Below are 72,089 nucleotides of genomic sequence, written 5' to 3'. Positions count from 1 at the left end.
GGCTCCAAGCTGAGCTCGTCTGTCACACCGTATTATCAGTATCATAGCATATAATTTACATAATACTATGTGACTGTTTCAAAACACATTTCATTGTTTCAGAGAATCATGCCAAAGCACACACACGGTTATTTACTGCAGCTGAGGCTAATTCACAATATCCTGCAGCTGGCTACGGAGTTTGCTGTAATAGTGTGATATTTGCAATCTAATAGGTTTGTGTGTGAGAGAGGAAATGTGGTGTGTGTCTTTGTGTGGAGTATGTGTGAGCGCACATGGGTATAACAGATATACACACACACAAGCAAATGTACAAACAGACCGACGGACACACTCATACGCACATAATGACACACGAGCTGCAGTGTGCTGAAGTGGGCAACTGATATCATTTGTTTAGCATAATGCTACTGTGTTTGAAGTACCTGCAGCCCAGGTTTTCTATCCTTCAAAAGAATCCTGCCTGCGCAACATTTATGAGATGCGAGAAATGAACCCAGAGGAGAGTCTGTCATTGCATTATGCTGACGCCTTCAACAAAAGGTGGTAAAAACACTCACTAACTGGACCCCCGCGGTGTTAGACATATTTGTGATGGATAACACCAAACTCTCACAATCTGTTCTCTCACCTCCCCTCACAAGAAAGAGGAGGGATCAAATTAGCTAATCCCCACACAAAAAGTTTTTTTCCCCCACTTTTAGCGTGTTCAGCACAAAGTCTTGATCAATGCTGTTAGATAGCCCGTCTTATACCCTAAGCCCTGGCACCCCTTCCCATCAGATGAAAGCAACGATGATTTGCTGAGAATCAGCATTTAGCCACCTACACAACCTTGGGACAGCAGTGGTCCTGTAACCTTTAGAGCTCACCATCCAAAATCTTCCACCTCCTGGTTAAATCAGCAGCAAAGTTTCTCTACACAGCAATTAATGGAGTTGAAACTTTCTTATCTATTTTTCATTTTAGCATCACATCGCTGGTTGTCTCTTTCAGGAGGACTGTCCATCCTTTCCCACAGGGTGGTTACCACGTTTAAGTCTGCAAATTAGCAAACATTTATGAACTGCTTTCAATACCTCGTAGATTTGGGTGATATTTTCAAGATCTCTAACCTTTTGTGCTTTTGATAAGACAAAAGATGACAAGACAGGCCACTGCTGGATTTGCTCCGGGCCAGAACTGTCATCTTCAGCCCTGTTTAGGAATAAAAAGAAACACTATTGCAAGTAATTTTCCCCGGCATTATGGATAACGCTTATGGCAACAAATTGCAAGAGGCCATGCGTAATATTAAGAGAAGGGAGGGAACACGTGTTGAATGAAACATGAAAGGAAAAGTGTGTGTGTTTGTGTGTGCGTGTGTGTGTGCGCTTGTGCGATATGTATCAAGTTCTTCCTCTCCCAAGCAGGGCATATTATAATCAGCTCAGAGCCTGGGGATTCAGGAAGTGAACAACATGTGCAGAAGTAGAGCTGGTGAGTCTGGATCAGACAACGACGGAAGAAAAAAAAGAATTCCTCAGTGTGTTAGATATATGGAACAATGCATGAGCGATAAACCTGGACAACCTGCGTTATGATCTAACTTCCTGTCTAATAAAGTGTGAAGTTTTTTGAAGTTTTGTGCATGTGCAGCTCTGTTTGTGTGTCTCAGTACATATACTGACACTGTGCAAGTCTGTTTGTGAGAGAGAGAGAGAGACAGATGCAGGCTATAATGGCTGAGACAGGAAGTCTAGTTAAATGCCTTGGCCTTGGGAAGAAGCCTGCAGGAATCACTGGGCTGTCAACCTGCCAGGACCCCAGGGACCAGCCGGTACCCAGGAGGCTTCACTCACAAGCTGCAGGGAGAAAGGCTTTGATGATACTCCTCTATTATGAGCAACTTATTGCCTATAGAAACAGGCCATTAAGGAGTGCAGGGATGGCTATTAATTAGTGAATGTGACATACATGTGCACTCAATTCTCTTAGTTAAGTCACAACAATATTTCTGCAGGAGTTTTGTGTCATTCAGGAAGACGACCCTGTTGCTCATTTCTGTGCTACTTTCCCTGTTTGACAGACACTGTTGGGCTTTTCACTCTGCATTTTTTTTCAACCATTTGCATTTTATTTATGCTGGGACAAAAGAAAGCAAGATGCTGTAGGTTGGTGCTTGGTTTACCTAACTTGGCACTAGAAGGCTTGTGGTGAACAATACCACAAGATAAACATTTTCATCAGAATTTTTAAACTTAGTGGAGATCCATAAAAAAATCTTTATTGATCCTCCATAAATGGAAGGAAAAGAGACCTCATTAGTCACAGATACATAGTTACATCATATTTTATCATGTGATTCTTGTGATTCAGTCAGGAAACTCAACTCCAGTCCTGGCACATTAAAAGAAATCTACCATACTGAACTGTATATCAATTATGAAGGGGTATCTTAAAGGCACGAAACTGACATTATAATCTGAAGACAGATATTATTATATAATATGGTAAAAAAAATAATTAATTAAAAGGTTAAATCATTTTTATAGAGACTAATGAAAATTAAAACAGTACTATTACTGCTGTACTCTGTTATGTGTTTTATGAGCATTATTATTCTTTTGGTGCTCCAGATATTTGATTTTATGTTTTTTCTACAAAAAAACAAACAAACTATGAATATGCAAATATTTCTTACTACAAAATTTAACTGCTGGTCCAAAGATGTCTCCTATACTGTAAAGTCCATTCTTTCAAGTGTTCACATCACGCTTATGTAAGCTGTATATTGGACCTCGATTGACTTCCAAAACAATTGTGATGTCACAAAATCACGATCATTACATATGTTTAACTGAGATTGAGAGAAAAGTTCCCCCTTCAGATGAATGTGAAAACAGCCTTAAAGTTTCAAACTACATTGACATTGATATTTATGTTAGATCGTTGTTGTTCTCATTAGTGTATAGTTGTAGTTTGTTTAAAATTGACTTTATTTTTTCTCTAAGCTAGTTAGAGCTAATGTGTTTATCAAGAGCACTGGTATAGGAAAACCATTCATCTCATTAAAGACAGTTTTCATTTAGTTCTCAAGTATTCCTCTTCATGTGCCAATACAAGACAGAGACAATGGTAAAAAGACAAGGCCTTACTGTGAGCATAAATCAATGGTATGTTCATCAGACTTCTTTGTCATTATTATTTTCCATCATGCAAACTGTGATCACACATGACTGTCAGGAGCAAATCCAACACATGCTGCTGTCTGCTGTTAAAATGCATCAGTCTGCTGCTCAGCAGAGACCAAACATTAGGCTGACACTCATCACAACCAATCTGTGATATATAGAATCTGATCCCAGCCTCCAATAACCAATTTCACTGACGCATGTACTGTATACACACACATGCAGGTGGCATATCCCATCTCTGCATCTCAGCCAAACTATCTGGGGACCTTCATTCTCTGCCTCATATATCACCTAGATAACAAAATACTTCGGGGGGCTGCCCATTCCATTGCTTGACAATGTCAATAACAAATGGAGTGTCCTCCTGTATCCAATTATAAATAATGTGTCATCTTTATAAGAAGATAAAGCATCTGATTCTTATCATGTGAAAGAGATCAATCAGAAACCATATTAAATAACCATGTCATCTTTTTCTGTCTCCTTCCAGCTGGGACTCTCCTTTCTGTAGCTCGGAGGTAGAGAATGAGAGAGGTGGAGGATAAGAAGGGCAGGAAGCTGGGAAAGATAACTACTCTGACCTTGGAGAGGTAATCCTATAGATACAGGCGTGGCTGGTGCTGCCACCAGGCTCTCCTGCTTGTGTGTATACTTCTACAAAGTCAGAGAATCTAGTTAAATAACGTGTAATGAATTCATTGCGGCTAACATGAAGTTAAACACCACAAAATGTGAATTTATATTTGGTCTACTACTGAGGGCAAATGTTACAGATACAGATGCTGAGAGACTAAATCATCTGCTTGTAGCAAATGCAGTTTCTGTTTATGTTGCATATTTGGTTTACCATAAATAACTCAGTATCATTAGTAAACAATCTGGTAGTGCACTTTTTCCTCTACTTTTAGGAGATTCAAACCACCCTTAAAAGCATTGTTGCACTGAAAAGATTAAAAACACACACATAAGGAGAAATATTTTGATTAGGATTTCGTGCAAAGATTTCATTGAAAATAAACTGTTTTCAAAAGTGACCTTTGAATAGAGTGATGAAAAGAGAAGCTTCTGAAGAAACAAAGATGATGTTTTTATTGCTGCCCCTTAATAGTTGATTTAATCGTTATTTGCTGAGAAGAGTCTTAGTGGACCCGCTTTCCATCCATCGGATAGTCGCAGAAAAACAACAACAAGGTCAAATTGTCTTCAAGAGTTCTGCAGTGGATTTGTGTCATATTTGCTGGTTCGGATTTAAACTGACAGCTGCTGGATGAAAACATCATTGGTAGGTTGTTTCATATTAATTATTTGTGATTACTGGTCTGTCGTAGATGCTGACTATCTGGCGTTTTTGATGATCTGGCCCAAAGTAGCGTTGTTTGCGGTTGCTTCTGTTATAGACCGCTGGATCTGCTGGTTATTTTATTAATGGTAGGACACACATCGCTTGCAGACTTGTAGCCCAATTTGTTGTCAAGTGTGGTTTGAGTATGTGGCTGTATTGTTTAGGCTACAGGGTTGTGTGGCTGTATGGGCATCCAGCCTTACTGAATGTCAAATGCTGAATGTACACTGGTTTGGTCTCATTGGAGGCTCTGGGGATGAAGATAGGGCGGGTTCAGGCAGGGACAGGAGATGCATGAAACAGAAGAAGAGGATAAGTCCACGAGTGTTTTGTTTTGTAAAGTTAGAAGTTATTTATTCATTTCTTTTAATAATGAGAAGTAAATTAACTAAATGTTCATTGGCTTTATCTTACAACTACTAGTCCACTAGGAAAATCCAAAGTCGGGGTCAGCCCTACATTCTTTATTTTGTTGCTTTAATAGTCTTCACCAAACCACCTTAAGATCAGCAGAGAAACAATCACAGCATGAACTACCTTTAAGTCAAAGTCATCAACAAGGAGTCTATAAGACCGACGTTTCAAACTTGACCCAGCTCCGTTCGATTATTTTGTCCCAGGTAATGTTCCCAAGATCAAGAACTTCATTGCTCAAACATACAACAAATGTTATTTTAGCTAAATTAATAGTTTCGTTTCAGTAATTGATGTGATCCCTAAAAAAAGCCCACCGGCTATTCATTTATAGGTTGAAAGTGTGTGTTTATCTGCATGTGTGCAGGAGGTAGGTATTAGATACACTATGAATAAACATGATATGTATAGGCGTACATTTATCAGTGCTACACAACAGAAACAGAAAGGGGAATGTCCAGCTATATATAATCCATAGTGATGTTATCAAGTTCAATGTAATAGTAGTATGTATGCAGTACGCAGGCAGCCTTATCAAGGCGTCATGGCAATTAGACACATACAGAAGGAGAGCACAGAGGCTGTGGAGAGAGTGGAACAATGGGGGGAAACACAGAGTGGGAGGAGGAGACACATTATAGTGTAGTATTAACAGAAAATCCTTTCCCAGAAAACCATCTGGCAAAGGCTCTTTACTGAAACCTCATACAGCGTGACTTGAATAGATCTGTAATGGTTTTATGGATGTCTCTTATTTTTGTGGTGACTTTTGTGCTAAACAGCACAGAGGCTGCTGGCACAGGCGATTCAGTGTATTCATTAGAGATAAGGACTATTTGGTAAAGTGTGAAAAAAATATTAAAATAAAGGAAAGGATATACAAATTATTCAAGACATGTTGTGGGTTTCCAGGAATCATTTCTAAAACAAAATAAAAACAAATAATTAAGTAGGACGTGTTGTATCTGCTTATGACATGCTGAGATTTTCTTTAAAGTTGATCAAAGAAAAATGTGGCAATAAGACATCAATACACAAATCAATAAGGACACCCATGTTGAAATCCTTAGATATATTAGCTCTAACAGTCTGTTGGTTCTTTATTATTTAAAGTAAATGAAAAGATGTCAAAAACTAAACCACAAAAGGAACATAAGAGAAGAAAAGTTAGAGTGTCTTTGTGAAATTTTACCTTCAAACTCTTTCATGTTTGACAAACACTTGATCCTTTAAGAACAATTGATCCACTACAGAATGTCTGGTGAGTCATGCTATTTGCCTTCGTCATATTACACTCTCCCGACTCTCTGGCTCAGAACAAAGAACAGGGCGCCACAATTCCCAACTCATATTTTTAAAGCAAAGCAATCAATAGATTCATACGAGAATCTGTGTAAGTTGTTCGGTTGTAAGACACATACAAGCCTTGTACCGTCTCTAAGGGACTTCTCTTGAGAACTTTGAAATTGAAAAGAAAAACTGGTGAATTCATCTCACTTTGCCAGGTCATTTCCTGAACATTCACCTTGGACACGCAGCCACTGACCACAGCTTTGAAATTATGTTGCCAGATCCTGAGGGGCAGAAAACAACCTCCCCAAGGTCAAACAGCTAAGTATATATTCTCTGTTTCACAAAGATGAAAAACCTCCGGAGGGCAGTTAATCCAATACCCGAGTGATATCCCCCCCGACCTTGAGCAGGCTACAAAAGACCCATGAGACCTGGATTGTTAGCATGCATCACGGCATATGGTCACAGACTATACACGACCGCATGACAACGTGCAGAGTAAACAGCATTTCTACCTGGCCTAATGTGGCGTGACAAGCCATTGATCTCAGGTTGAGCAAAACATCAATATTACCTCATAGTGAAGATGGAGCACACGTGAAATTTTAAGCCAATCAGTAGGGGAATTTATCATGTTGGCCTTTTGATATAGAGAGGCAGTTCTGGGGCCAACTTGAAACATGGCCGCTGTGAAAAAATGAGCCCTGGTGGCGAGGTGACGGATTTGATTCATGGAGATTGGAAAGGGTTTGTCAGAAATCTGCGCGTGTGTGTCTGTCTATCTTTACACAGAAATAAGAAGTGCTAAAACATTCTTTACAGAGTGATTGCTGTAGAGAACGACTGTTGATTCCTGTTGAGCGTCAGAAATCAAGACATATTCAGATTGTGTCCAAGTCATTTCAGAAGGTTTGAAGATCTGAATGCATCTTGAGCCACCTATTTTATTCAGATGTTGGTTCCTTTCCTCTGGGGTGGCCATAAACACCTACCTGCATTGTTTAAATGTTGTCAAACTGTCTTTCTACCCTCCCACACAAACATTTCCAAACATTTTAATTCATAAATGATGAAAAATGTTTTTTTTTTTTTACTTATTCTGCTAGAGTTTGAAAATATTTACACAAAACCTCTACTGAATTACAAGCACAAATAGAAAGAGTGAGAGAGGAAGAGTAAGAAAAAGATGAAATGTGCAGACCATATCTAACACACTGTACAGTGGTTGTCAAAGTTATTACTCAAAGTGCCACATCTGATTTTTATTCAAGGTCTGAGGTTCAGAATGATTGGTGACAACAGAATAATATTTACTACATTTACACGAGTTGTAGAAATTGTGTACTGGAGAAAACAACACAAATTTTGGGATCTGCGATTTAGGAGCAGATAGCAAATTCTCCTGTATGTTCATGCTTAAACTAGGCAGTCAATATGTGACAACAATGTGAATGATAAGGAAATAAGCAACAAAGAAATCATGTGGGGACAGGATTGCTGTGAATAAGGGCTGGACCCCAAATTCAATTACAGGAATAGGAGGGAGTTGACCAAGGGCTCAAAAGGGGCGAGACTTTGAAAGGGTCAGTTGTCAGTTGTTGTACAGGAGGGGAGAAAGCCCACTATTTAATTGATCACGGATGGCGTCTGTCTCTCAGATAGACAGAAAAAAAACGTTACGCTTCATTACGTATTGTATTCATAACACGAGGTACGGGCTGGGTCTGCATGTGGACTTACTTTGAGAGGACCTGCTGTAGATTTTGTGGGACGTCTATTGTGTTCCACCTGGCTTTTTGTTTTCTCTCTATTTTATTCACTTCAGTCTCTCTCTCTTCATTTTTATCTGGTTCTGGAGCAGTCCTCAAAAGTTTTTAAAAAAGAACAACAAAAATGCTGCCTTTTTATTCCCCCTTCCAGAAGCAGGTGTGCAGAGCTTATGTAGAACAGTCCCTCTTTCATTTAGTTTGGTAAAACTGCTGTCGTCGATAAGAATTTACAAAGTCAGCATCACAGGGCCTCAAAGACAAGGGGCCACTGAGTATTTCTTAAATTTGTTAGTTGAATGAATAGAATACATATTTAGTTTGATGTAAAATAGGTTCTTGTAAAGCTTCGTGTGTGAGCATATTTGTTAATTTTGCTTGTCAGTGAGTATCAGTCTGGTGTAAATGGAGTTCGGCAATGTGTTTACAACCACAAGGTGAATTTGGCGGTGACCTTTGTGTGTCAGATCGAGTAATTGTCCCTCTCCGCCTTAAAGCATCCTGGGAGCAAAGATCCTCTGGCTTAATGCCTGTGTGTGTTTAAGTCAAACTCCATTACAGTGCAGTAAAGTTGGCAGCTGTAACTTCATCAGCACTTGTTTTTCCAAAATGCTAAATAGGTGCAGCAGCTCAGTGTGTATGTATTAAATGCCTCTACTGTGATGACATGAGTCCATACACACGTACATCTGCACAAGACAGTTAACATTAATGTCATATTAGCAGGGAAAGTAATATTTGAATGGTTAACTAACTGCGTGCATGCTATATGAAAGCGCTAATCCCCTGAGGTTACTTTTTATCTCGCATTTCTTCCTCTCTCTCTCTGTCTCTCTCTCTCTCTATTCCCTTCCCTTAATCTCCTCTCCTCCCTATCTTTCTATTACCTAAATGAAGTATAGACGACTGGATTTCCTCTACACTCCTCTTTGATGGAGAATGCACTTTGACTTTGAATACAAATGCCACCTTTCATGAATGCATCTGCCAGGGATTATAATGAGGCATTTTTTACATTCAGCCTACCAAAGGTCTTATGAATTCATTGCACAGAATGGGATAGCAGATTATATGAGACGAGAAGAATATATCTATGTCTTCATAAATGCAGAGTTTCTTGACAGCGCTGCCCGTATTTTCTACCACTTACTGTTGGCTTAACATGGGAAATGCGCATCCCCTCTTCTAAGAAAATAACAATGGGTTGAGGATTTTGTTTTTGTTTGTTTTTTACTCAGTTGGTATTGTCTTCTTTGAGGTTTAGGTCCTTCATTTTCTTCTCCGCATACATGGACACAAGCACACACACATTCAGTGGCTATAAAGTAGGGCACCGCTCCCTCGATTCAAAAAGGGTGAATGTTCTCCTGCAGCCCTGACATGGATTACACATCTGAAACATGTTGCTCCTTTGTGGCTATACGTCAACACCTGACTGTTCCAGAGGGCAGGCGCCCTGTGTCTGACACTGAGCATGCCTCTGCAATCATGGCAGATGGTGAGGGACAACACTGCGGTGGATGTGTCTCATCATAAGAAAGCTCACATCATCACGACATTCCTTGTAACACTGAAAAACTGTACACACGGTTATAATTTTATAATAAAATAGAAGTCTTTTTGTTAGGGTTTTTGAGTGCCTTGGATCTCCCTTTTTTCATATGATTACTAATGTAGGTTGAAAGCCTGGGAATTGAGATCCCTGTATTTACCAGGATTTTTAGCCAAACTCCACTTTCTCCACCAAGAAAAACGACTGTGAGAACGACCTTGAAGTTAAATTACTTCGGTGTGAAAATTGGCTCAACTCTTTAGCCTGCAGCTGTTTCTGCCAATTACCTCTTATGCTAAAATGTCAACTTACAGTTTTCCTGTTTTGCAAAAGTTTGCTGGAATAAATGTGATAAACAAAAGATTAAATATGCATGGGTTCAACGAGTGGATCGATCACAGATGCAAGTCCCAAGTGCAGGAAGGGTTTCAACAATTACAGTGGAGAAGAGAGAGTTTGTAATAGTGGAAAATAAACAATTGTCTACAAGTTTAAATACACAATGTGCACATTGACCCTACAGTATGGGGTCTCTCATATTATTGAGTACACTTAGTTTTGCCTATTTGTATTATTAAAAAAAATCTATATGCAGAAGTCTCCATTAGTGACTTGTCCACTTTTCAGCCCTGCGGATTAATCAAATCAAAACTGTCTGGGGGCATCCTGAACATGCTTTATTATTAATAATTAATCTGTTGTCTTTTGGCAACCAGCCCTAATGGCCTGCCTAGCAAAAATGTACTCCTTTAATTAAAAGTCATTCATTGCTCTACAAGCCACCTATGACCTTTCTTTAAATCACTACCACAGTTAAAGAGAGCTATTAATGCTGCCCAATTTACACCGGGGGCAAAAACATCATCGAAATTATCCTAAAATACTTATCAAAGGTGATGGAAGGGGAAAGAGAGACAGTGATACAGAGGAAGAGGGGTAATGAATGATACAGAAAAAGACACAGACTGAGGAATTAGGGTAAAAAATAAATGCAAGGCCCATCTGCAACTTGAAGGTATTTTTGTAAAATACACTTATTGTTGTATTACTGAAGACATGAAGTTAAATTTAAAGCTACAGCCAGCAGCTGGTTATTTAGCTTAGAATAAAGACTGGAAACTGAGGGAAACAGCCAGCCTTGCTCTGTTTGAAGGTAACAAAATCCACCTACCAACACCTCTAAAGCTTATTAATTAACATGTTATATTTCCTTTTTGTTACCTTTGGACAGAGCCAGAGACAGAGCTGTTTCTCCATGCCTCTGGTTTTTGTCCTAAGCTAAGCTAACTGGCTGCAGGCTGTTGCCTTATTTTCAAAAGGCAGACATAAGCTTGGAATCGATCTGCTCATCTAACTGTCTGTCAGAAAGCAAATGAGCATCCAGAGGACAACAAAAAAGCAACACATTCTGAGAAACATCAACACGACAGGAGCAAACTAGACCGAACCATCTTTTAATCCATCATGTCAGGTAGCAACTGAACCAGACAGCGACCTATGCTCACTGTATTACTGTTAGTCTACAGTGTAGACTAACGACAAAAGGGCCAGAAAAAAACCTTAAAGCAGAATGTAATGCAGACAGCATATGGATCACTGGACCTTATCAACCTTATTCTTGTTGTAAACTGAACACTTGTGCTCTAATAATAATTAATGTTAATCTCTGTGCGACTCAAATAAGGGTTGAACAAATATTATCTACTGTCTGAATTTGTCTTGTGTAGTTCACCAATGAGCACACACACACAAACACACACACACAAAGAGCGGAGATCAGTGAGTCAGCATTTCCAGGAGCTGATTATTCCCACCATTCCTGTGAGAAAATGCCTACTTGGCACACAACACCTGGTTGCCAGTGGTACCTGCAACGCTGATAAAATCTCTTCCAATTTACTATTTGGTTACACCAAAACATTGTAAATGGCTGTATGTGTGAAACACTAAAATTAGTCACCTAGGGAAAGATAGAGGATGGAAGAAAAAACATGAGCCAGAGAGACAAAGACAGAAAGACAATGAAAACAGATGGAAACTGCATCCTGTGCTGTTTAAAGTCTAAATGAATTCTGCTGCTGACTTATAATCCTGACACAACTTCGCTCTGCTCCATCCTCCTCAGTCCTTATTAGTTAGCTCTTTACTCAGACTGTTAAAGCAGGGGGAATTCACTTTCATTTCAAAGAGCTTTACTGCAAGAAGACAGCTGGCTATGAGTCCTACCCAGGAGTCCTAACTACTCGTCGGAGCATTAAACACAAAAGTCTTACCACTTGATCCAGGGATTCAAAGAAAATAAAGAAGCCTGTGCTGGTTATCCCTTTTGGCTGTGCTGTGGATGTACATCGGCGTGGGGCAGATAATGGAATGAGCTGCCATTAGCTGCCCAGAGAAGTTATTGTACTTCTTTAATGACAGAACTGGAGAAAAGATGTGTAAAAGTACTCTAGCATTTCAATTATCACCTCTGGATGTGGTCTAAAACATCACCTGTGTAAAAAAAACTGTAAATGTGAAAAAAGTAATAACATGGCTTGGTTATGATCTAAATTGCAACCATCGTTGACACAAAGGGATAAGGAAAGTAAAGAACGTAAGTGAGTGGAAGGAATGTGAAATAAGAGCAGGTTCAGGTATTTTAAGGCAACATGATACAAATTCAGGACAGAGAGACCTCAGTCTTCCTCCCAACAGAACATAACTTAACCTCCGTTCTCCAATACTGTCTCAACAATGTAGATAATGGAAAAAAACCCAGTATGCTTTACCTTGAATTAGCTCAAAAGTTCCCTTTGTACAGTTTGCGTCTCATTGTGAAGCATATCACCTTAATCTTCAATAAAAGTATGTAAACTGAGAAAATCTGAAGTTAGGAGGCTAATCCGGGAATACCTTGAGTGTCAAAGGTGAAACAGATTATGTAAGTTAAAATCAGCATCCCCCACAGGTCTGACACTCAGCTGGCATAATTTACACATGGGTTGGTGTTTGCACTGTACTGTATGTGTATGTAAATGAATATTGTGTATGTTTCAGCTCAAGTGTTCAGGTGTTTTATGCCCAAGGTTGGGCAAATTACTTTAAAAAAAGTAATTAGTTACAGTTACTTCTTCCAAAAAGTAACTAAATTAGTTACTCAGTTACAAAATGTAAAAGTAACTAGTTACTTCAGAAGGTAACTATTGCGTTACTTTCAAGTAAATTTTTTAATGCTCAAATGTGACCCCACCTCCACCCCTCTTTAGCGGAACTTAAAATACATGTGCATGTTCAATTATTTATGATAAATCTGAATATTATCATGAAATGGACACTTAATACAATACATTATTAACAGAAACAATGTACGATAAAAGTTCGAAAAAGTAGAACAGTGTAACAATATGAGGTGCTTTCAATCTAACATAATAATAGCATAATGTGCATTTCACGATTACATTTGTTCCTTTAATTTCTTGGAGGGAAAAGTAATGGCTATACTTCCATTTAGAGAAGGCTACTTTTGGATTACTTGGGCTCGCCATACCTGTCTCTCGTTGACTGACTCGCTTGTGTTGTTCGTTGTGTGTCCGACTATGCACGCTTACGAACACCCGCCCAACTCTACCTCTGATTGGCTTACCATGAAATTTTACTCAACCTCAGCCAATCGTCAGCATTTATGTGCTTGTCTCGTACGCTGCCCACTAACAAAGGAAGAACAGTAAAAAAAAAAATGTGCCTCTTGGCTCAGAAATCTAGTTGGTCTGATGAAAAATACAGCTTCAATTATAGTAACGCGCCGCATTTTTTGGCAGTAACAGCGTTATTCAGATGGGAAGAGTACTCAATTAGATTACTCGTTACTGAAAAAAGTAACGCTGTTAGTAAAGCCGTTATTTATAACGCCGTTATTCCCTGTTTATGCCATAAGAATGTAAAAGACACTTACCTTAACAATGTCTGCATACATTTTTAATAAGTTTGCAGTGTACAGCACCACCACAATAAAAGGTGTAAAAGAGACTTAAACATCCAGTGTGTAACATTCAGGAGGATCTATTGGCAGGAACGTAATATGATATTGAAAGATATGTTTTTATAGGGTTAGGGTTATAATCACCTGAAAATGAGAATCGCTGTGTTTTCATAACCTGCGAATGAGCCGTTTTTTCTGTAGTATTTAAACCGCACTTGCTGTCAGGTTGTTGTGTTGATACTATATTGATATTATATTCCACAACTAGATGATGATAATTTTTTTATAAACTGAGTGAAACTGGAAACTGACTGACACTGGAAACAGGTATAACACTGCTTCAGTGAATAAAAGTTTATGATATGCACATATCTTGTTCACTCATATGCAGTATTCTCTACAAATAAACACCCCCACACACACATCCTGAAGCTTCATCTATCCAAACCACAGATGTCATACAGGTAGAACAAAATGTAAAAACTGTGTGACAGTTTATTTTCTACATAAACTGAAAACCTTGTTAGGGGGAAAAAAATCATTGTGTGTCATTTGTGGTTGTATATGTAAGTGAAGCAGTCAGGGCGCTCTTATAATGGGTTTGCTGACTGGAGTGATTGAACATAAAGATCTAAACACTGGTCCACATGCATCTGAAAGGGGGTTTAAAAGGGCAAGCATTAAATGTTGGGGAAGAAAATGTCCTGTTTCTTCCACAGATTTTTGCATCGCAAATGGCATATTATATAACAGAGGCTTTCAATGAAGCATTATTAAGTTTAAATGTATTTCTGTAATGTAAAATGCTCTCCTGCACAGTTAATCAGCCTGGACCCAAGGTGCTTGGTGACATTTTGCTAAGTGTTCTTAAGTGCGACTGATTTGAAGGGGTCAGCTGCAAGAGCATAAAATAAACTTTTTTTCTGAAGGGGAAGTGCATCTACAGTGATATGAGAAAAATACAATCATAGCTCCAAAAATGTTTTTGCTTTGAAAGAAATGTGTTTCATCACATAAGCTCAGCTGCTTATAATTGTTCTGTCTTAATTAGTATATCCGTCTTAAGACTAAGACAATTATATATTTTCTATATGTCTTTTTTTTTACTGTTTACATAATAATATGTTGTTGGGGATGATACACGTCAGTGTCATTGCTCCTCTGCTTTGTCAGTGTCTGAATAAGCAATGTAAATACTTAATAGCAATGAAAGCAGCAGTCACAAAGACGGGAGGGATGGCGTATCTGATAGACAGCTCGTGATGACTGATACATTTAAACTGCTGAGGCCCTGGTTGTATAAAATGCCTGCGTCAGTGTCTCCCCAAGTGCTGCCGTATGAGGGCTAAACATCCTGAAACAGCGGGTGGGAAGTGCAATACAACAAGGATGGTATTCAAGTATTCATAACAAAACAGCACCCAGCCTTTGTTTTGATGACTGATCTAGGGCAAACAGCAGGCATATGCAGACATCATATAAACACGTACTTATATGCAATCGTTAAACCATGCGAGTGCAAACAAACTCATACGCTGCCTGCATTTTATAAAAAAAACATGTAACCAAAGCGAGCAAACAAAAAAATACACAGTGTTTGAAAAAAAAAAAGGGAAAAGTAAATATGACCCACAACTCACACTGTGCCATATAGACGCCCACAGTTGGATCTGGGTGGCTGATGTGACTCACAGACAGCGCTGAAGAGCTGGGTCAGGTTGTCCCCAGTGGAGAACTTTGGTGGGTGAGGGCCATTAGCCAGTAACTAGAGCCACTCCTGAGGTGCTGGATGGGAGAGAGAAGAACAAGCCACTACAGCGTAATGAGACACCTTCACCCAGAACTGACACATAGAGAGACAGGTCAAAACACATCTGCAGAATGGCAGTACACACACAGGGAGGAATAAACACTCCAAGAAATGACTTTATAGAATTTCACCTGAAGACAGGACACACACACATACACACAGAATCTTTTATGCAGAAGCTCTTAACAAATGCACACATAGAATATTTGATTTCACTACTAAAATTTAATAAATTCAGAAAAGAGCATCTAAATGTCATCCTGGATGAAGAATCCATTCATATTCTGTAATCTCCTGTGCTGCTATTCAGACCTGGCTTAGCTCACCTGAACAAGTAGGTCTGTGACATTTCCAGTTTTAGTACTGTACTGTGTACGAGGGGTGAACTCTGTTCTGGCGTTTTGATTCGAAGGGAATACACAACTACATTTGTTTTGATAGGGAATGGTGCCACTGTGCAAGAGCTGTTTGCTTTCGATGGTTAGTATTGACATGGAACATTTTTGCTCACAATACACCAACAACAATCGTAAAGACAGAAAAAGACTAAAGGTCTACAGCCATACTAGCAGCACTAGCACAAGCTAACATTTGCTAATTTGAACTCAACACAAAGTACAGCTGAGGCTGATGGAAATGTCATTAATATTTAATCATAAACCAAAAGTATTGACTAAATAAAAAATTTGACCTGATGATGGTGCTAAATAAAAGGTCAAAGGCTTAACAATTCATCCTGAGGGGAACGTGAATGTATGTACCAAATTCCACCCAAACAGATCCTGAGATATTTCAGTATGGACCAAATAGGTGGATAAACTGACAGACAGATGGACAGACATCCCCAGAGCCATGACACTAGTTTAGCTAGCAATGTACAAAGCTATCTAATTGGCTCAGCTGTGAATGTGAATACCAGCCACATGGTAAATGAATCCCTCTGTCAAAGTGTAAATTATTATGGTGGTGCATTTCCATTGTTTCATGAGACTTAAAAAATATCAACCTGCCTCTGCACAGAGCCATAGTGAAGGGCTATTATCAAAGCCGTATTAGGAAACCAACCTAGTGATCTATTAGCTGCACATGCAGGGACTCTGACCCCACTACATATATTGTAGTAGACTATTCATCAAAGGCTATGTGAGTCAAGAGATGACAGTGGAGTTCACCAACTGAAGAATATGACATTCTCAGTGCTGGAGTTGATGTATAGAACCAATCCTGTCACAGCAGGTGATGGAAACAATAATAGGGCTGGATCACACCAGTCGGGAAATAGAAATAGACAGCCAGTCATCACAACCCTTTGAGTGACTAAGTTTCAGGACAATGTTTCCATACCATTTGGTGTTTCCGTAAACTTGAGTGGATCTCCACCTCCCACTCTTTCTCTTTCTCTCTCTCGTTGTTTGAATGTGCAGGCAGGAAGTGTGGGTGTCAGGAGGTGTGTTGAAGCAAAAGATGGGACTGTCATACGAACCTGGTGTTGAGTTAGCAGGTAAAGTGGTATCATCTTAGGCTGTGAGTGTGTGAGTGAGAAAGAGAAAAGAAAGAGTGAGAGAACATGAAAGTTTTAGTGTGAAGCAATTTAGAATATTTCTGGCTTTTTATAGTTTATATGTGCACTCTTCCAAAGTGACAAGAGTTCAGTCGGTTTAATTAGCTATCAGTGGTCAGGTACTGTGATGCTCTCGGAGACAATCTAATTGTGTGTTTAGACAGAAAGTGAAGCAAAATTTCCCCCATGGTCATTCTCGCAATTTCGACCGATGAGGCAGCTCAGAAACTTCATGAAGTGCCAGGATACGTGCACATTTTTTGATGAAGTCGAAACATTTTCAACGTGCAAGATCACATCTTTCCGTCAATTTGTGTTGCCCCATGTGAATAAGCACCTAACTGCATCTTTCCATTGACTTTGTATGTAATTATGTCTCTTCTAAAATAAGCCTTGTGTTCTGTCTGCACTCACAGTGAGAGGAGACAGTGAGGAAGAAGGAAAGTTTCATGGAGAATGAAGGTAAAAAACTATAGGCACCTAGCTGAGTTTGAGGTTACCAGTAATGTGTCAATGTGGTGAAAGCTGAACACACACACAGTGAAGTCAAGTCCATTTCCCCACAAACACAAGTTTGTCTCCCCGGGCTTTTAAATCTGTACAACGTAGGACACCCTATCATTAGACCCTCGATTCGAAAAATGGGGCAAGAAGAACAATAGCAACAGGAAGGATCCCTCTTTTACGACAAATAGACACAAAAGGTAAAGTTTGTACAGAGTAGATAGAAAGAGTATAAAGGAGTTCAATACTTAATATAAAATATGGGAGACTAAAAAGTTTGCAAGAAAGTCTTAATCCTTTCACCTCGTTTGCCATTCAGTTCAAGCAGTGTGGCAATGATATATAATGAACTCCTCAATCAACTAAATGAAATAGACTTAATGAGTGCAGAAATTTTCTTGAGCATCACATTTAAAGTCCACAAACAGACTAAATATATATGAAGGAGACATATGAACTCGACCTGACCCAGAGAATGCACTTGGCTATAATCAAAGTGAAACTAAAACTTTTGCTAATAGCTGTTCATCTCCATGTACCACACAGTGCTCTCCGTGCACTGTTTGGCCTCATCAGGACTCAAGAGTCACTGATTGAAAGCTATCTGAATGGACTAAATTGAGCCACTCAGCCCCAACACACTGTCTGCACACCATCCTGTCTCACTGATTTCATTTCATGTTCAGGCTCAACCCCACAGCAAGAAGCAGTCTGAACTGGGCTGTTAAGGGAGCCTTTCACAAGAACAGGATGCTGCTTACTTCATGCAAAATGGAGCTGACTGATCATGATCATGCGGAAGTGATGTGTTGATCTGTTAACCAGGACACTGTCTGCCCTGTTGATGTTCATGACAGCACTTATTTTGCTGCACTTGCTGCTGTATCACAGCCTCGTATTCCAGGCCTGTTTATATATGCATGCAAACGCATAATCCGAAAATAAGAATACGGCTGGAGCACAGACGTCTCGTCATCACATCCTGGATAATCAACTTGGATGTATAATCTCATAATAATAATGTTATTTGGGATCTCATGACTTGTGTTCACAGGAGCAAAAAGATGAATAGGCTACTACTTACCCTCTTCTGTAATGGGAAAGTTTGTTCATACACAGATCAGATTACATAAAGAAGATTGCAAAGAAGTGATTCCTATGTGCTGCCTTTTAAAAGACAAGTACACTACAGATATAGAAAGTAGATCTGAATCAATCAATCACCCCTGGAGCTTGGTAAACTACTGTAGCTGGCAAGCTAACGGCTAACATACTAGCAAGCCTGGTAGCCAGTCTCCTGTAGCATTTAGTTTTCAGGATTGCACATCATTACTTACAACTTAGTATTGGTGTAGTTCACAGTACCGTGAATCTACTGATTGCAGCATGAATTGATCGATATGAAATGTACATTTTCTATGGGATGACTGCAGACTTTACCAACACAATCAAAATGCATCAAAAAGAAATGAAGGACCAAAACTCTGACATCTTTCATATTACTTACCAGTATCTTGGTTCTGTTAGTAAAATGTGGTCATAGACCATGATAATACTAAATATTGATTATACAACTACAAAAAAACAGCAAAATAAGTTTTTTCAGCTTGGAAAAAATAATATTTTCCAAATCATCCCAGTTCTCTCAAAATGTCATTCAGGTCACAAAAGAGTCAACCTGGAAATGTGTGAAAGGGATGCATGAGTGTGAATCCCACAAACCCCATACAAACTTATAAATATCTCAAACCAACCAACAATGTCCCATTTTCCATGTGCGAGAAGAGCTTACGTATATCCTCAGACTGGCGAAACGCATTGTTTTTGGTCTCGGTGCAGTGAAACAATCATCATTTGTCATCCCACACTCAAGAGCAGCCATCCCAAATGACATCCCTCCGAGTGGATGCCTAATGAAGACAAAAGCTCTTTTTTGAGAGCAGCCTCCTGTCTGGAAGGAATTACACCCATGTGTTAGTGAGTGTGTGAAAGAAGCAGGGAGGTGACGCAGGGATGATACAGGGCTCAAAGCGGAGGAGCAGAGAGTGGTAGTGAGGAGAATGAATAGTGACTGGTGCTCAGCCCAGTGGCAGCTTAATGACTTGCGGTCAGTTGACTCTGTCTCAATTAATCAGACTGCTCTTTCCCGGTTGCCTCCTTTTTTTTTTCTCCCTCTCCCCTCGGCTTTAATTTCTCCCTTTGTCTCCAACCCCTGAGCAGGGAGAGGGCGCTTTGTTCTCACTCTCTGTCTATCTCTTTTGTTTTCTGCTTCTCTATCTCTGTCTGTGCTTCTCCGTTTCTTCACCATCTCCCTCTCTCTCTTCCGCATGCTCTCTGACAGGTCCCTCGACTGGACAGTTTTCATTTCGTTCTTCATCTCTGCATTTGTAAGAGACTGAAAGAATGAGGCCATTTTACTATCACCCTCTATCATCCATGCTGTAGCCTGTCTAACTTTGGGCACAAACAACATCTTCCAAATCCCAGGGAGACATTTTTTTAAGGAAAAAATTGGCTGCAGTGGAGTCTGGAACAGGTTGTGAACCATGTTCATGAGGGAGTAAATCCAGGCATGGCAACACAACTAGCGCAGACACGTTTGCTCCTGGAATGTAGAATACGAGAGGGGGCAGTGCTGTGCCTGTGTGAGTGTGTGTGTGTGTGTGTGTGTGTGCAAGTGGCAGCTCAGCTCTCCCATGTCAGTTGTTATCTACTTTCCTGGAGGTCCCAGGGGGTCTTTCTGGCTTCCCAGGGTGGTCCTGACTGGGCTGACATTTGGAGGACTGGTCTGTGATGGCCTGTAGGGCTGTTCTGTGCAGCAGCAGCAGTCACAGCTACTGTCCGTCTCTGCTTTGCTCCTCTCTCCCTCTCTTCTTTTGGTCCTTTTGTCTCTCAAGATTCAGTCTCTGGTTGTCACACCTTTCTCTCTCTGTCACTTTTCTTTTTTAGTTCCTGTACTGTCCACTCATCTAGTTCCATCTCTGTCTCATTTTCACTTTCTGTCCCTCTTGCTCAACTTTCTCTTCATCCATTATCTTTATTTTTTTTCACATACTAGCACTCTGTCACTCTGCCTCCCTCCCTCCCTCACACATATTCCTCTCTGATTTTCTCTCTCCCGTTCCACGTTTCATCCGCTCCCTCCCTCTCTGTCAGTGGGGTCACTGTGCTGGCCAGACGCCCTGAGGAGCACGCCTGCCACGGCTCTTACATGTTGGGAGGCGGGGAAGGGGGGCACAAGACCTCTGCACAGACCAGGCTGACCCCGCCTGAGGCTCCTCTGTGCAGTCAGGGGGACAGAGGGAGCAATCAGAGGTCAAATGCTCCAGGAGGACTTATAATGTAGCCATGATGCGGGGTGACAGCTATGTAGCAGGAGCATTGATTTAGTTTTCATCTTTGTATGCGCTGATCGGAGTTCAGTTTTTTTTTTACTAGGGTCACATTTTTGCTGGCCCACTGACTGAATACACTAGATGACTCTTGGTTGTTGAAAAGCATGTGTAGAAAACAAAAGAGGTGAGAATGAGAACAAATTGTCCTGCAAATATTCTACTCAATGCTCTGAGCATTCGCTGTGCACTGAGATACGTAACCTCTTATGAATTTTAATTTTAAAGGGATGGTTGGTACGAAGATTGTTGTAATGTTTTTCAAAGAGCATTATAGCATTTAGTCTCTCCTATCTCAATGGAGGGAGGAGGGTCTGATGTATTGACGCCAACAAGTTATTACAATTACATATAATAATTTTGTGCCCGGTGTTGATGTTGAAGAGCAGCTTGAACTCATTAAAGATGTTGCAGCTAGCCTGAAGGAGTAGGCATTTGTGGCAATTGGTATACATGTGATTAGAGTTAATAAAAATCACAGATTTGAAGTTTGACATTGAATGATGTCACATTCTTGTTACTGTGTATGCATTAAAAAGACTCAACATTGTGCACTTTGGTACAAATTGCTTGATCAAAGCTGCCTATGAATCTCAAAATAAAAGCTCTTCATAATACAGTAAATAAATACAGGCTTAATTATTTTATTATATATTTTGGCAATATAAGTGGTATAATGCCCTTTAGCTGTTATACAGACATTGCATTGTGTTGTAGATCAGTGGTTCCCAACCTCTTTCCTCAAGGGACCCCTCATTTAGTAAAGTGATGACCCCTGACTAAGTGACATATTTTATGAATATTTAGTATTGGGTGCCGTTTGTCAAGCAGCTCATGCTGAAAATAACAGCAACATTTTGTCACATTTAGCTTCAAACAATGTTTAAAAACCTGGTATGAATTTTTGAGGGTCACTTTTTTGCACATTTACAACAATGTTGTAAGTTGACAATGTCAACTTAGAGATATTTTAAATAGTTAAATCCAAATATTAATATTACACCTAAATGTTAAATGCTAAATCTAAATGCTAAATCTAAATCTAAACGGTAAATCTAAATGCTAAATCTAAATGTTAAATCTAAATGCTAAATATAAATCTAAATCTAAATGTTAAATCTAAATCTAAATGTTAAATTTAAATCTAAATCTAAATGTTAAATCTCAATGTAAATCTAAATGTTAAATATAAATATAAATGTTAAATATAAATATAAATCTAAATGTTAAATATAGATATAAATCTAAATGTTCAATCTAAGTTTTTTGGGTGAAACTAAATATTTAACTTATATGCAAATTCAAAAAATGCCGGTAACCGGAAGTACCAAAATAAAAGCTTGAGGAGGTCAGTGTGTGTTTAGAGTGTCAAATAACGAAGAAAAAACATCTTATCTGGGAAATGGACTCTTGGACATGGATTATCGTGATAATAACGCCCTAAAATAATAAACACGTTTGGAGAAACTGTATTTGAAGAGTACTTTGAGTTTTTAGTGTCAGTTTTATGAAGGGTGCTGGACTTATGACCTGTAGCTACTTTAGCCAGCCACATGGGGCTCACTTTGACTGATCTGTATGTTGCAAAAGCCAGCATGAATTTCTATAAACAGCGTAAGAAACATCGGCAGAGCCCATCTGGCGCTATAAAAATGTGCAACGCTGGGATGAACCCCTCACGGCCACCACAGGCCACCTCGGTAAGTATGATTTCCAAATCAGTAGCATTGGATTCTTGTCAAGGCAACTTACTAAAGTGTGTAAATGTAGCCAGAGAGATTTGCAACTAGCACCAATGGACTTTATGTGAAGCACATGTTTCTATAAACAGTAAAACTCCCAAAGCAGTGGGATGAACTCATGAGCTGAAAAACAAGGTTGTACATGTGAGTTCACCCCTCTTAAGAGCAGCAAAGCATAAATTAACTAACCGAGGCTACTTGTCACCCCTCAGGCCCACAAATGACACTGTAAATTGTTGGTCAAATGAAAATCTGCCTCTGTCCTCAGTCAGACATCTCACCTTGGCTTACCTGCTGGCCTTTACTCACAAGATAAAACTGTTCTCTGCTTGGCTAGAGAGAGAGTAATGCTGATGGAGGACATAGGCAGTCAAATGATAAAGAGATTTAATTTAATGTGAATAAGGTACCAGAGTGCATACTTTAAAAGACCATAAAATGTATCTCTCTTTGTTTCTGCATTTTCCTGCTTTTTTGTCCTTTGCCAATCACAACCCTGGTTTTTGAATGCTGGTCATATAAACATTAAAAACACATGAAAGATAATATTGCTAATATTTTGCTAATGTCTCTTCAGGCTCCCACCAGCTACAATAACACACCTGGGACAGCCACACCCACCACCTCCACTGGGACATCATACAGCTCGGTATACTTATATACTCATGTAACCTAGCTGGCTGTTTGTTAGTTTTTTAATCTGTGTGGTGTAATGTTTCCACATTGGTTCCGATCATGGTGGCATATTTTACACAACACTAACATGTGACAAGATAACGTCTTTGGTATTTTGTTTATATTTTAAAATTCCTCAGGGCTCCAGCACCAGCGCTACCATACCTTTACCAGCAACAGACTTCGCTCCAGTGACCTGTCTGTCAGTAAGTAGTCATTAATATTCATGTTGATATTTGTTTAATTTACTTCTCATTTACCTCTCAGTAACCTCTCATCTTTTGTACATTGATTGAAATGTACATTCACTGCGAAGGATGGACCCAATTGGTGTCCTAGCCAGGAGAACAACAGCAATAGCTCGGGGAGTAGACTCTGTCCCACATCCAAATTTCATATGGCATGTAGACGGAAATCATAAGTTGATTAGGTGGAAATTGGTTGTTCATGGTGCCATAGACAGCTACAGTAGGATGTTTTCTGTTTATGTTTCTTCACTGCTCCAACAACAATCGTGCTGAAGCTGTAAGAGACCTCTTTACTGCAGCTGTTGGACAGTTTGGCAGACCACTGCACCCTGGGTATCCTAGACATAGACAATGCAACAGACCTATTTTGTCTCCATTATGTCTTTCTAGCCAGAATCAACCGCACTTTGGAGGAATTCAAAGCTGGATTTAACAATCACTCTATGTCATCTGAAGGAAATAGAACACCAGTTCAGGTTTTTTTCTCTGGTCAAAGATTTCCCTAATTTTTACAACCCAGATCTCTCAACAGCAGGGGTAGTTTTTTGCTCCTCAACAAACTCTCAAAGAGGATTTCCCCCATTGAATGACAGGGATTTGCAAGAACTGAATGATGCCATTAACCCTCTTCAAAATGACAACAACAATGGCAAAACATTCTTTCAGAGAACACAACAGTTTATTTTTGATAAACATGTAAATGTGTGATCTTAGCATAACATGGACAACTAGGTAACATTAGCCTTATTGTACTTTCAAAAGTACACTGTGAAACAAATATTGATGTTTTGTTTGGCTTCTTGAACTGTAAGATTTAAAGCCCCTTGCCAGCATGTAGATGTTTGAAAATTACATGATGGCACATAGTTGATGTCAGTGTTAAAAAGGCGAGAGACGCACTTTGGCAACTGTTAAGAGTTTTCTGTCAAGTCAAAAGCAATGGTACTGTTGATAAATACAAGATGACTACTGTTATGTGAAAGAACAGTGAAATACTTTTCAGGGCTCTACAGATGTATTGATACATAACCGTCTTCCACTACATTGCAGTCCGTTGTTCCTGATTTTTAAAGTATCTAAATATGCAAAGTAAAACTACTCAGTGAAGTAAAACGATACCTGTCAGTGTTTTATTATATCTTATACATTACATACATAACTATTGTATCTTTATTATGTGAATTACTATTATTCATGAATTATAGCAGGTTTGATTTTTCCTGCTGAAGTCGACTCAAGAGCCTTCATCAGTGGACCATAGTCTCAATCACCATCCAATCACTGACACAACAGTAGCTTAACACACATTATCTAATAAAATATTTGAGAGAACATCTTTGAATAAACCATCTTGAACTTTCAATGCAGAAGCTATCATCAGAACCTCACCTGCATCTAGTCAGTTTGCCAATCGAACTCAGTGAAGTCCCTGATGAAGGACATTACATGGGGGTTCATGTATGAAGTCTTCCGCTTCACCACTCTCCCAGTCTTCCGGCTCATCTGCTCCTTGGCACTGCACTTGGTGGAGTCAGGATTAATCCTGACTAAAAACCTATTAAAATGAGTATTCATGAATATCACCTGACGTCACTCACATTCTAACTTGTCTGCTGCCATGTTGAGTACCTGATTCGGCAAGATCGCTAAGTCTGTTGGGAGTAACGGCGTTTAAGTATAACGGCGTTATTTTTTCAGTAACAGAGTTAATTAGAGTTAATTAATTACTTTTCCCATCATTGCAACGCCGTTACCGTTACTGAAAATGTAAAGTGGCGCGTTACTTGCGTTACTACAATTTGGTTGAATGAAGCACAGCAGTGTCAGGTTTTCTGACAGCCACACATCAGCTGTCGGGAGAGAGCAGGGTGGTGACACTGTTGGACACCAATTGCAAACACTCGTCTGTGCAGTGCTCATTTTGTCTGTGGTGAGTGGATGTAAATATATTGTTAGCGAGCTAACGCTAGCTGCTCACTGATCGCCAAATTGAATTAAAGATGATAACATACAAATCTTTGCAAACAGCATTAATTAAGCAATCAGTGTGGATTGGTTTATATACTGTGTCTGATAGCATGAGTCTAGCGTCAAATGTCAGTTTATCGTTAAAAAACGTGTTACAATATCTGGTGGAGACATCACATCAGTCATTAACGTTAGCTGAAGATATTGTTCAAGCTTAGAACCAGTTTAAGATTATAGCCCGAAAACAACACCGACTCCGTCCTGTAACGTTATTTACCACATATCTCACAGTTATTATTCAAGTGCTCCTAAGACTGGTGACATTAGCAAGTGGTTAGCTAATCTGTTTACACTATAACGTTGGCAGCCTAACGATGATATTTTTTGAAAGTAGCGTTTCTTTTCATGGCAGTCGAGGTGCGAAATGTTGTCTTTCGTAGCCATTTACTGTATCCATAGAATCCGTAAATCGTGGCAAGCTAGCTAATGCTTGTCAGTACTGTCTTTGCCGGTACTCGGTAGGTACTCAAGATGGCGCTAGTAAGCTGGGAAAAGAGCGGATGACGTAAAAGGTCACGTGACTGATATTCATGAATAGGAGTTAAGGGTGGGACAATATGTACATGTTAATGAGTAACCGGTTAGCAAATCCTAACTGCAGAGAAAAACAAAACAAACTTTTTTTTTATTAAATAGATAAAAATAAAGAAAATACAGTATCTTGGACATGCATTAACTTATTTCTCAGAATTTTTATTTATTTATTTTTTTTTACTGTTTAGAGGTGATAATACTATTCTACTGTAAAAATCATACACAGTAATGTTGCTGTGTTTACTGCAGTAAATAACTGTAGATTTCACAGCCATTTTTTACACTGTTCTTTTACAAATGAACTGATTTCAGTAAATTAGTAGTAGATTTACAGTAAAAATCAAAACTAGGACAGTACACTTATGCTCCAGTTATGCTTGCAAAAAATAAGCCGTGTACTTTTAATGGTAGCTGTTAAACGTCTCGTTGTTTAAATGATGTTGAATAAAGATCCATTTATCAGTGCTACTAGGAAGCAGTAGTTAAATTCATCATCATCAGCCATTGTTGTTGCGTTCACAAAAAGGTGAAGCTCATTTGCACAAGTGTGTGCAATGGGAAGATGTTTGTTTTCATCATGAATAAATATTAATTTAGGAGTTGGATGAAAACCAATGGCTGGGACTTCGCTGCTCCCTGTAGCAAACGCCAGGATGTGACCAGGGCTCAAAGTCAGGAATGCCTCCTCATCATTGGTTAGAGTCCTGTCCCCATATGTGTCTCTCAGCTCTTTATCTAAAAGCAAAGGGAAACCAGTGTTGACTTGGAGACTGGAAAATACTCAGGTTTAAGAAAGCCTGAATCAATGACTAATTGAGTGACTAATGGATTACTATATAGGTATTTTGGTGAAAAAGCAATTTTATTCTTACAAGCAATCAGATAACAACTGTATTCTTGTTTGTGGTACATAAACATTAGATAGGCACAGCTTCATGAGTTGTAAAGAATAAAATGAATCTGTAAATTTCCTGGATTGCCTTATTGTTTAATATACTGAATTACAAATACATACTTATTTTGAACACATTGGAGAAACTCCCTAAATTTTACCACCATCAACTCCTCCTTAGCTCTCCTGTTGCTCCCCAGTACGGAGTAGCTTGGTTTGAGAATACCAGCTACAAAATCAGCTTCTTGACCTTTGTCCTCTCCTGGTATGTCTCTCTCAGGAGTGATAAAACCAGGGGAGAAATTCAACACCATAAATGAAAGGCCATAAAAAGGAGTAGTTATGAGAAGCAAAACTGAATGAGATGAGCTAGGTTTGAGAGTTGCCTCTCCCTTTCAGTACAAATGACTGAATTGTGCTACTAAGCTAGGTCTACACCTCTTATAATGACTTGTAGGTAGATGAATCAAGACATCCAATCCAAATACAGTTTACAGGTTGCTTATAGTGATCCAATTGAGGCTGACAAAACAAAAACAAAAAAACGAACTGGTGCTTAAATTCTGTCAGGTTGGCATGTAATGTTAAGCTTTGGTCACACTACAGGACTTTCTTTTAAGATCACTGTACTGTTCACACTACACGCCTGTCTTGTACTCAGGAGTGTTGTGGTGTGCACACTTCATGGGGGGGGGGGGCTGTGTCAAACATTACATGATAATTTTCACCACAAAGGATCAGAAATTAGTCTGGTGTCCAAACACCATTTTGTCTTAAAGTAACATTAAGTTATTAATATGCCTGCAAGGATGACAAATTTACAAATACTGAAAAGTTAGTTGTGTGTAGGCTGATGTAGAAACTATATTACTGTGCCCCCTCCATATACATAGATACATGATAAGGTTGTGTTCAGTGAGCTGTGGATGACAGCAGAGGAGTGTCTGCTTTCATTGGTTAAAGTTTGTTGATTGCTGTCGGCAAGTGGAAAATCAGGGCTACAATCCCAAAGTGTGAACTTAACTTTTGCAGTACATAAAGCAGTAATAACTAAGTTGTCAAGGACAAGGGTATACTTTATTAATCACACATACAATTCAGTACAGTGAAACTTGTCCTCTGCATTTAACCCGTCCCTGAGGAGCAGTGGGCAACCAGAGCACAGTGTCAGGGAACCAACTCCAGATTCTGAGCCAGTGCCTTGGTCAAGGGCACTGACTGGATAATTAACCTAAATGTGCCCGTTTTTGATGGTGCAGGAAACCCACACAAACACTGGAGAACATGCAAACTCCACATACAGCCCATAGAAAACATAATATAAACAAGTGCTTTAACCTACTTCTTCTTTGACGCGATGGACTTACTTGCAGTCTGTCATTTTCACTCCCTTGACTGATGAGCTCACTTTCACTTGTGGAAGGTGACACTGTATGAACTAAATGACATTATGTTATGGACAAAAGAAGGGAAAATATATATCAGTAATTGGAAACAAAGTTTTTAACATTTCTAATTACCCATATCTGAATTTGATTCAGTTTAATTTAATTATTAAACAAAAAAAGGCTATGTTATTTATGTAAAGAAGCAGAAAAAGCAACATACATATTTTTACTTCTAATTCATTGAATGTTGCCCATAACTGAAATTCTGTACTGTCATATAAACTGCTTACCTGTACAGGTTTGGGTATTAATGCCATTATATAGCGACAAGTGGCTGAACTAATCGATGCAACTTCTTTTCCACCCCACAGAAAACAGCTTGAGATGTTTGGTGTTATTAGTCTTTTGCATCCCTTGACTGTACTCAAATACTCGAATGGGAATGACTGGCCCATAGAAAATGCAAACGTTCTTCTGAAAATGGCAGTCTTTCTTCTTTAAGTTGTGCTTCAGACCAGTCAGATGTAAAGGAGAGCTTCCCAATAAGGCCATCTCGTGCCAAATTTGCTCTTGAGTCTCCCCTGGGAATGCGGAATGTTGATGCTGAAGAAAAAGGCACGCACACAACATCTCTTGTATAGTGTTTGCAGGCTTTGTTTTTTCTCACAAAACGTGAGTGTGTAGCAGGCCTTTGAGGAACTGATGGAAAGGGAACCTGAAATCAATGAAAACACAGACACCTGTGCATTACAAGAGAGCAATACATTTTTAGTTCATTGTGAATGCAAACTGTAGATGCAAACCAACTAACTGATAGTATCATCAACCCATCATGGGGTCTCTGTACGATTGATCGATTACCAGATGGTTCATTAACCTTTTTTTGTCAAAAAGCAATTTATTAAATCAAAATACTGGTGTTGTGTAAAATATGCCACCCTAATTGGAACTAATGCGGAAACACCACACAAATTAAAAAACCAACAAATAGCCAGCTAGGTTACATGAGTATGAAAGTATACCGAGCGGTATGATGTCCCAGTGGAGATGTGGGTGTGGCTGGCCCCGGTGTGTTATTGTAGCTGGTGGGAGCCTGAAGAGACATTAGCAAAATATTAGCAACATTATCTTTCATGTTCATGAAATTATCTTTCATGTTCATTTCATGTTCATGTTCATGCTCACTTTCGAAGGGTGCGCACTCTTTCCTTTTTTTTCCGCAGTCAACGGCGGCACACGGTTTTGCAATCTAAAATCGATAAAAATTGGGCTGGTTTCGGATCAGTTTGGCGGGTTTTTGTAGCCGAAACACGGGCACTTCAGATCATTCTTCCTGCGACTCTCTGTTCAGCAGGCAGCAGTCTCACTCACTCATTCACTCACACCCACACCCACCCACTACAGTTCTGGCTGACGTGCCCCCTAAACTCACAACAGAAACTCAGTCATGCCGATAAACCGGAGATCCGGCACAGTGCCGGAATACTATCAGCCATCTAATCTTGAACTCACATTTACACACCTTGTTTTTCAGCTCATGAGTTCATCCCACTGCGTCACGTACCAGTGTGAGTTTTACTGTTTATAGAAACAAATGTGCTACACATAATGATGGTGCTAGTAGCAAATCTCTACTGGCTACCGTTAACTAGTTTAAGTTAAGTTAGCCTTGACAAGAATCCAATGCTACGTGACTTGGAAAACATACTTACCGAGGTGGCCTGTGGTGGCCCTGAGGCGGTTGATGTCGCTGTTGAAAAATTCTGCCGATGTTCTCGGCATTTTCGCAGAGCCACCTGGTGGTGGCGGGCGGGGGTAGGCTCTTGCTGGCCTTTATGCAATAGTGTACTATAGTGGCTACAGGTCATAAGTCCTGCACCCTTCATAAAAGTACTCTTCAAATACAGTTTCTCCAATCGGTTTATTATTTTAGGGAGTCATTATCACGATAATCCATGTCCAAGAGTCCATTTCCCCGGATGAGATGGTTTTTATTCGTTATTTGACACTCTAAACACACTGACCTCCTCAAGCTTTTATTTTGGTACTTCCGGTTACCGGCATTTTGAATTTGCATATTAGTTAAATATTTCACCCGAAACATTTATATTTATATTTATATTTATATTTAACATTTAGATTTAGATTTAAATTCAACATTTAGATTTAGATTTAACATTTAGATTTAGATTTAAATTTAACATTTAGATTTAGATTTAGATTTAACATTTAGATTTAACATTTAGATTTAGATTTAAATTTAACATTTAGATTTATATTTATATTTAACATTTAGATTTAGATTTAAATTTAACATTTAGATTTAGATTTAGATTTAACATTTAGATTTAACATTTAGATTTAGATTCAGCATTTAGATTTAACATTTAACATTTAGGTGTAACATTTAATATTTGGATTTAACTATTTAAAATATCTCTAAGTTGACAAATATTGTTATAAATGTGCAAAAATGTGACCCTCAAAAATTCATACCAGTTTTTTAAACATTGTTTGAAGCTAAATGTGACAAAATGTTGCTGTTATTTTCAGCGTGAGCCGCGTTTATAAACGGCACTAACTATTTCATACGGTGAATTGCATTTTTTTTGCCGGCCACAGTGTGCTCTGAATCACAGATAGGAAAACTTAACATATGACACATGGGGATAAAAGGCAAAAAAGCCTCTTGGACGCATACCCCAAACCCAACAGGAACTTGGTCATTTTGAATTTGCACATGTTGTATTGTAACGAGTAAAATCTGTGCTATTTTATGAATTTTCATCAGAGGGCGTGTCTGTGGCATGGCATCAAATGTCGATCTTTCTACAGGAAGCAGGAAGTTGTTAATATAATTAGACAAGAGTCCTGCTGTGAATACATTTAAATGCCAATATTAAGACATAGTTATGGCGCCACCTACTAGCTACAGAAAATTACATGTTTTATACTTTCATGTACTACTCCTAGCACACTGACCAGATATAGCTGAAATTTAGTCAGAAAACTCTTAACACGTTGATTATGATGTGTTGAATGAATCTTGAACTTGATGTAACTTAAGAGTACTTTGTCCAATCTTCACCAAACTTCACGTTTCACATTCATACTAGGGATGTGAATCCCCACCACTGAGGCCGATTCGATACACATCTCGATACGTTGCCAGCAATACGATACATTAACGATACAGTGGAGCCCCCTGCCGATACGATGCGATACGATTCACCTCTGTTCACGATGCGATGTGATTCATTAATGATTTGAAAACGATTTGACTTTATACAATGCGATTCGGTTCGATACGATTTAACACAATATAAAGAATTTACAAGCCCACATCTGGTTTCTAATGTATTTGATACTTGACTGTTTTCTATAAAGCAAACCAATAAATCCAACTTAAAAAGAAGATGCAATTCAATACGGTACAGACAGAGGATTGTTTTATTCCTAATAAACACCAAATCATAAACAAAAAATATTTGTATGTGTTTTTAATCTCATTCTCTACAATACTAAATGTGTTGTATTCGGGCAATTTCTTTTTGGCCTCTTAATAAAAAACAAAAAACAAACACCTTTTCTCAGGTCCTTTTACTAATAGTGTTCTCTGTCTGTAATTTCACAATGTTTTACAAAACACTTCAACATCAACAATGTGCATTGTGCAAATAACTTCATCATAGTGCAATGCCCATACTAGTGCAACAGTTCTACAACAATATAACAGTTAAACAAAAATAAACAATTGCAACTGCTTACAAATAAGTGTAAAAAACTGACAGCCACAGCAAACATGGTAAATGGACCTGTACTTGTATAGCGCCTTTCTAGTCTTCCGACCACTCAAAGCGCTTTTACACTACGTGCCACATTCACCCTTTCACACACATTCACTCAGTGATGGCAAAGTCCATCGAACAGAAACTAACATTCATACACATTCACACACCGATGCGCGGCATCGGGAGCAATTCGGGGTTCAGTATCTTGCTCAAGGATACTTCGACATGTGGCACCAGGAGCGGGGGATCGAACCCACAACCTTCCGATTAAGGAACGACCCGCTCTGCCTCTGAGCCACAGCCGCCCTTATCACTCACACTGAGGTATATCAACTAGAGGTCTTTCTTTTCAAAGTGCAAAGACCACACTACTCCTGCACTATTGTGTGTCTTCCAAGGTACGCTTAATATCTCCTCTTCACCTGTTGTGTCGCTTCCCTCCATTTTTTCTGTTTACTTACTAACTGCGTCCGCCACGCAAAAAGATAGTGATGGTGCTTTCAAGGCGCCTCGAAAACACGGGTGCAGAGGAGAAAAACTATGTAATAATCGATGTAACCATGGGTTTTACCGATGCAGACACGCAAAGAGAGATACATTGCGCATTTAGCCGGCAGTTGTATCTAATGCACACTGAAGCTACCGGTCGCTACGCACTCGTATCGCAAACGTCTGTCTCGGACCACCGATTCAAATCGGTGAATCTCTCCATCCCTAATTCATACAGGTGTATAGGGCAGCTTTTATAACCTGACCCTACTCAACATTACTCTACTGATATGCTCATACCGACATTTCCTACTCCCCATATAGAGTGCACTTTATGTTTAGAGTAAGAGCCCTCTAATCTAATCCTAAACCACTAATACCACATGATCTTTTTTAGGACAGTGGACATTGCCCAGTACCCTGAAAATGTATATAGGGAACCTGCTTAATGTGAAAAAAAATCTAGTGACTTTTATGAACATAAAGTAATTGGTCAAAGAGTTAACAATGTTCCTGACAGGCTTTTATCTATAACACATAAAGTCAGACATTTTTAATAACTGTATGTTGGCTCGCCTTTAACAGTGAATGATAATAGGTGAGGACTTTATTACAGTTATACACGAATAGTGGGCTTGCATAGGTACGCTCACACAACTTTTGGCACATTTTACTGTGTCATAAATTGTAGATCAAAGTTTAATATCCAAAAGACTGCAACAGACGGTAAAATAAGCAAGATCTTCCAAAGTTAATCACCAAACATAAATATATAGTTCATAAAGCAAACACACAACCACTGACTTAACAACTCTACCACCTGGACAAACTTGAGAAGTCAAATTGATGGACCTCATCTGGCAGCTGAAAGAAAACCTCCCTCTTCTCATCGCCTCTAGAACCAATTCCAGGATAGGTAAACAAACAGGAACAAAAAGAATACAGAGGCACACAGGGCCAACGAAAACAGCTTTATAAAGTGGTTCCAACACAAGCAAAGTGGAGAAAGTCTTTACAAATAACTCTTCACCCTGTTTCTTTCTAGGTCTTTAGCCTTCCCAGTGGTGTTCCAATCTGTAATTACTGACTCTATTTGATTCTAATCACCAGTCTGGAAAGACAGATACCACATCCCCTTTTCAAGCCCTCCCACAAAGACCTAGGAAGGTGCAGAGCTATATTTCTCTCAATTATCTAGTCAGGATCGACTGGTTTGGTGCTGAAGTTCTCGGAGTGTGTTTGCCAATTTGCTGTGTCAATTAGATTTTCTCCTAGGTAAGTAATCAGACTGTGGGAGATGGTGAAAGAAGCAAAGATGAAGGGAAAAGTAATTACAGCTTTTTTTTGGGAGGTTTGCAGCTGCTCCACGGTGCCTCTATACCACCCCTGTCTTTTTTAATCACTTTTATTGGACTTTAAGGGGAGTCCCTGCCTTTGTGTTTCTCAGTAAGAAAAGAGATTAGACACAAACACAGATAGCTGATACAAGCAAGCACACGTTCAACTGCGTGGCTTTTCCTCCATGCTGCACACCTGCATATACAAAAAGAGAGAAAGCTGAGAAGAGCTAAACAATATGATTGATGACATCAGTGTTTTTCCTCCTATTTATTTCAGCACATTGCTGCAGCCTCTATGGTAGAGCTATTGTATTAGGAATGTTATTTAGCATTGAATTTCTCCTCCAAGCATACTGATAATAGCTTGGCACTTTCAAGAGTGAAAAAGTTTGAATGCGATAATAACTTAGGATCTGAGTGAAAATGTGACTCACGGCAGCTAAAGTTGTAAATAAATTCAAAACCAAAAGTGTTAAGAAACGGGTGTTTAATGCTTGGATAGATTTTCACAGAATGTCTGAAAAAATTATAATAAAATCCCATCAGAACAAGCCATAAATGTACTCATTATATTCCTGAAAGCTTGACTGGCCTGTCTTTGTGTGCTTGTTTGGTAATAAATTGTGGAAAAATATGGAGGCAGAAGGAGACAGAAAAAACGAGAAAGGGAATTAGGCAGAGAAGCAGAGATGGGCACACTCTCTGACACTTGGCTGTCCTGTCTGCCCTTGTCAATGCTTGACACCTCCCTAATCCCCACTCCCGACCCCCCTCCTCCCCCACAACCCCCATCTCAGCTGGCCAAGGTTGGCTAGCAGACAAGCCTGTCACCCAGTCAGAGATCTGGGACCTGTCCATGCCCTGTCCAGATGTAGGTACCAGAATTCACACAGACTCCTTCCGTCCCACGGGCATCCTCGTCTACCTCCTGAGACAAATTCCTTGACCCTTGTGCATTTGATGTGTTTTAATGGGCTAATCCTAAAAAAGAAACCTGAGCCACTATTTACTTAGTTTATAGGACTGACATCAACAAAAACTACCACTGTTACTCCATTTCAGCCTGTGCTATACAAGCTCCTAAAGTTGACAGTACAACCATTTTACAGCTTAAAAAACCCATACAGCTTAAAATGCCCATTATATTTCTGCAAACATCAAGTGCAGAGTACAAGAAATGTTTTGTAGGAAAACAACTGCACTGTGGGACTACAAGAGCAATATTTACCTCATTATCTCCCACAGTATTTTTTTTCTGACAACGCTCTGTACATACTGTACTTGTCTGCTTTGAAAATGTGTTTTTATGCCTCACAGTAACCAGCCTTCACATTTCATAAAGGTAAAAAAGTTCTGATGTGAACTCTTCAAGTTCTTCCACAGACATATGGGCAGATGGAAGTGGGTGGTGTGACCTTTGAATTTCATTTATTCTAGACATTCATTGTCATTGTCATAAAATTGATATACCAGTGTTCTTTCAGATAGATACATTTCTTAATATATTCATAGGAAAACACTGTGAGGAACATGTGTAGAAAACCTGTCTGTTGGAGCATTCTTGTGCTGGAAATGTATGACATTCACATCTTCTACCACTGTACATATAAAGCGGAAAAAAACAAACACATAAAACACACCATAAATTTCCCATCCAGTGAAACCATAAGAAACATTATTACAAAATCTGCACTTGCTGAGACCCCACAGTTATTTCTCCAGTAAGCGGTGTGAGGTTAAGCAGTTACTGTTTCATAATTACCCAGTTCATTTAACATTACTACTAAACTTATTAACAGTAACCAGAGGAGGCAGCACGGTCCACACGCCTACAGCTATTCTGAAGTTTCAAAGTCAAACCCACAAAAAGCGTTTTAAGGCCAAATGACAAAGAAAATTAAGGTAGAGATTAAAATAAAATAAGCACTTTGTGTGTTGTGATCAATTAATTATAAATAAAAATATAGGTTTCTTTTACTGGTCAAACATTTATAAATTAGATTTTGCTGTTGTTGCACAGACTGTGCATTGAAAGAGTCTGATTCAAAATCTTCTAAAACACTGAAAGTTAAAAAGAAATGATGAAAATTGATGCAGCAAAACCAGAGATAATGTTTTTTTTAATTCTACACATTCTTCTTACAAAACATACTGCCTACATTACCCACAATGCAACACAACATTACTTCTTTCTAACTCCACATCCCTAGATTTTATTTTAATTTCTTTAAATTTTTATCAAAGGACCAGACTTCATGCAGATCCCTCTGAAGCCACAAAACACTTGAAAGTGAAATTCTGTTTTAAATGTCCATCAATGTGGGAGTGATAGTGGACGTTGTCTTAAAACTTTAATGGGCAACCTTTCACATTTTTGGATGTGTTCAAGAAATGTAATTTTATTGAGTCTTATCCAACATCAGACTCTGTGGAGGTGTTGTTTAATTGCCATCCACATTTAATAATACTCACTATGGATAGTCTTTGATCTAAAATTCAATCCACTGTAATCATATCACAAGGCACAGAACCTTTATTACAAACAACAACAAAGCAGATCGTAATCCTTGTTCAAAATGTGAAGGATAGATAGAAAAATACTTTAGTAATGCTCTACTAAGAAGGATGATTTGTATAAAAAATAATTTGGGCTTCTCTTGCAGTTATTTTAAGGCTTAAAACGTAGTTATCCATTTTTCTTTTGCGCACTAATATAGACAAGTATGCATTTTCTCAGAAGAATATGAGGAATAATCAGATATTGGAACCACCGACTCACTGATCTCCTGTGTATATGTTGCAGTGTTTGGGTACAAAGTGGGTTTTTAATATCAAAGCCTCAATCTGAACTTCAATATATTTGAGGTCTCGTGTCATGGCAGTATCTTTATTGTCCATGTGATAAGTGGGAGGGCGCAGCTGCTTAAAAATATGCTGTAGAACACTGGCTTATTGTTCAAAATATTATAAATAGATTACATGTGACTAAAATATATGCAAATGTAAATTACTGATGGTATAAACCCATCAGAAGAAAACTATATTAAATATATATATATATATATATATATATATATATATATATAGATATATACATATAAAAACTTGCTGCCAGTAAGTGACATTTATGTGAGTGGTTGAATAGAAAGCCTTTCAGTGTGCAGCACACACAAACACTGACATCATAAACCTGCACTCACACACACATACACACCTACACACACACATACACACCAACAGTCAACCTAGAACACCTTATCAGCTTTTTGTTAATTAAAAGCCAAGCAATACATTTTCTAATTCTTCCCCTTCACAAGAGTGAAACACTTCCAGGAGTAATCACTCAATAGCAATCACTTAATATCTTATTTAAAAGCTGAGCGTGTGTGCATGTGAATGTGTGTTAAGGTGTGTGTTTGTGCATGCATTATTGATTTTCATTCAGTCTTTGTACCCGCTCCTTCCTATTTCTGGTCAGACTGAGCCTATCCCAGGATACATTGGGCGGAAGGTAAAAAAAAACAAAACAGACAGGTTACTATTCTATTGAAGAAATGTCCAAAGAAGACTAAACATCTACAGTCATGCTAGCAGCTCTGATGGACTGTACTTTGGTACAGCATTGCTTTGAACTAACTAACTGTACACCACTCGTACCTGTATTTGACGACCTGGGAATGAGAACGGGCTGTGAAGAGTGTAGGAGAAACCACAGTGGCCACGAAATACATGAAAAACAAAAAAGTCCCTATCTATAGCCAGTGTTTGGTTTGTCCGTTCTGGGCTACTGTAGAAACATGGTGGTTCAACATGGTGGTTCAACATGGCGGACTCCAAAACACAACAATTCCTATATTCAGGTGATTATACACTAATGAAAACATATCTATGAATATTATATTCAATTTCTGCTAATATATCCTCCTAAATGCTACACACTATACCTTCAATAGTAATTTGACCATAAGATAGGTCAATAAAAACTACCTACTGTTAGGTAGCCAATTAGCCAATAGGAGAGGGGTCATTATGTTTGTTTCACAGAGATTTGACTTGATTTGTCTCAGTCCATGGCTGACAATTGAAAACAATACAGGTTGTGCATTTAAACATGGATTCTTCTTAACTGTATTACTATCTAGACCACACTCAGTCTAGACACTAGTCCAAGCACCATAATGAGGGCACAGCAGAGACACAGTGTGTGTGAAATCTGGCCGTGAAGGTTAGGCCAATATATCAACACACACTGGGGGTCTGACGGGTCTCTGAGCACTTTCCTTCTGTTTATTTTCCCTCCATTTTCCTCCTCTTTCATCACCTTCCTCGGCACCTCTGTTGGCTGATGTCTGACCTGGCCTGCAGGAGTTTGGAAGTGACAGACTACAAGCTTGTCCTGTGTCAAAATGCACTGTGATGAGTGGAAATAACGGTCATACACACACACACACACACACACAAAGAATGAAAACATGAACTAACTGCACACACAAACCCAGTGAAAGGTACACTGTTGAAGCCAGTGGGGTATATATTTGCCTTTGGCTTGTTACACTCCTCTCAGTTAATCAGTCCAAGTGTCTCAATCTCAAACCTTGCAGCTCTGAACGGAATAATTTAAAAATTAAATTGAAATGTGATCCACAAATGGTTTTCTATTATTCTACACTTATTAAAAAGAAAACAATATTTACCTTTTATGAAGTAATTACAGTGAAGTCAAGTCCCTCTTCAAGTCCCAAAGGTAGATAGCACCTGTATCCTAGCAACAAACCAGGTAACACTGACAGGAAGGTGACCTCAGAGTGTGAGCACCTGGGTCTCTGAGGAGTCAGGCAGAGAAAGTGTATCTATGTTTTCATGGTCTTAAGTGCCCTACCCCCCTAACACTACCCCTAGAGCTGGGGAACACAGGGCCCTGGGAACAAAGGAACTACTGGAAATGGATTTTGGATCTTTACGGACAATAAACATCAGCAACATTTAGCGTTATATTTAATTGTTTTTCTACAGTAAAGAGCACAAAGAACATGTTTACTGAGAGACTAATTACTTCAGAGTTCAAAACCAAAAAATGTGCACAGCTGGCTCCAGTTTAGAGTCTGATTTATTAAGATAACTTGTGCAAAGCTATGGTAAAACTACTGTCCATACAACACTGATCTTGAAACAACAGACAGAAGAATGTCAAATATGTATACAGCTGTGTATGTAACTGTATATGTTTTTTAATGTGGAGGGAGGAAATCCAAGGAAATACTTTTGAATTTAGCGGATCTAAGAGATGACTGACCAATGAATCATTACTTTCTATGATAAAAAATGGTACTGTTAGGGGAATGATGGCATAATGACATGCATGTCATGCATTTAATGCCCAAAGAGAAAAAGGTATACTTTATTATTTATTTAGAAATAATTTATATGTAAATTATATCTGGTAAATGCTAAATCATTTTAATGAATGAGTAATACATGAGCAAGATGTTCTTTTCTGATGCCCTTTCATATGATAATTTCTTGAGTTACATTACAAACAGAAACGTGTTGGAGTCGATACATTACATAAATTTTTTAAGGAATAGAGCATCTCGAGTAAATCAGCCTTAAAGGTAAGATATTTTTTCTGTGTAGTATTATAACCCATATGCAATTCCTGAAGAGAAAATGAGAAGAATTTCATGCCACGACTCCCTGAACCTGAAGGTTATCTCAGCAACTACAACCTATGAAAGCTAATGAAGTCAGAGCTCCAGAAACACCTGCCCTCCCTGATCAAAGTAGGCTGGAGGAGATAAGAGGGAAAGTATGGAAAATGCTCAACTTTATTAACATTACTTGAATGTGCAAATTACAGATTTCAACCTAAGGGCCTTTTGCAAAAGCCACTCATATGAACGGTTTTGTTCTTAAGTGGCACGTAAGAGTGATTTAAAGTAACACTATAAGATTTGGTGTTTGTTGCAATTTGGCGCCCCCAGCTTCACAGTACAACACCACTGACATAATTATTGTCAGCTGTACATGTGCAATTGCTATGATTACATTACTTATGATCAAAAACTAGCAAGTTAGTGACTTTGCTTATACAGCCAAACATAAAGTAAGTGCAACGGCACAAGACATAGCAAGCTAGCTAATAATAAATAATTACTTACTAGTCCAACAGCAACTTTACTTTATCTGCTTACTGTCACTTTTCTATTGCACTCTCTTTTTTCTTTTTCCCACACGCATGCACACACTACACACCGGCCTATTCCTTGAAGGAGTTACTTATAACAGTACCTTTCATGTATATGTCCTTTGAAGAATAAGGAGAGGGAGTCACCATGCTTGCACAGTGTGCAAGTGAAAATTAGTAGTAATTTTGCAGCGGCGGCGGATACAGGGGAAACACTGCATACGCCCCAACAGAAATGCTCCAAACAAGCTAGGTCAGAATACACCCTAAGGAGCCCTTCCGATGTTGCACCTGAAAACACCAGCCGCACAGCTTTCATCCTTTTATCCAAAGCGCTAAGCAACCAAAACCTGCGGGCTGCATGATAATGATTAAGTAAATTAGTAGTAAGCATCACTAATTAAAAGTTAAAACAAAGATATGGGGATGACCAACACCCCTCAGAGTAGCTTTACTTGTGTGGAAAAAAGAAAAAAAGTGTCTTCGGATGTTGTTACGTCCTTGCGCAGCAAGTTCTGGGGTGGCAATTGGTACATTCTTGTCACATGACCTGTGGTGCACTGACTGTGTTTTAAAAAGTTGAGATATTTTGCTCTGGATATTTCAAATCAACATCTTTATTTAAAAAACATATTTGCGCGTGCAAAAGACGCAACTTCTGAATGGCCCTTAAATGTAACAAAATGAATTACAATAAAATATAACCAAAACAACCTTCCTGTCTGACCCTTTCTTCTTTATGTCTGTCAGAGTACAGTACTGCTCTGTTGACATGTCATTGGCATTAACATTCACTCATTGTTTTCAGTACTCTCAACACTACTACTGTCTGCTAAACCTATCTTTTCAACTGCAGATTTCTGAGCTCGGCAGTGTGAAAACCTTTTTACTCTCAGAAGGTCATATCTTTGTGAATGAAACTTGGCCACACAGGGAGTGGAACAGTCAGCCTTATATAGTCAAATCTCACCAACGACACCACCTCATGAACAGGTAGCATTCATCAGGCTGAAACTAGCAATTTAGTTTCTCCATTTCGGATTTTTGATTTGATTGGTGAGTTGGATTTGTTGTAAGAGAGATTTAGGATAAGAATGCAAAAATGTTCTGGCATGACATCCACTTCTTTTTCTAAATCTTTAAACCAATAGAATTTGTTCAACAACCAGGTTTGTCAAAGGGATTCTTACATTGAGGAGTGACGTTTTAAAGCATATGGCACCTCTTTAAGTTTGTGGAAAGGAACAGCCGGTGAAAACATTTCCTTTCTCTTCTCCATCAGACAGGAAGAAAGCCAGTATTGAATATTCATGACCATATTCATGACAGCATAAGGTATCTACCGAGGGATGTCAGGGGGGCAGGTCACGGCTTTGAGCGTACTTACCTCACTGAGGATTCTGTTGGATAGAAGCCCACCAGAGATTTCTGTAAGAAAGCCCAAACTCTCTGAGCCTCTATGTTGTGCCAGAGGTCAAAGCTCCATTGACCGCAGCAGGTGGGAGGCTGCTGGGGGCCAAAGGCCAATCAAATCAATTCCACCTGGCCAAGACTGGGGTCAAAGGTTCTGTTTGTGTATGTGTGTTCATGGGTTGGTGACAATATCTGGTCCCACACACTGAGGGAAGTGACTCATTATAAACCCCTCATAGATGGCCTGTTAGCTGTTTTGTATTTGCTTGGTAGCTTCAGTCGTTTGTCCTCCCAATAAAAGGTTATGATGAATTTGTTTCGTCCCAACGAATCTACTTTTCCCCCCTCTGCTCTTTTTTCTTTGTATGAGTCAAGACAACAGACTAATTGGTGCATTAAAACAGCCTGAAGCCTGAAATGAAGCAAGGCGGGGAGTACAGTCTCAAAGGTACACGAGGATTAGGGGAGAGAAAAGAGTTGACGAGAGAACGAAAGAGGGAAGCGGAGATAATAAAGAGAGACAAAAAAAAAGACAGAAAAAGGGAACCCGGAACAAAGAACAAACATGACAGAAAAACAAACTAGCAAACAAGCTGAATGAAAGACACAGTCAGCCTTATCGTCTTACTGAGACTTGTGAGCGCATGTGTTGAATTTTTATACTTGCTGGAGACAAATTGCAGCACAGAGTGAGCGTCTGAGCTGGGATCAGACACCCAGAGAGACGAGGGGGAGGCCAGAGCAGCGGTCACACCAGACCTGGCAGGAACGTGGCGTCTCTGAAATACCAGACTCTCACACTGAGCCTTGTTTGTTTGTCTGCTTTTCTGTTTTCATCCTTGGTTCATCATCACAACAACACCCATTCCTCTTTTCTCCTTAGCCAAAAGCTGCGATATCCCATCCTTCTTGTGTTTTATCTCTCTCTCTCTCTCTCTCTCTCTCTCTCTCTCTCTCTCTCTCTCTCTCTCTCTCTGTAGCCAGCAGTGATGTTTTTTTTCTCCAGGCTCTCCATGTTGCTTTCAGTCACTTTGTGTTTCATGCACAAAGTGACACCAGGACAGATTGTGTTTCATAATGAAGCAGATTAGATGCATCAGCTGTAGTTTTAATATTCTGTCCTGTAACACCGTGTCTGTACTTTATACTGTAGAACACACATTATAAATAGTGCATGTTAGTACAATGCTCGACCCTGTTACATCATCCAACCTCAGATGGTGAGACCCTGCTGCTGGAAACTGTCGTGTCTTTTTAATGTGTCTGTCAGCAAGTTAGTGAAGCCACGGTGTTCTGTCAGACAATCTGATTATGTTTCGATTTCATTTCTGCTCGTTTTAGCGTGCAATCAGCTTATTTTCGCTAACATTAGCCTCCTCCATTGACTTGATTCAATTGTAATTCAAAAGACAGATAATTGATGGAAAAATAATTGAGTTGTGAAATGCCGATGGAGGATTTTTTCCTACACTGCGTTATTACAGTCCTGCAGTGCTGGGTGGTGTTTTTGCATGACTTTTTGCTGTCTATTTGAGAGTTACAGCAATTGTTTCAGCCATGCATTAGTATGGCACTATATGAAAAATTAATATTGTATGGGAAATTATAACTGCTATACCGATGGCCAGCACTACAGTCTTTCAGACTTCTTTTGTGACATAATAATACTGATATACTGCTCTCTATAATGTAGCTCTGAAGTGCACGCCACTAAACTATCTTTCTCATCCCCGTCCTCTATGCTGTTGGCATTTTTTACCCCCAAAAACAAAGTTTGCCAAACATTTTTCAAAGTAGATCTCAAATTTCAAAAACATTGATGCATGAATATCAACATTTATCAACATGGTTAAACAGAGCCAGGTTTAGTTTGATAGAGCCCATGTCTTTAAAAAAAATCAACACTGAATCGGTCAGTGTGATTGATCCAGAGTGGTATAGCACAGACCCCCACCTCAGACCCTCAGGAGTTTCTGAAATGCCAGTTTGAGGGCATCCTGGCAGCTGGCATCTCTGCAACTGTCTTGCATCGTCTGGCATTCACCCTGTCTGCAACAGCTGGAGGGGGAGCAGACTGACAGTCACAGACAGCAAAGATCAAAGAGAAGTAAAGATGGAGGGACAGAGCCCATCTGTCAACCTAAGAAGTCAGATCCTGACCCGTGTTGTACAGTGGACGGTGGTGGAAGAAGTATTCAGATCTTTTACTTTTGAAAAAAACAGTAATACCACAATTTAAAAGTAAAAGTCCTGTATTTACATTTTTTATTAAGTTACAGTGAGTAGTGAGAGTGTAGAAAATTTACTTAAAGCACCACAAGTAAAAGTTCTTATTATGTAGAAAAATGGTCCTTGTGACTGTTATATTTTTACTACTTACTTAGTGATTGGTTTACAACACAGGATAAATGTGACTAAACCCTAACACCAGCTCAAACATAATTATTGAGTCATGGTGCGGGTGAGTTTTATTTGTGCAAGGTGATGAACTTATAGACCCCTGATACAACGCCAGTCAGGCCTGGACACTGATGGTGGTGGGCAGGTGGCGGTTGCACACACTGTATAGAGAGGAGAGCATCTATAGAGCCAGAGAAAGATTTAATTTGAGTTTCTGAAGGTAAAAATAGCAAAGCTAACACACGCACAGTCCTGCACTGACAGCAGACTTTTTCCTATAAGTGATTATTACAAGTCTGTTGATTAACTGTTTAATTGGAAAAGCAATCTATGGCTATATTTCCGCCTTAGCATAACACCTTTTGCAGGCTCTTATCTAACCTTTAGCAAGTCTTTTTCCCCAACTGCGTTTTGGTGATGGCTTAATTATTTTCAATAGATGTTATTGTATGTTTGATATAATGTTGCACCTTTGCCTTAATGTGCATTCATGCCATCATTTTCACTTTTCATACTTTATTTCCTTTGATGTCAAGGCATTAATTTCAGATGGCTGTGCTGAATGCAATTTGCATGAGTGATCAGTCTTGTTAGTTGCTGTGTGTGGGTGGACCCGGTGTGTTCTCACTCGTGCTCCTTCTGCCTTGTTCTGTGTTTGTGGGCGAGCTCTGTTGATCAGTGACACCGTCATGTGCAATGGGCTGCGCTCAGAGGTGCTGTGGGACTGTGTTCATATTAGGAAAATCAATGTTAAACGAAGAAAATACACAAGTTCTATAAAATGTTAAGGAATAGTTTGACATTTTGGGAAACATGCTTATGTGCTTTCTGGTAGAGTCAGATGAGAAGGTCAATATATGGCTCTCATGTCTGTATGGTAAATATGAAGGTACAGCCGTTTTTGATTGTTTGGTTTTTGTTGTTTGTTGTTTGTTGTAGCCTTACATTTAAGCTATTTAGAGTTCTATAGATTTTCTCATCCAACTCACCAACAGAAAGAGAATAAGCATATTTCAAGCAATGTTAAACCATGGCCCGATAGCCTGTGGCCGCAAAAAGTAACTCTGTGGCCACTCAGATTGTAATATAATGGAACTGAAGGCTGTGTGTGTGTTTGTATTACGTTACTACACCGTCTTCTGCTCTTCACAGCCGAATTGGTCCAGATTGTGAACAGCTAGCTAGGTAGCACCTAATGTTATGAGTCAATGTGATTTTCTTCACCAAGAAAAGGCAATCAACCATCTAATAGGGCTGCACAATTAATAGTAATATTACCAAAATCGCAATACGGCCCAGTGCAAAATGCAAATAGCAGAATCTGCAATTGAGTGATGTGTGATAAAACAGCGTCATAATGAAGTACTGAAGAGATGCCCTGGCCTACAAATCTTGTTCTCCAGACTTAAGAAACCCTGTTTGTTTAACACATACCCAATAAACTTTTTTTCAAGGAAAATTAAACTTGTGATGCAAAAATTATCATTCACACTTATCGTGAATCATATCGCTATCCTAATATTTGTCAAAATAATCGCGATACAATGTTTTTACCATATCATGCAGCCCTACTGTCTAATTGCTTACTCCACCCATGGCTTCCATGGCTTTTTTTAAACTTTTTTTCTGTGGCAGCAAAAAAAGCACACAGCTTTTTAGTAACTATTATACTGCAACTTGAACTTATCAACACACTTAATGGCCGACTAAAGTAATGTTAAATACCCATCACACACTAGGAAAGTCTCACTTCCCGCAACAAACCCACACGGGTTACCAACAACAAAAATTATATTTTCTGTTGGAATGTATGTATTTTATACATGTACACAATGTTAAAGTCAGAGAAGTTAGAGAAACAGCAACAAATTCGGCAAATCCTTTGTAATTGAATCACTCAAATCTAAATTTTAAAATTTCAATTTGAAATCAAAGCAGGTAATTTGAGTTAAAAAGCTTTTAGCACAGGTAACTTGACCTTGTTTAGGTGGATGCATTGTACAGTCTACTCTGTATGACTTGTGTAGAACACGTGACTGTTTGCAGGTGTCACCTCACAAGACAAGTTATAGTTTTTATCTATGTGCACATTGATGCTATCTACCATTCCCGCTGAGATACTGCGGACCTCTCCTGCTCCCTAATAGCTGTCTGCTCCAGTCTACCTGGCCTGTCCTCTATATCTATGTCGCATGGATGTATGACAGCCCCGAAGCTGTGCACTGCAACCATCATGGAGCACTCGACATCTTCATGTATTTATGACTCTATTAAAAAGCTGCACAAGGACAAGGGGGTGGTGTGCTGTGCCGTCCCATTCATCCTTCTCCCCCTCTTTTCTCCATTTCTCTCAGTCATTAGTTCAGATTTATGTAACCACCCACTGATAGGAAGTAGATAAATGTATGGTTAATATAAAAACGAGTTGGGATATTTGCAAGCGACAGAGACATTTTTTGTCTTTTGTCATTTTTAGATGGCATTTATGTAATTTATCACTAACATTTAATGTATAATGCCTGAATTAATGCTGCCTGGATTCTAGCTTTACTCTCCTCTTAACTCTACATTTTTATGAATTATCTTGATGATATCAGTGGAATGATTTGAGGGAATTCATTAACAAGAATAATTATTTATTGACATACTGTGTTTGACAGAATGCATACATTAAGCTAGAGAATAATGTACCAGATGGTCCATTGTGCCTTTGTGCATGCTGCCCACACTGATGTTAAAAAGCCCGACATGTGGCCCATCAAAGGGTATAAAAAAAAGAGCTGTTTTATAGGCTGGTTAACTGAATGCCAGAATCTGAGAAGTAACTGAAGACAATGACCCTCTCACACCAGTGCCAGTGTGTGTGAATAAAAACATCTTAATCTGAAATCACAATCCTCACATGTATGGGAAGACAAATGTGTTCAGTGCATCTTTTGTGTGTCTGTACGTGTCTTCTGCTTTTGGCATTCTGAGTTCAATAGTCCCATTTCACCTGCCTTTGCAATCATCTCCTTCATACAAAAAGAAAGGCAGTCTGTATGCTCTCTCACTACAGAGCTTGTCATCTCACTCCTCCGCCAATCCAAACGATTAGACCAACACCACAAAAACACTTAAATGGGGTGGCTGTGGACGTTGATCTCCAGTTCCTCATGTGGAAGAGTCCTTGGGCAAGACATTGAACCCCAAATTACTCCTGATGGTTAGGCCAGCACCTTTCATGGTGTATGTGTGCGTGTAGGTGTGTAGGTGTGTGTGTGTGTGTGTGTGTGTGTGTGTGTGTGTGTGTGTGTGTGTGAGAGAGAGAGAATGGGTCAATAAGTGGCTATATAAATTGCAGCCATTTACTTAAATATGCCAGTCTGTGTTCAAATGACAGCGGCCAGAGGAGGAAATCTGATTTTTGGCCAGCTGCATGAAAACAGATGCTTTAGATTAACCAGATCGCTGCAATGCATCTAAACCCGCTCTCGAATTTCCTGCCTTAACCTTATTTTTCCCAATAACCTGGTTTCATGTAAACATAATGACTTTTTGAGGAAGCAGAGGGCTTACATCTATCTACATTTACCTCTCCTCTTTACAGAAAAGCTCACAGCTGCTTAATTTGACACCAAGAGTAAATGTTAAACTTCACATAAAAAAATCAAGAAAAATATACAGTACCCACTTGTACTTAATGTGCAGATGTAAATATAACCAACAATATTCTAGAGAATTACCATCTACAACCAGCTGAACAGAGAAGAGAATTTTAATGAATATTATACATATTAGATTTATTATGCACACATTCATACATAAAGCTACTTACATGTCTGTTCATAACTGTGTAACAATGGCACATGTAAACTAAGCGCCGACCCATAATAAAAAGTAAGAAAAGGTACAACTCAAGGTTCAGTAATAAATATTGAAGTTGCAAATACTGCATATTGAATAATGTTTCACAAAACTTCTCAAGACCCTTAAGAACACCTCAGCAAGAATTATAAAAACAACTGTCAGGAAAATCCATAGAGGTTATAGCAGCCTATCCACCAGTGTGCTGATTATGTTTGTCTAAACACAATGTAGAGCCACATCTTGGAGCAAATTAGTGCCTGAATTGATGGAACTTTGTTATGTTAGAACTTTCAAATACAAAAGATTTAGTTATCTGAGCTGTCATAAAGCGGTGTAATACACTGCAAACAGAGGGCTATTATTATAAAAGAGCACAGAATATTGTCATTGTAAACGTTGTGAAACAGCTGTGTTGACATGGGTTTCAGTTTGCAAGCTGGGAGAGACTCCAGTTTTTGCACACTTTTTTGTGTCTAAGACAAAGAAGCTCCAAACACAGATTAAACTGTAAGAAAACTAGTATTAAGTATGTTTTTAGTTGTAATGACTCCAGTTTCAGAATATGTCACCTTTATACCTAAAAAACATGTGAGTATATCCAATAAGGAATTATTTTCTAATCACTTGAGCAACTTCAGTCCCTTGGGCAATTTGTTATACATATAATTAGTCTTTTTTTAATAACTAGCAATGTATCATACAATCAAAAATGTTTATGTTGTTAGACTAAAAAGAGAGGAGTGACCCGACTCAAGGCATTAATACAATGTTATCAATAGAAGAGTGGATTGCACAAATAGACATCAGCTGCATTCAGCCTGAGCAGGGTAGACAATTAACTTATCCTGGTAAAATTTGAACCTTCATAAGCCATTTGGCTGGTAGATACAAAGGTTAGTGTTGAACCCTGAACCTGAGTAGGTATAAGATAGTAACCATCCAGACAGAGGTGTGTGGACAGCTGTTTAGCAAGCAGCTACCACTAGACATCCACACACATACTGTACAGTCACATCAAACAAAAATCCCCATAAGAATACACATACGCAGTAGGAACATGTAGAAGAACACACACTCACACAAACATACACACATTATTCTCAGGAGACCTTACACAGAAGCTATTTAAAAGCAGTGATAATGACTACATTACCCAACATCGCCGTGGGAACTTGAAGCCTGAGGGGCCCGTGGGACCTGCTGGAGAGAGTTGCTTCAAAGGCCCACCAAAGTAAGATACTGGGTATCATGAGTGAGAGGCTACAGCACCATAAATAAAACACCAAACTGAAACAGCTGTCAGTAAAGTCAGGCTATATGTGGAATGGTTCAACTTCCAACATACTGCGTGTTAGGGGAAATACTGTCATTATCCCAGGACAATGGAGAAACACAGACCACGTCCCTGTGTCATTTAGACCCAGGGTGGATACATGTCTAATCAATCAGTGAAAAAGCCTTTGGCTATGATATGTACACGTACACACAGACACACAGACACAGACACACACACACACACACACACACACACACACACACACACCGTAGGACTCTGGTTGTCCACTGCGGAGAAAGCCTTGCTCCTTCCCTCCCCCCACTCTCTACTTACAGACAAATTAAGACATTGATTGCCCTCCTTGTACTTAAACTTGTATCGATTTGGCTCAGCTGTCTGAAATTACCTCCAAGCAGCATACCTCGTGGACACACTTTGACACATGCGCAAACACACACACACATTAATGATCAAAATAATTGCAAAAAAGTTTACCCATAAAGATCGTGTACAGCACTCCGGCAAAACAGCTGTCACAGCCTTGAATCAACACAAACGTGCACGTACACAAATATACACACACAGAGCTTGATCACAGCTTTGAGGCACACAATCCCTTACAATGCCGGCTGTTGATTCATGGCAGTACATCAATCTTTTGTGCCTCTCAGGTGTTATACTCACACAACACACACACAACTGTACACTCAGAATAACTGGGAATGCATATACACAAACAGTCTGAGGTAGACATACACATCAGTGCCCCAGTGTAATTGGCTGGCTCTGCTGGGACAGAGCCTCGGGTGGGGCTCAGGTGATGAGAGGAAAAGAGGTTGATGAGTCTAAACCACCTCAAGAAATTACCTCCTTTCTCTCTGCTTTATAGTCCTTTTGTGTCACTCCTTTGCCGTGCTTTTTCCACGTACAGCTCCAGATGTGATAAATGAGTCACTTCGCCAGTGCGCACTACAGTCTTAAATCATATGCGCCTTTTTCCAGCAGCAGCATCTAAACCACCTTCTCTTACATGAGGAGAGAATATGGCCTCCAAGGACAGAAAGAAACTCCTTTCTCTTCCTGTCATATATTGTGTGTGGTTGAACTTGACTTCTTCACATTAACTAGCAGTGTCCCCAGGCTACAGGCACAGCGTCCTTTTAAAAGTGTGGGTTGGACCCCGGGATGGGAAAATGTGAAGTGGAGAGTGTGGTGTGAAGTGATTAGGTCTTTCTCCAAATGCCTCTGGCTGCACTGCGACCAACTTCTGCCAAGGAGACAGTAGGGGAGGAGGAAACAGAGGGGAGCAGGTAGGTGATGATAATTAAAGCTCAATTAAGCAATATCTCTGAATTTAACACTGAATCTAATGAGTTCCCATTAGAGAGGTTTAGAGTGCCGATACCGCTGAGAATCAATACCCGAATCAAAGCTTTCTGCAGCTCACTGGGCTTTTCTGAGTTTGATGGGTAGCAAAGAAAGAGGACTCCACTGGGAGTTTCTCAAAAGGTATTAGGTTAAAAACTATTTAAATGACGTGTCTTTAAGAACAAAAAAGAGAAAAGAGCAGATTATAGAAGAGGGAAGAACCTTAATTTTTTTAAGAAAGCTGTCACACTTATGATTACACCAAGTATCACCATAGTAGCTTTATATGGGCTCCACCTCAGTCATACACTACCACATTATGGTTTGATTATTGCTGCGCATGTAAACTGACTCCAGCTCCTGCACGCCGGGTTCCTATTTGCTAATCACCTGTGTGGCTGGGAGCTGTTTCTAGTTGACTCATTAAGCTACTGTGAATGTAGTTTAGTAAGCAACACACTAAGCTGCATAAATTCGACAAGAACTGAAGGCTGACACCCCATACACAACCACTTATTTCCACCAGCATACCCATTTTATTTGGGTCATGACAGCCAAAGAGGAGCACATATTAAATGACTTAGTAAATACAGTGATACAGTACACTTAGAATAACTATGATTAAAGTTAGGTCATCAGGCAGCCCACCAGACCCTGAAAAAAATACAAATACAGAAAAAAAAACCTGAAATAAATATCCATCAAAACCAAAAATCCTCCCACTCTCAACTGCGAGTGAATTTTGGCGTGATCACAGCATAACTGCGTAACACCTACTTGCTTGAAGGTGATGTCAGTCAAGAGTTCAGGTGAGACCTTCACTAACAAAACACTGTTTGCAATTAAACCTGAAAGTGAGAGGATTGCTTAGCAAGTTTTTCTCTTTTTTGTGTAAAGTGTAAAGATGACAAGGAGAAAAAAAATGAGAAAGAGGAGAAGACGAAGATTGGGATAATTGGGGACAGACACGACCAGAGGGAACTTAAGCATAAAGGAGATACTAAACTTGCAGTTATGTGTTTTAGGAAATTAAATACCCTTGATAGAGTGCTGTATTTATCATCACAAAAGAAAGTAAATATCCATTGAGTGAAGGGAGGAATGGTTTGCTATGAAACATCAAAACACCTTTGTGGGTCCTTAGCTTTTGAAAAACCTTAATCAAAATCCCTTTGTCACAACATTGCTCAGACCCATTTGTGATTCACTGCACTGTGTCTGGAGCACAAGTGAGGGCAATGTGCTCATTAGCAGCCTGATTTATTACTTTGCTGCAGAAGCAGGTTAAATGTGTGCCCTAGTTTAGCAAACTACCCTACACACTGGTAAACACCCAGTCAACTAATGTTTAGTGATGTCTTTCTTTACTGTTACACATTAAACCCACTTCAAGGAGTTATTATCAAGAAGAACTGGTTATGAAACAGCCTAGATTCCAGACTGATATGACCTATATAAGCAAACAAGGTCATCAGCAATAAAACTGGCTATTTCTATATGGTTTTTCATAATGCCTGCCACCAGGTGGGATTCCGTCAGATTTCCCTTGAAATCAATGAAACGTGGCGGTAGAAACACTTTCTCTTTTGTCCACAGCGGCTCGGTCAACACAAAATGGAAAGTTCCTTTAAATATGATAGATACGTATGACACTATGAAACTAAAACACACTACTATGAGTAGAATGAGGAAAAAAGCCATTGCAGTATACAACCCTGCTTGCATCATATTTAGTAATTGTAGTAGAAGTAGTACCTGTCTTGGAAACAGAGTGAGAGTCTGGAGAACGGAGAATTTGGGGGAAAGTTAATTCTCTGTTCTGATAAAGAAGTGCAGAAAACCAGCAGTGAGACAGAGGTGAGAGCCAGAACACCCACAGTCACTCCCTCTCCCACTCCTCCTGGGGCTGTGTGCCATTGATCTGCCTGCAAGCAACACTCCTAGTGGTTTGGGAGAGAGCATAAGGGGAGCAGGCACATGGACTAATCGAAGGGCCAAATGAAAATTGAGAGGCAATTTAGGGAGCCAATAGCAATAGGAGCCTGGAGTGAGTGCTTGTGTGTCGGTGTGTTAGTGTGGTGAGGAAAAGAGTATGGAGTGACATGAAAGAAAGAAAGAAACAGAGAGGGAAGAGACAGAGATCAATTCGACACATTAGTCTTAGACTAGATCAGCTCTCTCTTGGCAGAGAAAGCTCCCACTTCCTCTTCTCCTATTCCCTCCTCGTTCTCCATTTCCCCCCTCCACTTAATCTTCCCCTTTCTCTTCTTTTTTATTTGTTTCCTCACCATTTCTTGTTGCTCTATACTTCTTTCTTTCTGATGACAAGACCTGCACCTGCAGTTTGCAGCCCGAGGGCATGACGTCTCCATTAATGTTGCATAGTAACAACAAAGAAAGGATGCTGTCACAAGCTGGTACAGTGGCATAATAGTTTTCTCATCAATCAGAGGAGGCAGGGTGACTCTTTGTTTGCAACAGCATGTCTCAGTTGTCACCAGCTCTCATATGCATGAGTGTGTGCATGCAGTTGTGCCTTATTCAATTCTTCCCTGTTGGAATGGCTGCATCTGTAACATTGTTACATGTCCTTGCTTTATGACACAGTGAGTAATAATAATAGCTGGCAGGAAATATGTGATAATCTGCATATGATGGCTCCCACATGAGGAAATTGAGTGGCACAGTGAGTAAAGAACGCATCTTTCAATAATGAAACCTGAGTTCAAACCTCTGGTCTCAAAAGCTGTTGCTGTGCATTCTTGATGAATGCTCAAGGATCAAGAATATCTTTATTATCTCTGAAGGGCAATTTGTTGTACATCCAGCAGTAACTACATCAGACAACAACAAACAATAATTACAATATAAATATCCCATAAATGTTTAAGTCTATTGGCATACATTCTTGGCAGAATGTATCTGGGGCCAGATGGAAGCAACTTAAACTGCTTGCACAGGCGGTGGCTATGATCAGCCAGGATAGCCTGGGCCTTTTTCAAAGACTTCACCTTGTACTGGTGCTGAAGGTCATTTAAGGTTATGCATGCAATTTTATACCCTGCCATCTGTTCCTGTTTTCAAGAGTAAGTAGCAGCTAACAAAGAAGAATGTTACCATGGGCAGGAATAAAACACTTGCTTAGACACAGCATCAACATGATGCTCAAAGGTCAGCTTACACTGACTAAAATACACTCATTTGCCCTTTGATATCACTCAGATTGATATCACTCATATGCCACAAATCTGTACTCCGGTGAAAGGTGAAAACAACTATCCTGGCTCCGTCCAAAGGTAACAAAATCCAGCTACCAGCCCCTCTAAGTGTAAAAAATGACATTTGGCAGGAGCCATTAACTTCCTGGAGTCTCTGCTGGTTGCCTGGAAACTGGGCTTGGCCAAGAAATTGTTTGGCACATAAACCCCCTGTAAAATGGAACATTTCAACACTTCAGTTTTTGTATGGATTAAACAAATGAGATACAACCTGTTAAGCCAGTTTAGTGAGGTTTATAGAGGTGGTGGTTGGTGGATTTTGTTACCTTCAGACAGAGCCAGGCTAGCTGTTTCCCCCTGTTTCCAGTCTTTGAGCTAAGCTAAGTTAGCTGGCTGCTGATGGTAGGTTTAGAATTACCATCCAGATTTTATGTACCTTTTTACGTTTTATATCATTGTAATTTGGGACATGCTATAGGCATTTTACACAATTTTCTGACATTTATAGATTTGATATATACATTGATGTCATTGATAATTAGATTAATTGTTGAGGAAAAATATTTTTGTTGAGTTGACATACATACATACATACATACATGTTTATATGTACTACTTTAAGTCATATGACAGGAGTTAGTCACTTTGTAGAGTATAACATTTTACTTTTACTTTTATAGCTAGAGTATAAGAACACACTGAAAAGACTACCAGCTCTGAACCGACTGCTCTGTACCCTTCTCTACCCTCTGACCCAGCTCACAGTGGGAGGCGAGCAAAAAAGAGAACTTTCCCATGGGAATGAAGACGGCATGTCACTAATATCATTACTGTGTATGCAGCAGAGCTCACCAGGATGTCCTGAGTGAAACGGTTCTCTGTAACAAAGAAAAGTTACCCTCTTTTGCCATGCCTCCCTGCCTGCTGGCAATTACAGCTCCACTGGCTGAATCATTGGAGTAATTTACTTACAAAGTGCTCTCTACTCTGCTTTGAAGAGTCAAGCTGCCCCACCATTTCCCGCCGGCATCGGACCAGCACGCTCACAGTTCGACCCAGTCGATATAAATGATCATCTTCTTTCGCTTGCTTATAGCACTGAGCTCTGAAGTTCTCCCCACTCAGGTGTAGTATTTGTAAAACTCACAGGACCTGCATTGTGTCCAGCAGACTAGAACCTCTTTATATCAATATACCAATAGGGGCAGAGAGGTTTCACAGTCACATAAGTACAGTATTTATATTAAAATGTGGTTTAGTGTGTCATTAACCATTATTTTTTATCTTTGAAATTGAATGCTATAATTGCTTTAATGCAACACCAGCAACATACTTTGCATTGCCAAATTTTATATCTATTAAAGTTATATTCTTCTTCAAAATGGACCAACATCCAAAAATCCACAGGTACTAAAACACGGGGCCAATATGGTTCCTATACAACTAGTATCTACTGGACAGGTGCTTTGTTTCGGCACAAGAGCTGTCTGTTTCTGGTGTGGATGTTACAGTCAACAGAAGAATCATTATACATGTGCCTTAAAATGCAGAGCTTAACAGTCTAAAGTCTGATTGTATTTTTTTCGAAAGGATTCCAACATGGGGCGGGAAACAAATGTTTAAAAACAATTTGCTTGTAAAGGAAGGAAGCCTCTGGCGACAAGTTGCCAATGCCAAGAATACCAATTCGAAATGTATTTTGTTTTTAGTACTGTAACTGTTTTTTTTTTTAGTTTATTTAGTGGTAAATAATTGTAGTTGGGTTAACTTTTATTTTTTGGTATAGCGGTAAGTGTACTTAAAACTTACTTCAAAGTTCATATTTGCCTCAGCATTAAAAAAAGGCTGTTTTTTGAAGTCATCAACCATCATTCTGTGCTTTGTTCTTTGTCTTAAAAGTATCAGTTCAGGCACGTTTAAGGCACTGGTACCATTTTAAAAGTATCGCTTTACCATCGGTATTGGAGAAACACAAACAAGACCCAACGTCATGTGCAGGTAGCTCTGCTCTGTAGCCTGTGTGAGGATGCTTATTCATTAACATGAGAAATAAAAGGACAGCCTCTGTGACACAGCTGTGGTTCTGTGGTTGTGAAAGCCTTTCTGCTATTTATGCTTTTGTGTTAATCTGAAGAGCCGTTATTTTAATCCCTATGTGTGCCCCTTTTGTTTTTTGTTACCACAAATGTAGGTATACAGTATGTGTGGTCATTTAGGTTCTGTTAGCAGTGATTAACACACATATTCCAAACAATGTTCATTCAAGTGTGCAGATTGGATTGCAATTCGGAAGACTACCAGATCCATCAGCTGCTTAAGAAAATAAGGATAAGACAGCAACAGTTTATATATAAATTCACGTCATGATTAGAATCAGCCAACCAAACTGAGGAACAAGATAAATGACAAGCTTGATTTTATGAAAAAAAAAAACACAGATCCCAATATGCTCCATTCTGTTTACCAGTCTGTGTGATATATGACATTTCCCAGTAAATCATTTTTTCAATCAATTAATCAAATGTCAGCCAGTGAAAAGCAAATGGCAGATGATGGCTGATAAAAGGCATAACATATGGGAAGAAATTAACTGCGGGATACCAAGTAGGAGCTGGTGAACATACGGAGAGTGAGCTTGGGACTTGGAATCAACACAGTTTTGTAGTTTTATCACAAAGCACTGTGACACTTGCATAAGATTTGGCCTTGGATACAGAGAACAGAGACATAGTAGTGGGTTGAGCTGTGCTGAGTGAGTCATTTTCACCAGACAGTTTTTATATTCTATTTCTAAAACTCTCTGCATACTATTCAATCTTAATCTTAATTCTTACAGAGCTCCTCAAAGGCCACATTATTCATCAGAGACCGAAATACTTCATCCTGCAGGTGATTTTACAATATTGTTTTTTTTCCCTATCTCTCCCTCCTCTCTCAGGTGGTGTTGGACCACAGCACCAGGTCTCCATCCATATTCAGTAAAGCTTTTCTCTTGAGTGCTGCCATGTCTCAGAGGACATTTGTGTGTGGCTACATATTCAGACAGGACTGTCTCTCTCTGGCTTTATCAAAAACTGTTTTCCAGACACAGTCATGCAGACACTTGGATGTAAAAGCTCTAACCCTGTATAAAGGGTGGATATTCCCAACACTTGTTTACTATGTTAAGCAGGGTTAGAGGGATATCCAGTCAGCAAAGAGCATCTCTGGAGGGAACAGACGACGAAAACAAAAGGGAGGGGAGGTTCAGCTTCCTGATAATGGAGATAAAAATATAACGTATGATGTTAATGCCACTGCACTGTTCCTGCAGTTTATTTTTATGATACATGAATGCACACAGTATAAATGATACATTATTTTTAACTGTTTTATTGAAAAATGAGTGAATGAAAAATTGGCACAGCTAATTAAGAAACTATAATACTGTAGAACAATGGACAGGCTTATACTCGCTTTGCTAGTCATATTTGTAGGTATTTTTGTGTGTGTGGGCTCAGCAGGTCTGTTTTTTTTGTTTTGTTTCAGAAGCAACAAAGGAGCCTTGCTCAGTGAGCTATTATAATGAGAGCTGTGGGCACCCTCTAGTGTTTAAAACACACATTTGCTTCTGTAATTATGAAAAAGTTGAATGACAACTGAATTGCAGATGCCACCCTCAGCATCACACACTAATAGCACTAATTGCTCGTATCTAATGGATGATGCCTGTAAACCTGCCATCCTGCCCGATATTTCTTTTTTTAGAGACCATTTCCATCTGGAAACAAATTCAAACATGCAGCATGCAACAGCAACAAAACACGGTGGAGGAAGCATCATAATGAGACATCCTGTCTCCATCATCGTCTGTAGAGCTTGCTTGTTCAAACACAAAACACAACCATTACTCACTGCAACTACACTGATTGTTGTAGATCTATCTGTGTGTATGAGTTAGTAAGCTGGACTGATAATGTCTAGCTGTAGTTTAAATTGCTGTAAAAGCAGCTTATTCTTCTGTGGTGTTTGCTGTGCTTCTAGTGCACACAAACACAGGCAGCTCTCCTTTTCTTACTACAGGCCCAAACCACATCACAGACACACAAAATTCAAAGAAACTAAAGTTTTTTTGTGCTTTCTGCTACCACACCTCCATTTTAGTGAAATGCGGAGGGAGAACTGGTGGGAGGAAGCAATTAAAACCATTAAAATCAACTACAAATGCAGTATTTTACGATTGGTACACATACACAGTCTCTACACAACAAAGTGATAGGAAGAACCACCCCTTTCTGCAACACAGCTCCCAGTATGACTCATTATGACACCGACATGTGTGGGTGCCACTCGTCACTCCTGACAGCCTGAAAATGACTCCCCTGTTATGCAGCAACTATCTTTGTTTTTTATCTCCTCTGTTGCTTTTGTTTCTTTCCCCTCCACACACCTGTAGTTAGTGTGCATAAGCAAAAACACACATTCTCGTGTACTATATGTGCACGTAAGACACACACTTTCATAATTAGCTTGTACATTTTTACTCTTTTTTCCCCCTGTGTTGATGGACTCACCTTGACAGCCCCATTAGCACAAAGCTAAAAAAAAAAAAAAACACAGAATCTAAATTGTGAGGGAAAAATTATTTCCTCCAGCTATAATACAGCCTGCCCTTTTACACCTACTTTCAATAATGACACATTCTAGCCATACCAACCATATTTTTCAGCATTTTCACTTTTCTGTTTCCAATTTATTTTCCCCTGCCCTGCAGTTGAGAGGAGGGAGAGGATGGGGAGAAAGAGCTGGTATCAAACCTGTTGGTTGTTGGTGTTTTTAAAGGTGTAAAACGTCTCTACAGAAGGAAGCTCTCCAAAATGAACCATTAGATTACAGAGCATAAACAGCAGTGGTAGAAACTAATGCTGAATTATTTTTTACAGTACTTCCAGTTGAAAAGGCATACAATTAAAAATGAGGGCAGTACTGGCCTATAAAGGTTAGGGAGTTAGTTATAGAAATGCCATCACCAGACAAATGACCCCGTAGAAAGCGTGTGGGCTTTTATTGTGCAAAAATTAGCCAATTAAAGCTTCTGATTGATTGTACTGTTGAAGTACCTTAATGCCTCAAGGGAAATATATTTTGAAGTGTCAGTGCAGAACAATGAACCTAAAGAAAATTGGAGTGCAATGTTGCCATACATCCTTTTGTGATGTCACATGATCCTTTTTTAATCCCATTTAAAGTAAAAAGTCTTCCTTAGAGTGCAGTTGATCTACAGACCATCCTCGGAACTAGAATTAGGTCTTATTAATTGATTGTTATTGTGTGCTGTTGCTTTTCTCAGTTGCTGTGAAAATGAGCAGATATTCTCACGCAGGAAAAAACAGATACACCTCAGTCTTCATTTAAATTCCGCCAAAGTGTTCTTCATGCATTCACACCTAGCATTAAGATGTGTTTTTCCTTATCCAGACAGGAGATTCAGATAAAGACTGCATGTTAATGTGAAGTGTAAATGGAGCATAAAGTTAAAGCTGTCACCTTGGAAATTAAATATATGTTTTCATTCTTCAGTCACAGTTTGAGTAAATCTGGTTCAAAAGGCCACTTCAGTCTACAATAAGGCCTTAACTAAGAACTGGAAATGGGTTTAATTAACAATCATCAGTCAGTGCAAGACATCACTTCAGTAACTGTGTTTGTGTACCTGCAATATTATTTGTGGTGATGACTGATATGTTACCATTAGTGGCTAATCTGTGGGGAGTGATTTTGACAGCCATAGCTAAGTGCTGGGTGAATGAGAATAAGATGTCAGTGCAGCTGCTTTAATCACCATCTAAAGACTGAGAGACTCTCACTTAGAGAGATTCCAGGAAGAGTTGACAGGTATTTACCTTATCAACATTAGATTTTAAATGGATTTAAAATACTCTGATGTGTACTTACTGCTTGGTACCCACTCTTCCCATTGTCTTTTTTTTTATAGTTTCTGTAACTCTACTGTGTAGGACATGCAATATATCTTACTTACACTGCATTAACATCTGACTGATATGACTGATAGCCTATATACACCAATCAGCCATAACATTATGACCCCTGACAGGTGAAGTGAATAACACTGATTCTCTGGTTATCATGGCCCCTGTCACTGGGTGGGATATATCAGGCAGCAGGTGAACATTTTGTCCTCAAAGTTGATGTGTTAGAATCAGGAAAAATGGGCAGTGTGAGGATTTGAGCTACTTTGACAAGGGCCAAATTGTGATAGCTAGACAACTGGGTCAAAGCATCTCCAAACTGCAGCTCTTGTGGGGTGTTCTCGGTCTGCAGTGGTCAGTACCTATCAAAAGTTGTCCAAGGAAGGAAAAGTGGTGAACCAGAAACAGGGTCATGGGCAGTCAAGGCTCATTGGTGCACCTGGGGAGTGAAGGCTGGCCCGTGTGGTCCAATCCAACAAACAAGCTACTGTAGCTCAAACTGTTGAAAAGGTTCCTGCTGGTTCTGATAGAAAGGTGTCAGAACACACAGTGCATCACAGTTTGTTGGTATGGGGCTGCATAACATTATGCCCAGGTGGTCATAATGTTATGGCTAATCAGTGTACATATAAATAAATAAAATAGCTTAAAATGTTCAATGTAGGGACATAAATACATACAATACATACTTGTTGAGTGATGATTCAGTTACAGGCACATGAAATAAGAAATGTTATCATTTGACTTGCAGCCTGCCTGAATCCAATTACTCCTATATTACCAGTAATAGGAAATTATGCAGATCAGCTGACCTTTGCCACAAATCCCTCCCTTCAGGAGTCCAAGCGACCACCTGTGAAGATTGGACAGAAATACACCAATAAACAAATAAATGAGCAATATGTGGGGAATCACACAGCATCGATGCGCCCATGTGGAGCCATTTTGTTACTACCATTTGTTCAGGTGCAGTTGCAGCTCAGTGTTGTTTAGAAACCATTTTTTTAATTAATCTTTTTCAAAAGCCTGGCATAGGGTACACCTCCATACAATGTTAGCCAAAATCCATTAAATCAATATAATTTCTTTTTGGGCGACATGTTCCTTCATTACAGTAAACACGGCCAAATAGCCAAATATTCCCACCATTTTGATGCACCCACAACCAAGAGTCCAAAACAATGCTAATTTATTGATTTCAAACTTTCTTTTTCTCTGTAGTGCAAATTGGACTGTAAATTAGTAGAAACTTGAAAATTAGCTTCCAAAAGCACATACACACAATCACACACAGACGCAGAGCTCCCACCCATGTTCTCCTTTGTCTTGCCGTTTGTCCTCTCGCAAAGCGGCCGAGACAGGCCCTGTCAGTTTAGGTAATGAGAGGTGATCTCTAGTGCTTGATACAATTATAGTGAACTGGATGGCATAACGCAGCAGAAGCAGACAGAGGGCCTGCACAGAAGTGAAAGAGAGAAGGAAGCTGAAGTACAAAACTAAAATGCATTACACATGCCGCTGCGTGCCTCTCAGTTTGCCTTTTATGTGCATGGATCACCTGTCATGCTTGTAGACGCATATACTGCAGCTTCCCTTTAAGTGTAACCATGTAGTTTCTGTCCAGTCTGAATGCTGCATTTAACTAGCACCTACTTAAGCCCTCCAGTTGCGGAGTGCTCAGGGGTCTATGGCCTCTGCATCCACAGCCTATTAGCTCAGGCAGGCCCCATCACCCAGCTCACCCATGCATGAGATAGACCCTCTGTAATACAAATTGTCTGCACCACTTACAGCAGCTCCACCGGAGAGCAAACATGACAGCCTTTAATTGGCAAGGCCCTCAGCGTAGGACAGGCTTCAGGGGAGATAGTGTCCACTGCACGGCCGCGGAGAGGAGAGAAGGGTGGGGGGAAGGAGGGAGAAAACGTAAAGGAAGTAAAGGAAGGGACAGCACAAAAGCGAGATGGGAATGGTGGATAGAAGAGAGAAGAGAATAAAGATGGATGAAAGACAAGTAGTGACAGCTGGCACGTGCATAGATCTCAAAGGGAAGTCTGGCCTCCTAGAGCTAAGATACCTTTTTTTATGGTGTGTTTTAAAAAAATAAAAATAAATTCCTGTCAGCACACAGCCTGGCTGGCCGAACAGATATACTGACTGAATCAAAATCAGTCGTCGCCCGATATGGGTTGTTCAATGGCCGATGCCGATATTTATAGAGCAGGGCTGCTGATGGCCCATATATTATTCTAATATCAAACCAAAGTATGTATAATTCTATTCTGTTGTATTCTATAGGAAATTCAGGCATATGTTTACAGCAGGATGCATGAGAGTTATAGTATAAGGCTCTAAACCAACTTTTTCACCACCTTCCTAAAACGCTGTATCTGAAGACATTTGTTGTTAATCGGCCTTGTGAGCACAGACATCGGCCGAGACCAATACTGATTATCCCAAAATGCTAGATTAGCGGCCTATCACGAATCATCAAAATATTGATGATATAGATGAAAATTTCACATCATGATTATAGTGACCAAAATCTTCTGTGGTGTATTTGAGTATATGCAGTGACCCCATGCACAATGAGCCCAACAACTGACATAAATACAGAGTATTGAAGGAGTCTACAGTGTTTCTCCTGTTGGAATACTTGTGCAAGAAATTTGACGACTGCCGGATTTTAAATGCCCCCATCATGTATTGAGCTAGAAGTTAATTCAGAATTACCTTCCATTTGTTCTGAAGAAGTGGGTGGTGGTCATGAAGATGACTCATAAGCTCTAAGGTGTTGTCCCCTTTCGCAGCAATTATCTTTCTGCGTGTGCTGCAGCCAGAGTGACCAGATCTTTGATTCAGTTTTCTTGAGCACTCTTTTTATTAATATATGTATTCTGGGGAGGTGTCTTTTTCCTTTTACACGCAGCAAAGGGCCACAGGTCAGATTCAAATGCGTGGCCGCTGCAGCAAGGACTCAGCTTTGATACATGGGACACCAGCACAGACAGACATATTCCATCTCCAGAGCGCTGTCCCTGCCTTCTGCCATGTCAAAACAAACCCACGCCTGTATTTGGGACACTGTTGCTAACTTTGGTTGATGAATTCTGGATAGAATTTACAAGGAGTTGCGGTAATCAAATACGGTTCTAATGATAAGAAGAAACGGTAATACTAACCGTCTGGAATTTTAACCATGGTTTATCATTAAACCAGCAACCGTTTCATCCCTAATATGCATACATACGCACTCAACAGTCAGTCCTGAGTTAGTCAGGTGAGATGAGTCACCTTGAAGCGTCCTTTTTACTTTATGCTGATTAGATTTTTTTTTCTTCTTTTTTCAGTATTTTTGAGTCTTTTTTGGAGGGAAGGGATGAAGACATGTTAACTGTTAAAATCTTTATCTTAAATCAATGTAATAAAACATTGTATAATGAATTTGATCTAAAGCTTATGTGTTGTGGCTAAAACGCAGGATGTCTTCCAAGCTTCATTATTATTATTAATTATATTAAACTAATTTGTTGCCACATAGTGGTAATATCTTAGCCATACAATTAATTACCTGTAATTACTGAAGCAATTATGCCTTCTATATAGAGGTGGTAACAGATGAACATGGAGGTGAGAGAGGCCAGAGGAAGTGTATCTTAGTCTGCAGTATTACGCTGAGCTTCTGCACACGAGGATGTCAGTCAGAGGAGTTGGGCTGGTTAACATGTGAGCAGAATTATTTCATTTCGTTGCATCTATCGTTAATTAACTATTATGTAGCAGTATTTGAACCAGCCTCAGCCTTGGGTTCGTTTTAAATACATACATTCCCACATCCTTTTCACAGTGTCACAAAAGTAATCATTCCAGGCATATATATATTTCTTTCATTATTTGCACTTTCCTGGGTGACAGAGATGACAGGGGGTGAGGAAGACGGGCAGAAACTAATTTCCCACCAAATTCCATTTAAGAAAGTCTTCTCTCATTAAGTTCTGAAAGAGGAGACTGAGTAATAGTGTGTGTGTGTGTGTGTGTGTGTGTGTGTGTGTGTGTGTGTGTGTGTGTGTGTGTGTGTGTGGGGGGGGGGTTACATACAGTAATAAAAAATTTTGACAAAAGAATCTGAAGATCTTGGTTTATGACTAAGCATAAACTACTTTTAGGAGCATGAAGTAATTAAGAAAGCCTACTGATTGCAACTGATGTCAGAGAATAATTCTTTATTGCATTGTTTATATCTTTGCACGGCAATCATAAAAAGGTATGAACGCATCAGTTAAGTCACTTTAAGATAAGACATTGAAGACATAAGACATTAGGATACATTATATCTTACTAATAATAACTTTCAATAAAGAGGTAAGAAAAAAAATCCGATACAACGGTAAACCACCACTTCCTAAAAAAAAAAAAAAAATTTTTTTTTTTTTTTTTTTTTTTTTTTTTTTTTTTTTTTTTTTTTTTTTAAAAAAAAAAAAAAAAATTTTTTTTTTTTTTTTTTTTTTTTTTTTTTTTTTTTTTTTAAATTTTTTTTTAAAAAAGGGGGGACCGATCAACGGACCACCATTCCTAGAAACCTGCCACTAGTATGGCTAAAAGAACACTCTCTAAAATGTTGATAAGCATTAAAAAGGTTATTTTATACTGTCAAATATTTTAGAATAACATATGAATTAAACTGACAGAGCGTATGATAAAGTAGACCTAGTGTGGACATTCCTAATGACAAGAACGCTCAGCTTCTGTTAGGACCACACAACTGCCAGCCACAAAAAAAAAGTAAAATACTGCATACAATTTACCTGCATTACGCTTGTACCCATTAGCAAACTCATCCTATAACGCAGATTGAAGGGATGATCATGGGTTGGTTTTTAATGCTGAGGAGGTTAATTAACTTACTATCAGAATTTGGATTCATCTGTTGTGTCATATCAGTTTTGCTCTGGCTAAATCCAACTCCAACTCAGATACTGAGTAAATAATCAACACCGTTTTCCAGAACTGGCACAAATAGACAAATAAATAATAACAAATTAATATTGGTACTGGAATCGGCTATTGGCCAAATTGTCATTTTATACATTGGTTTTTTTGTCGGCCTAGAATTTCACAATTGGTGCATCACTAATGAAAACAGAAACAACTGCCCAACCCTAATCATGGAATAAGATGCAGTGGTTACAGCTTTGACTGGTATTTATTACAACATGCATCATTAAGTCTCCCAGCATGCAAGTGTCTCTGATCCTGGAGGCAGGGCACTCATAACAAGGATCTGCTATGGTGCTGTCCCTATGAGCCAGTGCAAGAAGAAACAGAACTGCAGTTCTTAACAAACACCAGCAGGGGTCACTGCAAGCCTTAACTGTTTCTCTGGTTTTCACCTTCACACATGTATGAAAGAACTCTTCTTCACAAAGCGCTTTGAGGAGAGTTTTGTCATTTCTTGTGTCCTTGAGCCTTTGTGATATTTTCTGCTCAAGCCAAAGTTCTGTTCGACACGTCCTTCTTTTTTTGACGTAATCACTCGGCTCCAGTCGTCACTGTTGCACAGTATCTGAGCTCCAACAACAATTAGAAATGTAGAGATGCTCAAACATTGTTAAAGACGTGATCGGCTCTGTGGGACGAGCTGGGATTAATCAGAATCAGGAACATATAGCAGACATCAGTGTCACATTTGGAGATGAAAAATTTGGCTTTCAGTCCTCATAACATGGGTCTTCATCAGTATGAGTTTTACAATTAAAGCCCCAAAGCAGTATGGAGTAGCGTACAGCTGGTAACTTCATCCTTTTTAAAATATACATTACGAAAAACAACATCAGAGAAGCAAACATATAATAATTGGGTTTCTTTCCTAAAAGTGGTCCAAAAACAGCTCCAACAAGTGAGCAAATATGTGACTTTCTAAATGGGTCATCAATAACCACAGTCATGAAAACATACTTCATGTGCTGCGGACTTAGAGAAATGTGAACAGGCGATAAGTGTAGGCATATTACCACCACAGTGAAGCAGCATCTAGTGATATGTCTGATTGTGTACAATTGGTTTTGGGTTGAAAATACCAGACAGTCTTTACTCCACAAACACTGCATTGCAGAATAAGATCTAGACATAAACGCATCTGCATGTATAACTATACACGCACAAACTGAATTAAAAGATTGTACCCACGTGTTGCCCCACCCACGCGCCATCATTACACACAGGCACAGACACACCCACCCACACACACACACACACACACACACACACACACACACACACACAGAGAGAGAGAGAGAGAGAGAGAGAGAGAGAGAGAGGGTCCTTTAATCTCTTAATCTCTCCAGTGAGAATCAGGATGGTTGTGTCGTGCAGACGAGAAAGTAGAGCTGTTTGAATCCAGGTATGTGTGTGTGTGTGATTTGTGTAGTGGGCTTTGCTTAAAGGCCCTTAGGGGCTGGTAGGCACTCGAAAAAGTGAAAAAAATATAGTTTTCCATCGCAGGTCTTTCTGTTGAAAGCAACCAGTCACACAGTGTAAGGAATGCAGACAGTGCAATGTAAAAGATGAAGCAGTGTAAACAGAGCTTTAACCTTGTCATTACCAAATGTTGCACTTTATTCACTGCTTTCTGTGAATAAAGACTACCTGCAGTCTTTACAGCTACTCAGCTCCTGGTTGAAGTTTAAATACACGGACTAAAAGTAAGGACAAATTAAGTCGCATGGTAGCCTGTTTAGAGAGTTACTATGCACCTTCCACACCTTCATGGCTTTCAGTATCAGTATGCGATTGCTTCTTCAGGGCAGTCCTATTAGCATTGTCAACATTTCTACAATTATAAAGCTGCAAATTAGCCATAAATGAATCTTCCTAAAAACAATATTTTGGATTATTACACTGCTTGCTTTGCAGTTTCCTTTTTACATAGAGAAAAATCCAAGCAAACCAGAATGCATTAATACAAACCACGTGAGAATATTCACTCCACTTATTCGTCAGATGTGTCTAAGGCAGGAGCAACAAAGGAATACAGGAAGAAGGTCCTGTGTTCTGGACTACTCCATATTTCTGCTGCCTTGCAACAACTTGATTCATTCTTTGGTTAGCTACTACTACTACTGCTACTAGTACTACTACACAAGCTACAGGTTGCATGCTTTGCTGCTTCCCAGAAATGCAAAGCACACCTGGCTCTGTTTAACTCAAACTTAGTACTGAGTACACCATGTTGGTTCATGTTCCCCCCGAAAGCAAACGAGACTGAGACCACCTCCTCTCAAGGGTCTCGGTGCAGTTGTTTTGGTCCGCCCCTGAGTGCGATTACTGTGTTCACATCTGCTCAAACTAACCGCACCAAGGGGGAAAACGAACCAGTCCGGTTAACTTGACTAAAAAGTGCAGGTGTGAAAACCACTAATGCCCATTTAATTTACAATTAATGAACCAGACAAACCTTGAACACCACCTGTACATGAACAGCATCCCAATTGTATCAACTGATTAACATATATCTAAGACCGTTCTAATACGTGGGAAGAGTGAGTACCTGATGTCCATTTCAGACTTCACTGATTTCCATCCAGACACCACATGATTAAATAATGTAGAGCATCTTGTTACTTCATTAAGAATTTCATTGTCTGGTCTCACAGGGTACGGACATATTTAGCATTTTATTATTCAGCGTGCACGCTCTGTAAGCAGATCTTGCTCTGAGTAACCCCCTTGTGTTGGGGTGTTCTGCTAAGATGCGTAGAGACCTCACCCAAATCTTAGCTGGGGGCTATGAGATGCTGCAATAATAATGCCTTCTCCTTGTCCTGCTTGCGCACTAAATTGTTTCACTTAGCAGGATGCTTTATTTATGAAATGAGGGAACCTTACACCGTGGGCGGACGGTTCAGTGCCTCAGTCTATGGATGGCAAGGGGCAATTTGAGGAGAAATGAAAAGGAATCTTTATAAGGAAAAATGAATGTCCCTCAGGTCAAATATGCCCAAAAAGAACAGCTAGCCTCCTCACAATCCCACTGGTTACATTTGAAGAAATCACCCACGTGATAGAGGGAAATGTATTTGAATGTGTGTGTGTGTGTGTGTGTGTGTGTGTGTGTGTGTGTGTGTGTGTGTGTGTGTGTGTGTGAGGGAGGACAAATTCGCTGATGATCATTTAAAACTCAGTTTTCCCACGTTCTCCCAAATATCCCATATCCCAAGTAATTAGATCTAATCACTTGTGTAACGCCATGCAAATCTGTTTAAACTCATTTGCTGAATTCAAATGAGGAAAAACAATGTTTGCCTTTGAGTTGTTAGAAATCAAGTCAAGTGTTTATTGCAAAGCATGAATGAGATTAAACTGATTTCCAAGAGGGGGAAACAAAATGAGCACAGAAATTTCATGACACAATATCAAAATACAGAGGAAAAAAAAGCCATGTATTTGTGTGTGTGTGTGTGTGTGTGTGTGTGTGTGTGTGTGTGTGTGTGTGTGTGTGTGTGCATGTGTCTGTGTTTCTCTGTGTACAGAGAAATCAAAGGGTCTTTGAGGCGGTGGAACTGCGTCTGCATTGAGGCCTTCGGTTCTTTTAGCTAGATACTGTTGTGTTGCCATGGAAACGCCTGTTGAACGAGGGTTCTATGAATCTTTCAGCAACCCCCTTTTTTTTTTCTCGTTCCGACCACTTGGGATTTTTTCAGAACACACACAACATACAAAACTTTCCGTGGCGGGGAGGGCGTCCAGTCGTCTATAAATTGGTCAAAGTGTCTTCACACATTATCAGTGCAGGAGTCAGTATTGGATCAGCAGAGCAAGTATCAGATGGAAACAAAACACTTAATCGAGTGCGCACATATATCGTGTATACATAAATGCAAAGGCACCAAGCAAATACCATGCACGTTAAAAAATAGGTTTGTTCATGGGTGGAGTGGCAGAGGCAAACAACAACCTTCTCCTCTTTCTTTCTCTCCGTCTCGTTCAGAGGACCATGAGCGCAGGGTTAATAACGAGACTGTCAACAAATGTGCTTCCCTTTATCTTGTGTCCTTGCACTGAGACAAAAAAACAGGGTGCTTTAGTAGGCCAAATAATCTCTAAAAACTTTTACCTTCTCTTATTTCTTTGCACTCTCCCATATTTGCCAATATATTAAGTTTATCATTTGTGTGAGAGAACCTCTAGCCCATGGAAAGATTAAATTTATCCCATATGGACAATAATTTGTAGTATCTTGAAGAAGAAATGAAATGTTATGAGGGTTTTGAGGAGCAATTCACTGGTTAGTGGTATGATTGTGATGGGAATACAGACACGAATGCTAATCAATATTTCAGCTGCAGTGTAAAGATGAGGGATAGTGATGGGAGACTTTCAAACAAACAGTAGAGGTCCCAAGGTTTTTTAGGCATGCACATTAGACCTTGCCATTGCTGCCTGGTACTTCAGGCTGTTGCACCTTTAGCATGAATGATTAATCCACTTCAGCTTTTATGTGTCTTGGAGGGGAGACAAAGTGTTCTGGCTCATCAGTGCTACATCCAAGCATACTTTAGTAATGATGGTGACACAGTGTTAGATTTAAAGTGGAGCCTTTATCGTAATCACGTCCTCTGAATTTGCCTTTCTTTCTCTTTCTCCTGCCATCCGTGTGCATGCTTAGTCTGAGTGGTTTCAGCTATGAGTCTTCACAGGATTGCATTGTCACTACAGTAAACAGCAGCAGAATCTGACAGTACTGGTTTGCATAATGACGGATCTCTTATGTTTTTCCGGCAACAAATAGAACCGTGGATTAAAGACCATGCAGTATTTCCACTGAACAGCTGTGCATGAATACGCTGGGCTTTATTTAACACAGAATGACTGGCATATCAGTGTATTTTCTAGGTGGAGAAATATAAGGGTTGAGACAAGTACTGACTCTGGACTTGCTGGACACCAGTTGCCGTTGAATTATTACCGGAAAATCCCCTGACCTGTAGGATCTTTATAGACAAAGATGTTTTTATGATGAAAAACGAAATGGTTTAACCTCGGCTCAGCCGGTTCTCAGCCTTGCCCACCAGGCAGAGAATTCTGGGAAATTCAATTTCCCTTTCATCAAAAAAAGCAAGATTTCATTTTGCAGGACGACTGCGCTCAGTTGAGGAGACCCTTGAAGATCAAGCTCTGTTGAGGAAACTGATTTCAAAGTGGTAGACAGCTACAAGAGTTTTGGGGGTTAACAATACCACTATTTTTGTACTTTCTTGCTTTTTTGCTGGTAAACTAGCTTATATTTTTGTAATATAGTATATTAGTATTAGTGGAAAAATACAAAAAGTAATTTTCAGGTAGGCCATACCTGTAATTTTAACCAGGAACCAGAAAAATAGTTCCCTATTCATTCATTCATAAAAGATATACACACTTGAGAGAGGAAATATATAACTGTAACAAAGTCAGAATTGTTTAGGTCACCAGGTGCAATGTAAACTTTAAGTTTAATAAATACACAGTGCAAGGACCTGCAGGTACTACAGAAATGTATTGACTTTCTCTTAATAGTGTCTAGGCTTTATAAATACATATAACATTGAAATGTCACAAAATGTGACCTATTTTGCACAATGGCAGCTTAATTAACTAAATAAATAACATATTTTATATTTAGTATAATTTATTACATCACCATTTATTAAAGGCTTTCAATATTATACACTGTACAATATAAATTTAATCAACCACTTTCACTACAGTAAAAAGAACTTTGTACTGTAACTTTCCTTTCTGTAAAAAACATGGTTTTAAGTCCAGCACTGGTGTAAATGTCAACGTGGGAGTATTTTTTGAATAGGCCCATTAGTATTACAATACTACACTTTTCAAGCCTAGTGCTGACATTAAATGAGTGAATAAGGGATATTTTCCTTTGAATAAGAGTAGGCTGAGTCTTGAATTCCATCCAAATTCAATACTCATGCGGTGTATCAGGTTTTCCAGTTATGAAGGGATGAGTGGATAGAAATGACTGTTTAATGTCAAAATGTTGCCAATCAACAAAAAGCTGGAAAATAAAATGGATTCCAAAAGACTATGAGAGGTTCTTTTGTCTCTCAAAATGTGTTCAAACAAATGGAGTCTAAAACTGGATCATATTTCTGTGCAGCTAGATGTGTCACTTTGTCGTGAGAGTACACATTTGGAGATAACTTGTTGAAATGGCTGGACAAAGTAGTGTATTCACTCTTTGTGTGCCTCTGTTTTGGTCTCCATTACCTCCCATGGGAAATATCTGTCTCTTTATCTACTAAATGCTCAACTATACTCACCAGCTACTCGTCATATCAGTCTGATGTTTCGTGCTGGGCAGAAACACTGATGAGAACTTTGATACTGAACCAAAAACCAGAGAAAGTTGTGGGCCAATGAGCTGAAAGACACTAAAACGTAGCCCTTAAGTCTGGGGATATTTCTTGTGCATCAGCAGGAGCAATAACTTATACATTACACTTCCATTGACCATATACAAATATTGATTACTGCATATTTACCTCAACTGACCAAACCAGTATGGCATAAAGGACTTTAATCTGAGAGGATAAGTGGCACAATTAAATAATTGTCAGATGTTGGGCTGTGAGGCTAAAGGACACGCCCCTGGGTTGCTGAGACCAATGCTTAGTGACTTTTAAAAGCCTGACATTGGTTTACAAACAACAGATTTTGGGAATACTCTAAGGATTAATCAGTCTCTTGAGTAAACTGATCAACAGGTCAACAACCTGAACATGGCAGATTTCCCGCTCAAGGACACTTCAACACCGCAGTGCCACCACAGGACATTAATCCATTTTACAGAGGAAGAGATGGTTTTCTTAATTATTATGCTATCCTCATTCCACTAATACTTGGTTCTTTTAATACTAAGAAGTGTATTACAATGTGCACCTCTTCTCTTACATCGTCTTACGACAGATATAAGAGGCAAGTGAGAGGAATTCAGAGAGTGGGAGAATCCCCAAGGAGTCTCCAGTGTGAGCCGAGAACACAGCGGAAGATGAATGCATTTTCTCTAATTAAAGCGAATGATGGCTTATCATGATCACTATAAGCTATCATTCACAGACTGTAGGTCTAATGAGCTATTATCCCTGCACGTGCCAAACATCAAGAGACTGAGCAATATGTTTGTTTGTTCATTGCTCCACGCCGTGCTCTTCCGTGGTGAGAAAGCCATTTTCCAGTTCCCACCCCCGAGAGAAAGAGGGTAATTGAAAACAAATACGTAAACTGAACAAAATAATGCTTGGCAAATGAAAGGATATATCAAGTTATTAAGCTCTGTCAGCTACTTTGATTAGCTTCAAATGCAGAAAAGGAATGGCTAATCAGTTCGTTGAGTAGCCATGTAAGGCGAGCTCTCCAGGCATTGCTCCTTGTGTTCATTAGTAACATCCTGGCATTTCTCTATCCAGACCAAATGAAAAAGAGACACTGATGCCTTGAAGATGGTTTTTAGTAATATTTT

Source organism: Dicentrarchus labrax, unplaced genomic scaffold (assembly GCF_905237075.1).
Source record: "Dicentrarchus labrax unplaced genomic scaffold, dlabrax2021, whole genome shotgun sequence".
NCBI classification, from domain to species: domain Eukaryota; kingdom Metazoa; phylum Chordata; class Actinopteri; family Moronidae; genus Dicentrarchus; species Dicentrarchus labrax.
The sequence above is the reverse complement of the archived record's forward strand: the minus strand, read 5'-3'. Positions refer to the sequence as shown.